Genomic DNA, 72,089 nt, shown 5'->3' on the forward strand with positions numbered 1-72,089 from the left:
GTGAAATGAAACAAGTATGTAATTTCTAATTTATGGCAAAAATAAAATGAAATAGTAGATTGTTAACATGATATAGCTCTATTTTCATTTCTTTTACCTTAATCGTTTTGTTTTCATTAATTGTTTATTATTATAATTATTTCTCTAACTTATTTATCTTTTATGATAGTTTTCACTATGTCAAATTTATCAAAACTTGAATTTGTGGCACTTGACATCACCGGAAGGAACTATTTATCATGGGTTCTTGATGCTGAAATTCACCTTGATGCTAAAGGTCTTGGAAATACTATTATACAAGGAAATGAAGCATCAAATCAGGATAAAGCGAAGACCATGATTTTCCTCCATCATCATCTACATGAAGGGTTAAAAACTGAATATTTAACCGTAAAAGATCCACTTGAATTATGGATTAATTTGAAGGATCGATATGACCACCTAAAACTTACGGTATTACCGAAAGCTCGGTATGAGTGGATACATTTAAGGTTGCAAGACTTTAAAACCGTAAGTGAGTATAATTCTGCTATCTTTAAAGTAAGTTCTCTATTAAAATTATGTGGAGACACTATCACAGATGAGGACTTATTGGAAAAAACATTTTCTACTTTTCACGCTTCAAATGCGGTGCTACAACAACAATACCGTGAAAAAGGTTTTAAGAAATATTCTGAGTTAATCACATGCCTACTTGTGGTTGAGCAGAATAATACTCTATTAATGAAAAATCATGAAGCTCGTCCCACCGGGTTAGCTCCATTTCCGGAAGTGAATGTTGTAGCAACATATGATAAGTTTGAAAGAAAAAAAAAATAATTACCGTGGTCATGGACATGGTCGTAAACGTGGACGTGGTAGGGGGCGAAACAATTATCGTCATTATGGTGGAAATAAATTAGAGAACAATGAGGGTTCTCAAATTAATCATTCAAAAGGTAAAGCTAGTATGTGTCACCGATGTGGTATGAGAGGTCATTGGGCACGCATTTATCGTACGCCAGAACATTTTGTCAAACTTTATCAAGCCTCCCTCAAGAAAAAGAAAATAATGTGGAGGCACACTTGACCTTTCAAAATAATGATGATGAAGCAGGTCCCTCAAATAAATATGATTCTAAGGCACATCTTGCATATAAAGATGATGATTTTGAAGGCCTAACAAATATTATTCATTTAGAAATTGGAGACTTCTTTGAGGGTATTGACTGAAGAACTAATCATCTTACTGGGGAACTAATCACTTCTTTGCAACTAGTTTATTTTTCTTTAGTGTATTTTCCTAATGCATCATATGTTGCTAGTTTCTACATTTCTAGTGTATTTCTTAATATATTTTTTTCGCTTTTCTTTCATATTGTTTATGATGTATTATTTGTTTTTTTTATGAAGAATATGAAAATTCCTCAGTCTTCAGTTGGACTCAAGATTAATAAAGATGATATATGTCTTCTGGATAGTGCTACAACACACACTATTTTAAAAGATAAGAGATATTTCTCTTATTTGGTAATGAAAGAAGCGAATGTTAATACAATATTCGGTAGTACAAAATTAATTGAAGGTTCTGGAAGAGCCAATTTATTACTACCAGGAGGAACAAATTTGGCTATTGATGAAGCACTATATTGTAGTAAATCTCAAAGAAACTTATTAAGTTTCAAAGATATTCGCCAAAATGGCTATCATATTGAGACTACAAATAATGAAAAGATTGAATATCTTTATATTACTACAATAATGTCCAGTAAGAAATATGTGCTTGAAATATTACCTGCTATTTCCTCCGACTTATACTACACAAGTATTAGCAGGATTGAAACACATGTCATAGTAAACGAGAAGTTTACTAATCAAGATAATTTTATTATTTGGCATGACCGGTTGGGCCATCCTGGTTCTAATATGATGCGTAAAATAATTGAGAATTCATATGGACATGCAATGAAGAATCAAAAGATTCTTCAATTTAAGGAATTCTCTTGTGTTGCATGTTCTCAAGGAAAATTAATTATTAGACTATCAACTATTAAAGTTAGGATGGAATCCCTTCCATTTCTGGAACGTATACAGGGTGATATATGTGGGCCCATTCACCCTCCATGTGGACCATTCAAATATTATATGGTTTTGGTAGATGCATCTACAAGATGGTCACATGTGTGCTTACTATCAACTCACAATATGGCATTTGCGAGATTGTTGGCTCAAATAATAAAGCTAAGAGCACAATTTCCAGATTATGCAATTAAGACAATTTGTCTTGATAATGTTGGTGAGTTTACATCCCAAGCCTTTAATGATTATTGTATTTCAACTACGATAACAATTGAGCATCCGGTTGCTCATGTTCATACACAAAATGGTCTAGCAGAATCATTGATCAAACGCCTCCAATTAATTGCTAGACCAATGCTTATGAGAACAAAACTTCCCATTTCAGTATGGGGTCATGCTATTTTGCACGCAGCAGCACTTGTGCGGATAAGGCCCACAAGTTATCATAAAGTCTCCCCATTGCAATTGGCTTTTGGTCAGGAGCCAAATATTTCCCATCTTAGGATCTTTGGTTGTGCGATATATGTTCCAATTGCTCCACCACAACGCACAAAGATGGGTCCTCAAAGAAGGTTGGGATATATGTTGGATATGAATCTCCTTCTATTATAAAATATCTAGAGCCGATGACTGGAGATTTATTTACGGCAAGATTTTCTGATTGCCATTGTGATGAATCAGTATATCTAACATTAGGGGGAGAAAACAAGCAGCTGAAAAATAAGATAGATTGGAATGCATTATCACTGTCTCATTTAGATCTTCGAACAAATCAATGTGAACAAGAGGTTCAAAAGATTATTCATTTACAAAATATTGTAAATCAATTGCCAGATGCATTCACTGACCTACCAAGGGTGACTAAGTCACATATTCCAACTGCTAATGCTCCAATTCGAGTTGATATCCCGGCAGGACAATTAATTAAAGCAAATGAATCTAAGCCATGCTTGAAACGTGGTAGACCAATCGGTTCTAAAGATAAAAATCCTCGAAGAAGAAAAGGAGCAAATGATCAAAGTGAACATAACATAGAGGTAGTGGCTCAAGAAGAGCCCCAAGACATAGCAAATGATAAGACCTTAGGAGAGGTCCAGGTACCTAAAAATAATGAAAATGAAGAGATATCAATAAGTTATGCCTCAACCGGGAAAAGATGGAACCGAAATAATATTGGTATCGATAACATTTTTGCTTATAATGTTGTTGTTGAAATAATGCAACAAGATGAGGATCTTGAAACAAAATCTGTCAATGAATGTAGACAGAGAAATGATTGGCCAAAATGGAAAGACGTTATCCAGGCAGAGTTAACTTCACTTGGAAAACGTGAAGTCTTCGGACCCATAGTTCGAACACCTGAAGGCATAAAGCCAGTAGGGTATAAATGGGTTTTTGTGCGAAAAAGAAATGATAAAAATGAAGTCGTTAGATATAAAGCGCGACTTGTGGCACAAGGGTTTTCCCAAAGGCCTGGAATTGATTATATGGAGACATATTCTCCTGTAGTGGATGCTATCACCTTCAGGTATCTCATAAATATGGCAGTGCAAGAAAAACTTGATATGCATCTAATGGATGTTGTTACAGCTTATTTGTATGGATCATTAGACAACGAAATTTTTATGAAAGTACCTGAGGGATTTAAAGTGACAGAAGCATATAAAAGTTTTCGAGAAACTTGTTCAATAAAGCTTCAGAAATATTTATACGGATTGAAACAACCAGGTCGTATGTGGTACAATCGCCTGAGTGAATACCTGTTGAAAGAAGGGTACAAGAATGATCCAATTTGTCCTTGTGTCTTTATAAAAAGGTCTGGATCTGAATTTGTTATAATCGTCGTGTATGTTGATGATTTAAATTGTCACGCCCCAAAACCAAGGGGCGTGACCGGGCAGCTCCAACCAAGCAGACCTGGGTGCCTTTCCTATTCCACGTGTTACCTCGCGTTTCCATTTCCCTTTAACCAAGCGAAATAGCCATTTATAAATTTAAACACATTCTTACGAGACTTACATAGCATACATAGTTACTTAGCATGGTTTACAAGTTATACTGCCCAAAATACATAAGTACATAACCCACATTTCCTGTCTACGGAGCCTCTAGGGATACAAAAGAGTGATACAATACTTGTCGGTAACAAGGCTCCGGCTATACCTTACACCAAAAACCAAAACAAGACTCCGAAATAAAAAGCGGCATGAGCCGCGCAAGGCCCGGGAGGAAAAGGGCTCACCAATGCTTCTGGCGGAAAGTGAAGGGGAGCTACGGTCGGTGGACTGGAGTACCTGCTATGGATCCACCTACAATCATAACATGAATGTAGCACCCCCGGCAAAAGGGACGTCAGCACATTTGAATTGTACTGGTATGTATGAACAAACTTGCCCTAAGTAAACTCAAACCATACACAAGTAACAAGTAGTAATGGAACCAACAATCAAATACACATGAAAGGAAACCATCAAGCCAAACAAGTTACAATCTCTCCATTTCCCCTTTACATTTTCACATCAACGATTTCACAACTTTCTCATATTTTCATTTCAATAGTGATTTCGATCGCTTTTTCACCCTTATTACCTCGGCCACCCTTATTACCTCGGCCACCCTTATCACCACAACCCACACCTTATTACTTCGTGTTGCGGCGCACAACCCGATCCCATCGAACAATCACAATTCACAAACAACACAACAACAACAACAACAACAACAACAACAATTCTCAAAGAATTTCTATAGCCATCAATACTATTTCCATCATATTCAACAACTCATATGCATTTTATGTCACCGCGATAATTGCCAATACAAGCCATATATTTTATTACCACAGTTGTTCCAACTGCATCATTTACGATTTCCTTCCATCATTTGTTTCTCAACTCTTACCACATAACACATTCACAATCACACATTTGGTTTATTGCCAATTACGTGCACCATTATATCGGGAGACTTAACCACGAACAATCAAATCATACCAATCACAAGAATTCCACAAATAATCCACGTAGATATCACATACCAAATATTCGTACACCAAACAAAGTGACTTTACAAAGGTCAAAGTAAGCCATACATACCTCGTTTGAGCTTTCCTTAAGTTACTTCGACGTTTCGAAAATTCTAACAATCCCAATCTACTTGAGACATAACAAAATTAACACAAATTAGGAAGGTATTCATGGTTTCAGCTCATTTGAGCATTTTATCAAACACTAGTTGAGCATCTTGATTTTAAATTCCTTTTACAAGATTTTCTTCTTTCCCCAACCCAATCTTTACTTATTTATATTCATCAATCTTCCCACAAACCTAATTTGTACATGCATGTATACATAATACTATTACCCCAAGAATCATACCCCAATAACCCACCTCACAATCTCTACAATACCAACACAACCTAGGTTAGGCACCTATGACTTCCAATCCCCATCCCATGAGTTAGAATACTTAATCCATACTCATATTTCCATAATAACTCCATATATGTAAGTCTAAGGTGTAGGATAACCTCTTGTAGACCAAATCTTGAAAGACAAATTTGCGGTGTTCTTGAGATTTTGAAGAAACCCTATGAAACCCAATCAAAATCATGTTGAAACTAGTGATTGAGAAGTGAAATCACCATGAAAATACACTTAAAAACTCACCTTAGGTGTGCAATTGGATGCCTTGGTCGAGTTGGGGGTGTAGAGGAAGCCCTAAGCTTGAGAAATGACTCAAATTCTCGTATTTTCGGTCTTTAGGATATTTAAAAACTTCCAAGCGCGCGAGCTCGCGCTATGTTCGCGCGCGGGAGGCAGAATACTCAGCATAATGCGCGACTTCGCGCTAATGTTCGCGCTAGAGATACCTGCCCAGTAAAATGGTCTTAACTTTCCGTATATACTTCCAAATGACGAACGGTTTGTTGCTTTGGAAACTAGACTCAAAGGGCTTTAATTTGATAGGTTACGCATCACACAAATCCTTATAGAACTGGATATATGATCGTTCAAAGTGAGGTCTTGTGCGCACTCATTTACAGATTTTGTCTAATATGAAACTTTTCTAACTTGGCTTAGACTTAGGCCTCTCCTTAGACCCCAATTCACCTCTAATATGACTTATACACTTCTTAACATATCCAATTGATATCATAATATCCTTAATCCTCATTTGCACGCAAGATAAAATATTTGGCCTACCTTAGCACCACGAAATCTTAAATTACTAAGCAAATTTTTTTCTGGGGCTTTACATAAATATCATTGAAACTCCTGGGGAGCTTCCAAAAACAGTAAACTGATTGAAGAAAGAATTTGAAATGAAAGATCTTGGAAAGACAAAATTTTGTCTTGGTCTACAAATTGAGTGTATGAAAGATGGAATATTTGTCCACCAATCAACATACACAGAAAAGATTTTAAAGCGATTCTATATGGATAAAGCACATCCATTGAGTACCCCGATGGTTGTGAGATCACTTGATATAATGAAAGATCCATTCCGACCTCATGAAAATGATGAAGAGCTTCTTGGTACCGAAGTACCATATCTTAGTGCAATTGGGGCATTAATGTATCTTGCCAATAATTTCCGACTAGATATAGCTTTCTCAGTAAGCTTATTGGCAAGATTTAGTACTTCGCCAATACAAAGACACTGGAATGGTATTAAACATATATTCAGATACCTCCAAGGGACCATTGATATGGGTTTATTTTATTTAAATGAATCCAATCCATCATTGATTGGTTTGCAGATGCAGGATATTTGTCTGATCCACACAAAGGTCGATCTCAGACAGGCTATTTATTTACAAGTGGAGGTACAGCCATATCATGGCGTTCGACAAAACAAACTATGATTGCTACTTCTTCAAATCATGCAGAGATAATAGTCATTCACGAAGCAAGTCGAGAATGCGTTTGGTTAAGATCTATAACTCAACACATTCAGCAAACATGTGGTCTTTCTTCGAAAGAGAATATTCCAACAATATTGTATGAAGACAATGTTGCATGCATAGCTCAATTGAAAGGAGGATATATCAAAGGAGATAGAACAAAACACATTTCACCGAAATTCTTTTTCACTCATGATCTTCAAAAGAATGGTGAAATAGATGTACAACAAGTTCATTCAAGTGATAATTTGGTTGATTTGTTCACTAAGGCGTTACCAACCTCAATATTTGAAAAGTTGATATATAAGATTGGAATGTGTCGTCTTCGAGACATTAAGTGATTTTTCATCAGGGGTGTCACACCTCCTTTTTCACCCGCGTCGCCGCAAAGGAGCGCAGAGGGAGTTTTTCCAATTAAAGGACAATCGAAATGGGATTTATTATTTAATTCAGAGTCGCCACTTGGGAGATTTATGGTGTCCCAAGTCACCGGTTGAATCTCGAATCGAGGAAAAGATTGACTCTGTAATTACAGTCCGCAAACCAGAAATCCGGATAAGGAATTCTATTAACCCGGGAGAAGGTGTTAGGCAATCCCGAGTTTCGTGGTTCTAGAACGGTCGCTCAACTGTCATATTCGGCTTATTTATCTGATTTTAATACATGTTGACCCTATGCGCGAATTTAACTTTTTACCGCTTTTATTATTTTATTTTTTTAATGAGAATTGCAACGTCGTGAAAACACATCTCGAACCACGTCACATCAATGCACCCGTGGTTATTGACACATTCCAACTTCGTTGAGATTTGGATTTTGGGTCACATAAATGTGCATCCGAGTTTAAGAAAGTACTTTATTAAAAGCGCACCTAAAGTGGCTAGCGCGTTATTATTTTTGAGGAAAGCCGTGAAATTCATTAGACGGTCATCCCGAATTCTAAATGTTTCATTTTTAACAATTTATTAAGGGCACCGCAATTTATGTATTTTTTGTTCGGCGAGGCTCGTCTCATTTATTATTTAAAGGGCAAACCTAAAAGCGACTATGATTTGCTATTTCTATTTTTGTCTCTAAAAAGAAATAAAGAAAAGGCCCTAATTAATTAATACGTCAACAACCTTACTATGAGAAAGGTTGCCTCCAACATTGGGCCTATAAGGGCGTTTGCAGCCCGACGAGCCCGGGGTTCGAGCCTGGACGGGAATGTCGCATCACAAATATGGGCAGCCCAATCGGCTCCAAACGAATCATCTGATGGCCCAGACCCAAACAGTACTTTATTTACATTATCAATACTGAACTAGTACTCGAATAACTTGGTATTTTAAACTATTAGGATACGGAAGTGAACAATATGAAATCCGGAGTTATTTGAACTTGTTTTTAGAATTATTGAGACGAATCAATGCTTAAGAACTGTCATAAAAAATAAACTAACACTAACCACTTTAATGATTCACGATTTCCTAATAGAACTGTTGAAGGACACATTGAGACTAAAAAAAATCATTCAAGCCTATCTTATAACTACTGAAATTAAACGTGCAAGGTAGTCCTTTTAACTAAGGTTCTAAAAGAACTACTGAAATCAAGTCACACTATACAGCCGTAGTAAACCATCCAGAGAAATTTTGGCAGTCTACTACAATCCCTATACAGCCGGGTCATATATAAATTACATGTTGAGAATGAAACAAAACAGACACTCCAGGTTTTATCTCAATCCAAGAAAAACTAAACTATAATAGTCTATAATCCAGTTATTGCATAGCCCAGTTCAGTTCAGCCAACGTAACCATAAACAAGAGTCTAAACATCCTTAACGAACAAAACATTCAAATATACAAATCAGAAAAACTGAATTAAATTAAAATCTTCAGGCTTCAATTACAAGTTCATCCTTTACATTTCAGCTTCACAATTATTGAAGTCAAGCTGTGTACCTGGAATTGGAACAGAAATGAAGTAGAAGAAAGATCAGCAGCAGCAGCAATACGAACAGCAATACAACAGCACCCACCAACAGCCCAGTAACATGTGCAGCAAACCCAGGTGGATTTGAAACCAGTTAAAACCAGAACACTCAAACTTAAACAGCTCAAACGACCTCAGAAATGAAATCAAACAAATACACTACTGCCACACCACACCCAAACTCATCTTAAGCTATCTCAAAACCTATTTGTATTCAAACTTTGAACTCTTTTCTCTCTCTTTTCAGATTGTTCTTCCCTTCTAAAATCTGCCCCAAAAGAGAAACCAGACCAGACTAAAGAAAAAAGCCCTCTTCAGATTTTCCAACCTCAACTCTGTCCGGAAAAAAAAACCTCTGCCCTAACAGGTTCCAGCCCCCTCTTCTTTTATATCTAAACTTCAACCTCTTTCTAACTCTAAAGAGCACTTGGCTAATTAAGAAAATATATTCTGCCCATGATATTCCTCCTCCACTACTACATGTTTTGCTCTATTTTTTAATTCCCTTGTTCCCCGCTACCCTTGTCTTTTATTTATTTAAATTCAAACAGGTATGGACACCTATTTCTTAATCCATTTCCTCTAAACCTTCCCCCACTATTATGTTTTGCTCCCCATTATCACTTAAACAATTCATTAGTGTAATGGTACTTTAGTACCCTACTGTCAGTCCATTCATCTTAAAACTTTTTCAAACCTTTTTATTTCCAAAATACCCGCCTAAACCCCTGAAATTACTATCCTACCCAATCCCTTTCCATCTGTACCCAATCCATCAGCTATAACCAATTCAATTAAGTTAGGAAACCTAACAATTGACTAAACTAAAGTTCCAAGGTGAACTCCAGTACAATTCACATCAGATTCCAAAAATTGTTATTTGACTCAGCAAACTCAAACAACAATTGAATTCAAACCAGATCAAAATAACATTGCAACAAGATGAAGGACATGGTAATTCAGGGAATAAACTAAACATAATTCCATGTTAATCCTAAATGCAGACAACACTATAAATACATTAAATGAAAACACTGAATTCATACACAAAGTGATGGGCAATCACAGATGACATACTTTGAACTTACAGTAATAGCTACAGTTTATACAAAACTTACTAGTACTGACTGATTCGAATCATTCAGGAAAACAAAGAAGAAACAACCTACAGAGTAAGCACGAAACATTCGAATTTAAACAAAAATAGGAAAGGAGTAGAGGATGAATTTACTGAACCAAAAATAATAGAAAAGGAAGGCAAAAATGAAAAACCTACCAATTAAACGGGGCCTGGGTTCGAACCTCCGATGCTTTTTGGATTTGGGGCCAAGACGGACCCTAGTAGAGTGTTCCTGAACGAGAACACATTCGACTAAGGTCCGTTTTGACCTCAGTCTCTGAACTAGCTTCAAATCGTCATTCTGAAACCCTTGATTCGAGACTTTCCGGGGTGATTCGAAGGAAACTGAGCGTGGGACTGGAACGAGGGAGGTCAGGGGGTGGCAGGGTGTGAGTTTGGTGGCATATGAACGGATTAGGGTTTGGGCTGTAAGGGGTTATTTTGGTTTGGGCCTGGTCTATTTAATTCAAAACTGGCCCGATCCGACTTTCTCTTTATTTCTTCCTTTTTTCTATTTTCTTTTTAATTCCTAATTACCAACTAAAATCCTAATTATAAAATTGACAATTAGCTAAAATATTAACTCTTAATAATAGCTATCACATGAAATTAAACATCAAATAAAGATGAAATCACACAATTCGAACATTAAATGCAAAGTACATATTTTTGGTGATTTTTTCGTTTTTTTGTAAAACAAACCTGTTTAATTAATTCCTAAATTGTAAAGTTAAATCCTAAATGCGCATGCAACACATATTTTTGTATTTTTCTTAATTAAAGTAGAAATAAACATGCACAAACAAAAATACAAATAGATCACAAACAACACAAAACCATTTTATTTTGAATTTTTGTGGGTGTAGTTCTTGTAGGGCAAAAATCACGTGCTCACAAGGGGAGTAACTACACGCTGCACTCTTTTCCTTATCCAAGGTTTTGTCCCACTGGGTTTTCCTGGTAAGGTTTTTAATGAGGCAGCAAGCAATGCATATTATAAATAACTATGTACATCCCAATTTTTTTTTTTGTAAGTTTTTAATGAGTCACATTATCTTACATGGACATCCAAGGGGGAGTATTATGAATAGTTTGTACATTGGATACTACTTTGGATACTACATTGGATGCTACATTGGATGCTCATGTTGTGAATAACTTAAAGATTAAATTTCCTACTTTATGTCCATCATCTTTACTTTTTATGTCTATAAAAGACTATGTAATTGTAATGGAAAAATACACCAAAGTGAAAGAAGAAAACACTTCTCCCTTTTTTCTATCTCTTCTTATTTACATTTTATTATAATAGTTTTGTAATTTTTTATTTTATTCTGTTGTTGGAGATATTTTCAGATCTCCGCTCGATCCTAGTGAGTGTAATCTTATTATTGGTAATATTTAAACAAAGGTTTGGCGACTTCGGGGGCAAAAGAGAACCAATCTTGTGAAATATTAGTAATGATCCTCACTTGATTAACTTTCTTTTTGTTGAGCCTACAAATTACTTTAATTTTTATGTGAAGGCTCACAAAAGGGAAAGCTGCCAGGAAGTTAGACCCTTGACACAACCGGTCCACCACACTTGAGGATCTTAGGTGATAAAGTTTCTATATTTTCTAAGTCCAAAATTGGTGTATATGAGATTTATTACTTTTAGCGTTTTGGGCTTTTTAAAATACCTAATTAAGGGACATTTGTATCTATACCCACTTTTTGTGTCACGTTTTAACTTGTGCTCGCTTTGCAAAAAAAAAACTGCAAGTGTACCCGCTTTATCGCATAACTTCAGCATACGGGGCTGAAGTAGCAAAGGCAATCACGCAAAACTTCAGCATTCTAGTAGTCAGTCCTGAAGTTCAGCTCTAGAGCTGAAGTTTTTGTTTTGTAACTGTCGAAGTTTTTGTTTGTAACTGCGAACTTCAGCTGCTGAAGTTTCTGAAATTTTTGTTTTGTAACTGTCGAACTTCAGCTCTAGAGCTGAAGTTTTTGTTTGTAAGCTTCAGAAGTTTTTGTTTTGTAACTGTCAAACTTCAGCTCTAGAGCTGAAGTTTTTGTTTGTAACTAGCGAACTTCAGTTCTAGAGCTGAAGATTTTGTTTGTAAGCTTTAGCTCTAGAGCTGAAGTTTTTGTTTTGTAACTGTTGAACTTCAGCTCTAGAGCTGAAGTTATTTGGAAGCTAGCTTTAGAATAGGATCTGCTCAAATAAGTTTGGGATCCATCCATCAAACAACTTGCAAGTTTGTTAAAATCTTTGGGGTAAAATCTCAGCACTGGGCTCAAGAATTTTTATGTGCTAACATACTCAATTTAGCTTTACAAGAAACAACTTTCACCTTAATAATATTTATCAAAACAACCCAAAAAAAAGAGAAGTAAATAAATGCAAATTAATCATCCCTGATTGCGAGAACAAATAATGAGCTCTGTAATACGATTAAAATGCAAAGACGTCGTCACTTAACAATGGTATCTTGATAGTTTCCACTCATAAAAGGAACTATGGAAAATAATTTCTTTTTTAATCATATAAAGGTACAAGAGAAAGTTTTAACTTTTATGCACCAACAGTGTAAAAGAAATTTTACCTAAAAAATAATCTGCACCAACAGCAGCAGAAGAAAGAAGAAGAAAACGAAGGAGGAGGAGAAACAGGGCTGAAGTTATTTAAAAAGTGGGTACAAGTTCAAAGTTTTTAAAAAAATGGGTATAGGTTAAATGGGGGCGACCAAATAGGGCGCCCCGTGCAATTTTTACCCTAATTAATGGGGGATTTGCATCTATACCCGCTTTTTGGGTCACGTTTTAACTTGTGCACGCTTTGCAAAAAAAATTACAAGCGTACTCACTTTTTCGCGTAACTTCAGCATACGGGGCTGAAGTAGCAAAGGCAATCACGCAAAACTTCAGCATTCTAGTAGACGGGCCTGAAGTAGCAAGTGTGTTGAACCATGTGTGCTGAAGTTTTTGTTTGTAATTGCGAACTTAAGCATAGTAGCTGAAGTTTTGTTCTCTATTTGCTGAAGTTTTTGTTCGTAACTGCACTAAATAAGCTGAAGTTCTTTTGTCCTGGATTCATTACTTTTGTCATTAAGTTTTTTCAAAAACTTCAGCAGAAGATGTTGAAGTTATTTAGTTCATTTATAAAAATTTCAGCACTAAATAAGCCGAAATTTTTTTGTCCTGGATAGTGCTGAAGTTTCTTTGTCCTGAATTTATTAATTTTTGTCATAAAGCTTTTTCAAAAACTTCAGCAGAAGATGCTGAAGTTATTTAGTTCATTTGTAAAACCTTCAGCACTATATAAGCTGAAGTTTTTGGAAAAGCTTTCTAACATACTAGATAAATAATCAGATTGCCAATAGTATCTAAATCATAAATTTTGAAAGCAATAAACGTGAAAAGAACAGAATTATCATGAAAATAATCACTAAATGTGACCTTAAACTTCCTGTACATGGAAATATTCACAAATTATTGTCTACTAACTTGCGTAATTATTTATAATTTATTTTTAAATAATCTGATACTCATGAACTGAAGTTTCATAGCAGCACCAACAGCAGCAGAGGGGGAGGGGGATAACTTTGAGGAGGAGAAGGAGAAAGGGGGCTGAAGTTGTTTAAAAAGTGGGTACGAGTTAAAACTTTTTTAAAAAAAATTGGTATAGGTTAAATGGGGGCGACCAAATAAGGCGTCCCGTGCAATTTTTACCTAATTAATTCAAAGGTTAAGATACTTTTAGTAGCAATCTTATTGTACTTTGGTGATGATTCTTTCTTAACGCTTTTTATGTTTTCATGTGAAATCTGTCATGCTATACTTCAACATCCTTCATTTCTCTGTGTTTGAAGATTGTATTTCACCCGGAGGATGGTTGAAGTGTTGTGATGAGATGAAAGGTCCCCTAGCTGGGGATGGACTAGTTAACCATAATAAATATGCCAAATCACCTTACCTCTGACCAGCTTTCTACATATACTTGGAAAATCTATATTTATCTATATTTATATTAAAATCACGAAGGCTTTTAGCGAAATGTCGTTCGCCTTCTTTACCTTTAAAAATTAATTTTATATTGGACAAAACTGTCATATAATTAGTTTTCTAATATTTAGATTTTGAAAGCAATTTTGAAAGCTACTATATATTTTATTATTAAAAATGTTCCTAATTTAAACGAAATGCGTTGGAAGCCCTAAATTTTTGGACATTACAATCTATTAGGAGCTGAAATAGAGAATAGGTAAGGGGGAAAAACACAATCTATTTAGATTTTTCTTTATTATTTTTTGAGCCAAGCGTATTATTTTTGTTCTATAGTATACAAATATTATTAATTCTTCCGTTATCTCACTTTGGACTAACGCCTTCTGAGTTATTATATTTTCATACTTTTAATACAAACTAGTTTCTTTGTACGTGCGTTGCACGTGTACCTCGCGCTCATCAATAAATAATTAAAAACAAATAAAGCATAAATTATTTAAAAAAATAATAGTTTACACTAAAACAAATGCAATACTTTTTAATACTAAAAATTAATATTATTACATTAGCATAGTAATTGTATTCAATATATCCAAGATATACAAACACGATAAAAATATATAAAAAAAGAAGAATTCTCATATTTATCATGATTGAAGAGAAATCTAATGAGTGTTAACGGTCAAGATCACACAAAAAAAAATCTCTAATGACAATTCAGAAAATATAGGGAACTGTCATTTGTTGTAACAAATGCAAAATGAGAAACTATTATTTCATCCTTATTGCTTCAAGTTTGAATTATTTTAATTAACTCTTAATACTATATTATCACCGATTATATTTTATTTTCTGATTGCTTTTACCACGAATGCTCTTTTTATTGAAACAGGTTTATGTATCCTAAGAGTTTTTTCACTTGAATTTTTTTAACTAATATGATGAATTTAGAAAGGAATTGGATAGAATTATTTTGTTAATTAGTTAATTCAAATTATTTGCTCTCAACATTAACGAAAATAATTTATTTTTATTGATTCAAATTCTTAATATTAGTTCACCCAAATTTTAAATATTTAACTATAATTATAATTTTATTTACTATAAATTATGTGTTAAGGGATAAAAAGTCAATCTGATAGTTTACTTTTGGATATTTGTGTTTGCAGAATTATTAGTATTACCAAATACTTTTCTAGTCTCTCCCTCTCTCTTTTATATTTTTAAATAGTATCTTAGTATTTTAATTTAATTATTAAGCATAATTTTTAAAGATATTATACAAAAAAATTACTAAATAGAAAAATATTGTTTGGAGAGAAAAGTAGTTCAAATTTAATAGTATGAACTATTATAGTTCACATATAATAGCATGAAAGGAATTATAATTATGTTACATTATTCAAATAAAATAAATTTATGTAAGATAATTAAAATATTAATTGGCTTTCAAGTCCAAGATAAAGATTTAACAAAAATAATTAGGTGCAAGAAAGTGATATCTTTTAAAGTATTAACCTTTATTTTACATGTATATTTGCACATTTTATTCATGATAAAGCTTTCTTGGTATTATTTCAAAATGTTGTAGTTGATATTTTTACAACTTATACGAAAACTAAATGTGGGAAAGTTATATTACTTATTTAAAATCCTAAATGCCTTTTAAATATTAGGCATAACGTTGCATGATCTATTAATTACTTTAATTTCATTAAAACACACGTTAGTTTACTCTTTTTTCTATAGAATCTACATCCACTAAAAGTAATATGAAAATAATTATAGTTACGTTATATATGGAGTTTAAACAAGGAAAAAAATATATGTATGGTAAAATACTAATTAATATTAAAGTCCTAAAATTTAGGATTACGTACCTATCACAAATAAGGAAAGATTTAATAATCAAAATCTTAGCCAATTTTAGAGTTCTAAATATTAGGGAATTAATTAAATGACTATTTTATCCAATGTGAAATCTATTTTTAAAGAGTAAAAAAGGCGAACAATATTTCGCTAAGGACCTTCGTGCTTTTAATATAGTATAGATAAGTATAACAAACCAAGAACCTTTTAGACAGTTTTAACATGCAAACTAATAAGCTTTTAGACAATTTCAATATGTTCCACAAAAAAAGTTTAAGTAAAAAAGATACCGTTACTGATTCCAACTAAGGATTTTAGCAACAAGTAAATAAATTGGACAATTTCTTTTTTACCTTTCAAAAAATAGATTATATCAAACAAAATTAGCATTTAATTTTTTTATAATATTTATGACTTTAAAATAAATAAATATTTTGATTATTAAAATTTTCCTTATTTGAACTATGTAAGAAGTTCTAAATATTTAGGAGTTTGAATTCAATTACGATTCTTTACCGTGTATAAAATCTTTCCTTATTTGAAATATGTAATATAGGTATAATATATACCTTCCATGTTCTTTCTCCTAAATTAAAACAAAAGAACACGGGTTTCAAGAATTATTTATGTTTTACCTTAGTATCTTTTTAGTTCTGCGGGTAGAGAGGTCGTTGAATCCATAATTGGTTGAAGCATTTATTTTTATTTTATTTTATTTTTGAGAAAATATCCAACATTCAACATGATGTAGAGCTTCGAATACTACATGAATTTCTTATCTTCTAAAGCTAAAAAAATTATGCGGGAATCTCGCTTTGGTATATCTATTGGAAAAGCCTATGGTGTTTTCAACGCAGTAAGTTGTTATTCACATTCTTATTGCATGTATGCTTATATATTTGCATATTTTATTATCTTTAATCGTGCGTTTATTATGTATTTCATTAAATTTTGATTTTCTTGATGGGATTAGATTCCTGATAAACACGGTGACGATTGATGCATTCTTAGTACTATTCCATTTATTTTTGGTATTTTTTATCTTCAACATTAGAATCAATATTCTTTTCAAATGAGCTTTTTTGGATTGAGGGGATGTGTTTACGCTTTTGATTTAGGATTTCATATCACTTTGACTATCCATTGTAAGGGCGTAAATATTATGACGAGGTTACTCATTTATCACACAGATAATCTTCCCAAAATTTGACCTCATAAACTGAGTCTTTTTAGGAAAATAAATACTAATGTTATATTTATATGTACTTCTTTTCAAATAAAATTGTAAGGTTGCGCTCTTATCAAATAGTGATAAAACGAAAAGAGATGCATAACTAGCGACTTTGAGCTTGTGATTTTTGTACATACTGGTTCTTGATTCTTGATTTTCTGTCGTTTAATAATTTAGTTATTTAATCATGTATAGTTTAGGACCACAATTTCCTTTATGGTGCTTGATTTGGACTTTATAATTAAGTAGCTCTACTTTGTTCTTTTTGCTTAAGTTATTTCATAAGTTATTGCACGTGTTCCCTATATCAATAAGTATAAACTTTTTAAAAATCACACAAATAAATAAATAAATATTTTTGTATCAAACATGTATGAATTATAAAATAAACTTTTGTAAAAAATTACATTTATTAAACATAAATTATATATTTTTTGTTTCAGAGAACAATGTAAACTACCTCTACGCCAAATCTATGCTCAGTCTGAAAATTATTATTATTATCTTATAAAACAAGAGACAATAAATATTATAGAACTATTTGAAATATATTTTAAAAAGATGTTTTGAAAATTTTTTATGATGGTTGAAGGAACAGAAGAAAAGTAGAAAATTGTTATTCTTAGTGGCGTTGTTTTTCTAGAAAAAATGGAAATCGAGTTCAAAAACTTTGATTACTCACATATAAAATCTTTTCTTCACGAAACTGATCAATATGTTCGAATAATCAAATAAAAGGAATTTTGGCACTTAATCCATCGGAAGACTTATGCGAGACATAGGTTCTTCCTTTATTAGTAAGTGAAAAAGAATATTCATCGCTTTCGACTCACACTTTTTTCCTCTAATTTTCAGTTTACAACTCAAAGATATTATGTGTAATTTTTTACCCTACGACTAGTATGTAAAAATAGCTCGGGCTAGCCAGTTTTCGGACTGGTCATTCAAAAAATAGCCAGCGTTTGTAAAGTCATTGAAATCTAGTCACTATTTTACTACAACACGGAAAGTTCCAGCATAATATACTGGAAATTGGATCACATGTGTATGAACTTCCAGCATATTATGTTGGACCGGTATATTGTATTGGAAGTTTAGTATATTATACTGGAGTATGCTAGAACTCCAGTATAATATATTAGAGTATACTGGAACTCCAGTATAATATTCTAGAGTTCCAATATACTTATGCTGGAACTTCAATATATTATACTGAAGTATTTTTCAGATTTTGGACAGTATTTTCATTCAAATTTATCTTTACATGAAAAATGGCTAAATTTCGATTACTTTTAAAATTGTGGCTATTTTTGAATGACCACTTTCAAATCTCGCTATTTTTTAATTTGCTCAGGAAAATATAGATTCAACAAGAAGAAAAGTGCTATAGTGAAATGTTTGCTCTGTGCGATTTATTCAGCACTGAAGAGGAATTCCCTTAATACATTGGTAACTTAAAGTAATGCGTTGGCGATTTAATTTCAACATTTGTATTTTCAAAAACCCAAGAATTTTCATGTGCTTTGAGCAATTTCATATTAACTTTTCTTTCTGGTTTTATGAAAAAGAGGGAAAATTTTATAAGCAGCTTGCTCAGTCAAAGGTATGAACAAATTTACCACAATTAGTGTTGGTGCTGAACATCATCATCATCCACATCTATCTCTATGATCCTCATTTGGAGATGTCCAGCTGATGATTTTTCTCGTCCTTGGAATCAAAATCACCAGCGCGATAAATCTCATTACAGCTCTCTCAAACTAGCTGGCTGCTACCTATCGGCTTTCCTTGTTTCACAACCGTGATATCTAATGAAGTTTATGCCTAGCAACCACCCACAGAAGGGGAAAGAAAGGGGGAAGGGGATGCAGTAGACTTCTCCTTCTTTCTTTCACTGTATAAGTGCTGAGGGAGGAAGAGGATTAGATGTACTTAGAAAAAGAAAAAGGAAATGCAATAAAAATAAATACCGAGTTGAAAAACACCCAAAAAAGGGAAAAGAAAAGCAGTCCATAACTCCGAAGCCCTTACAAAAGGTCAATTCTGTAAGCGAGTTCAGGAATCTCAATCCACAGCAGAGATCAAAATTTCCACCTTAAAAAAGAAAATATGGACAAGTTCTTCTACAATCAATACCAAAAATGACAACCAAAAAAGACGTCACAAAAGATAACAGGAGCTTGACTTCTAGATTTCCCATTTCTTCAGCTCCATGCCATCTGGAGGGCTTCCTTCGACCTTCTTTGCACCGACTTCTTTCCAGTTTGTAGACAGAACAGTTCCATTAGATTCCACCTGAGAGGCAGCACGTATACGAAATATATTACTTTCCACTTGTGTGTGTGTGTAGCAAAGAAGATTTGCAATCAGTATACCAAGTTTACAAGTCGGTCAAAGGACAACAAACTAAATCTAACATGCATCCCTTTACAGGGACGAGAAATATTGAAATAAGCTACAGACAGCTCACACAGATATTACTTCCGAAACATAAGAAATGGTGCAGAAGGATAAGAAGTGTTACGAGATGTTCTAGCGATGAAGGTATTTAAAAAGAAAAGATAAAGAGAATTGCAGGTGGGTAACTCCTCAAAGAAAATGCAACAGGGATAGCTAAGTACATGCGGTATTCCAAAGCACTCCCCGAAGAAGACTGTGTCCATAAAACCAGAGACAATTATGTTCATCACAGAAACTGTTAATAGGTAGGCGATATATCATTATCCGGTGAAGTCAGTCTCATAAGTATCTCATGTCAGATCCCCATAATTATTGGGTTTCATATCAATAGAATACTGCACTCATATTAACATCAAAGCATCCCTATATAAAAGTGTATATTAACATCAAGTATATATACAGGCACCGGACTTACAAAGGATTTCATCATGGCTCTTCTGGTGTCCTCATCGGCATCTTTGTAAATGTCTCGGAAAAATTTGTTCAATGCTGCATCTCCATCCAATTTTTCGTCTTTTTCCTGGAATACAAACCAGCATTGAGGGACTTAGAAACTAAACTGCATAGAAGTTTAGAACAGCCACCCTATTGTGGTCTATTAATCAAAGACACCAAACAGACCTCCTTTTTCACTTCAGCCTCTAATTTATCCCAATCCACATGTCTCAATTTCGAGGAAGGATAACTAGGCTGGGGGGCATCTGTAAAATGCAAACTATAGTAAGCTTTGCTTCTGAATAAGTGTAACCAACAAATTTGGTAAGTTCGCTGGTCATTGTAAGCAGTCCAATGGTGAAGAAAACAACTGAAAATTGACAAATACAATGAAGGGGAAAGAGGAACGGCTGATAGCCAGAACAACATATTACACAAGCAAGCAGGTTACCTGATAACACATTAGGCCTCTGCACTACAGCAGCCTCTCTCATATATTCGAGAGATGTCCAGTGTAAGGGTTCAGCTTTTGCAAGGCGGATCTCAATTTTGGTGGACATCACTTCGTATCGGCATTTTGCAGGTGTTATCTGCATATCAAGAGACAAAATTACAAGATCACACAGTAAGCATCTTCTATTACTTAGGCAACAATTTGTCAGAAATTTTAAATGGAGCTCTGTCCAGAAATATCACAGCTATATTTTAAGCTTAGGCTTACCTTCCCAAACAACCTAGGCTGGAAAGAATAAGTTTCGTCACCCGGCACATCAATGCTAACACTAAGCTGTAAAACAACCAAAGAAAGAAGATGAACTTGCTTCGTCATCCAATTATTTTAAATAAAGATATCCCAACAGGATCAAAAAAGGGTAAAACATACTATTTGTTCACCAAAGTCAACAACAACATTCTTGGCTGGTATTCCCTTGGCAAATATAGTCACCACCACCTCCTCTGGCTTCTGGTAAAATTCATGCCTGCAGTTACATACATTAGATTATCCTGTGTTTTCCACAAAAGAATACCCGAAAGAGGGGGAAAAACCTGTCCAAAAGCTAATCACAAGATTGCAGTAATCATTATTTTAAAAGGACAAGGTTGCATTAATCATATATGTTTTTTTAATTAAGAGTAATCATATATGTTTAAAACATAAAAGCAAATAATATTGTGCAAGTACCATCTCAAACTTATTCCCGCATTTGATAAATAATTTAACCTATCAAAGGAAAGTACAATGCCAGAGTTACTGAACTTAACACTTCACTAACACGGCAAAGGTTTTGACCTAACCTGTATTTTGGTCTGGCAGCAGATCCTTGATAGGACAGGTTGACAGTTGGTTGAGCATCTTTAGGCGCAACAGCAACATTGTCCAAAGACTCAGATGCAAGGGGAGCTACGACATTTCCCGAGGTTTTATCCACCGACTGATTAGGTAGTTCTCCCGCTTCCTCTGAATTTAGCCAGCAAATATCATCAATTAGTTTTACTAAGGATCATGCGACTTCCAAAATCATGCAAACCATTATTATAAGATATGAATGAAGCATTAAGTGTTCCATTAGCATAGCAACATCATTATACACATAAATAACCACAATAATTTCAAGAAAACTGTAGGTTCTATTAGTTTTGAACTATAAACAGCCAAATTTCTCTTATTGTCATAAAACTGCTTGTTAGTGCAAAATATAGCACCAAGTCACCATAGATGCCATGAGTTGGTTAGAATTGACAGGATTTGTGAAATGTGAGAAGAGCCAGCTTCAAAGGCAGTAAATTACCTGCAATGCGTTCATCACATTCTTTGATTAACTTTGTGAACCTTGACTCTGCCGGTGCTAAACTAGCACCAGTTTCCAAAGCTGCTTTTGCAGTTTGGTACTCTTCAAGCTTCATACAGGCCAACCTGGAAAAGCACCAAAAAAGGAAATTAATTCAACAACACCATATCTAATGACACAGCACTGACAGATAACAAGTGCTACTTCAAAAAATAATATTGTTACACTTTGACTTCGTTATTTATCAAAAGTGTAAAAGCTAAGAAAGTATAATAACAATAACATGGTAATGTAGTAACATATTTCGGGGGGAGGGGTGAAATGGTGTGCGGTTGTGGGAAAAACTCTGATGCTGCAGCAGTCTTCTTGGAGGATGATGAAAATCAGACATTGAACAAATCAATAAATCATGAAATGACGAATCTTGATTTCACCGTCAGCTATCGTAACATCCTAAGAAGTTAGATGAGCTAGAAAAACATGTGGTGAACAGGCATGGAACACCACAAAATTCAATCAGCAAACTTACAACAAAATTATACCATCACCCCATAAGAAACTAAAATAGAAAGGTTATTAACACTCACCCCTTACGCAAATATGCTTTTGACATTGAAGGATCTAACTCAATGGCCTTGTTCGCATCAACAACAGCTTCTGCTCATAGGGAAACATGATTACAGTTACTACCATGCTTAGAAGTTATAACTAATAATTGATAGGCGTCACAATTAACAATATATAGTGAAATAGGATGCTCTATGCACTGATGCAGACATAAAAGAGATGTCTTTCCAGGATGTTACACCAATGAACTTCATGCAAACTTATAAAACATTATAAATCTAACTAGAAACTCCACAGATTAAATTTCAACGACTGCAGATTCCTTAGTTACTGACTAATGGAAATAAATAAGAAGAAAGTTAGGGTTTTGCTTTTATGAATCCTCTATTCATTCGGGTCTATTCCCGTCCATCTCGTTCTGATACTAGATAATTCACTTTTAAGCCAAATTAGGATTCACGAGATTCTCTAAATCTGACACTTATCAATAAACAGACATACAGGTTCTAAAACAAATACCGGATCTAACACAAGTGTACCAACAACAACACCAAAACCTGAATCCTAACTACCAGGCTAAACGAACAATCCACCAGTGCCCACGCACTCAAGTAGAAATAACCTAAAACTTTTACAAATTCAATAAATCGTAGACCGCAATAAAAGCACAGAATAATTCAATCAGCGCCGTTTCTTACTAATTTGTATCCTTTGTCAGTCAATTTACCAGTAAATTAGCCACCAAAAAAAGAAAGAATAACGGATTAATTAGAGAGGAAAATGGATACCAGTGAAGTAGTTGAGTTTGATGTTGGCCTGAGCACGGTCGGCGAAAAGCTCAGCGTTCTTAGGAGTCATGGCGATTGCTTGAGTGTAAAGGTCAACGGCGAGCTCAAAGTGGTCGTCGATGAAAGCTTCTTTAGCCCTAATCTCCAGATCGGACGCCATTGGAAGGAGCACAGAAGAAGTCTCTAGAACAAGAGGGAAAAGAAATTGGGATGGATGGATTGAGACTATAGAGATTCTTTGGCGTATTAAAGCTCCCCAATGTATATAAAGATCAATAATTGGGGTTTGTATTTGTATAATAAGAATAGGAAAAGACTAAGAAAAGGGTTTAACAGGTCAAGTCTTCGCCAACTATTTAAGGAAGTATTTATTTCTTTTAATTTTCACGAAAAGAAAAGGAAGTATTTATTTCAATAACAAGTACGTATAAAGTTAAATCGTTTTTACTTCCCTTTAGTTCCATTTTTTTAGGTAATGTGAATAGTAAATTATACAACAACAACAACAATAACACTCTTAATAATATGTCACACTGTGGTTTTTGAGGAGGGTAATGTATATGCAGACATTACCCCTACCTTGTGAGTAGGGGTATTCGTCGGTCGGTACGGTACGGTATTTAGATATTTCGTTCGGTATTCGATTTCTTAAAATGCTATACCAATACCGTACCTAATTAAATTCGGTATGGTTCGATTTTTCTCCTTTCGGTTTCGGTTTATTCGATTTGGTAATTTCGATTTATTCTGTTTATTCGGTTTGAATACCAACTAGTGCATAGAGTTATAGACTGTAATATTCTTAATTAAAGTACTCAAAAGTACAAAACTAAAAATGTTTGTTGACGGAAATTTTGTCCAAAACTAGCAACATTCAAGATCCAAATGGAGTGTTGCTACATACTTCTTGATCATCAAATACATCGAGGAGATGCATATCATCTTGCGTTCGAGAAATACGTTGGTTAAGCCCTAGAATCACGGAGAACGATCTAGAGAGAAGAATCAAGGGAACAAACAAAATTGTACCCGCACCATTTTATCAACAAAATTATGTTTCTTCATATTTATATTGTGGTTGCAATTTATTTTTGTATCACAATTAATTTGTTGCAAACACCTCGATGTAAAAAACTTTATTCTTTTCAACGCAAGTTACTTGTGCTTGTAAGTAGCGTATAATTTATTCCCCATAAAAAACTAGTCAAAATAATTTATTATACGCAATTTATAGTTTTCTTCAATTTTTATGCAATTTTACTTATTTTAAAATATTTACTGTAATTATATTATTTTATGAAATATTAAAAATTAAATATCTATGGCACTTACGCCCCGTAGTTCGGGGCTTACGTCTCGATAAAGCATATATAAGACGTCCCGGTTTACGAACACACCTTTTAAAACACTGCTCAATACTCGAGCAAAGTGGTGCACCATCCATTACTCCTATTGTGGAGATTATCGATCCATTTTACTATTAGCTGTTATGTTAGTTTTTATGATTTGATGGACATTGACATCTATGACTAGAATAAAATTACAACAAATAGATTGTAACTTCAACTTATAGTAAGTGAGCTAAACGTTTGAGTAAAAGTTTTTACTTGTAAGTGTTCATAATTGGAGTCCTAATTGAATGCGATTGTATAATTAAATTCTAAGGGTTAAGTCTAATTCAATTAGAGAGAATTTAGTCATTATCTCATAATGAGGTTGATACTTGGAGGTAAAAATTATCAGTTTGAACAAAATTATTCTCAATGTGGTTTCCGAGTTGATGCATCAGGCTCTACAGTCTACACGATGCTATTAAGAATTTTGCTAAGTTGGTTGGTCTAATTAATTCAAATAGACTGTAGTCTATGTATTGGTTGTGTTTGGTACAAAGGAAAATGTTTTAATAGAAAATAAGTGATTTTTCCTTTGTTTAGTTGGTGAGTGAAAAAAATTTTCTGAAGGATATTTTCTAGTGTTTGGTTAGAGAGTAGAAAATACTTTTTTATGCTACTCTTCTCACCCCCATTCCCCAAGTCACAACGTTTCCTTTTATTTTATTTTATTGAAATAAAAGAAAATATTTTTTTTAAATCATGAAAAAAAATATTCATTTTGTTGAAATGAAAAAAAAATCTTTTTTTAAAATTATGAAAAAATATTTTTTTTGTTGAAATGAAAGAAAAAAATACTCTTTTTTGGGTTGAAAAAGAAAGTACTCTTTCTACAACAGGAAAATAAAGTACTCATTTTATTGAAATAAAAGAAAACACTTTTTCTACATCATGAAAAGAAAATACTCATTTTGTTGAAATAAAAAAAAATACTTTTTACATCATGAAAAGAAAATACTTTTTTCTTGAAATAAAAGAAAATATTTTTTTCTATGAAAAGAAAGTACCTTTTTTATTGAAATGAAAAAAATATTTTTTTATATCATGTAAAAGAAAATACTCATTTGTTGAAATTTTTAAAAAAATCTATCTATAACATGAAGAGAAAGTATTAATTTTAATATTTTTATTTAGGGTGAGGGTGGGAGTGGGGGTGGGGGTGAGGGGTGGGAGGGTTGTGGGGGTGTAGGGGTGAGTTGGTGGGGATGGAGAATAGGGCAGGAAAGGTTGAGAAGGAATTTTGGAAAATGTTTTCCCTTCTCTTGATAGGGAGAATATTTTTTTCCAATTGGAAGAAAATAAGTTCATGAGAAAAATATTTTTCAAAATATTTAAATCAACCAAAAATGGGAAAATTAAAAAATATTTTCCAATTTCCCAAACACGCCCATTATCTCGATCGAAAGTATTGGTTTTTGGTGAATCAGAAAAAGAAGTCTCTAGAACAAGAGAAAATTAGTCGGTGTGCAGTTGACTATGCTAATTAATTTGGATATATTATAGTCTATTTATTAATTCAATTCACATGAGGTAATGAATAAACTAATCTCAATCCGAAGAATTGGTGATGGAGTGGATCTGATAAGAAGTCTTGGAACAAAGAGGAAAAGGAATTGGATTGATTGAGACGCATGAATTAGTGGTAATTTCTAACGAAGTACAATTTTCTTAAAAACTAACATAAATATTATTTTAAAATTAGTGTCTGATCTACATAATTAAAATATACAAGCATTAGGTACGCGTGTTGCGCGTAAACCTATAATAATGATCATGAGTATAAGATTATGAAAATTAGATAAATGAATTTAAATAATATATTTAAGATGTAAATAAAATTAAAATGAGCTCATAACAATGATTAATACATAGTCTGTAAAATGAATAATACTGAGTTAATACGTTAGAAAATAGTTCAGAAAAGATATAGTTTAAAATCAAAAGACTCTGCAGATTTAGAAGTTTATATTGATTAAATAAATCAAAGTTGAAAAACATCTATTGTACTTTTCAATCAATTTCTCAATACGAAAGTCAAACTGTTTAATTCTCATCTTATTATGTCAGTTTGATAATTTTTTACATTATAAATTATAGGTATTAGGAAAATAAAATTTCTATAATTAAAAGTATTTAGTATAATTATTAGGTCTTAGCAAATAAAAAACATAAACCTCAATCAATATAACGTGGCAAAAAATGAACAAAAGAAGTAACTTTTTATCTATAAAAACATTAAAAAGCCAAAATGCGAAACAAAAAACAAAACTCATCTTACTCTTTCTTTTCTTTTAAGCTTGTTATTATTTTTTCCTTTTGAAGATTTCTTATATTACACATGTTAAAACATAGGGAAGGTTTTGGGACACAAAATTTAGTTGATTTTGAAGTCCTAAATATTAGGAAAATAATTAAATGTCTATTCCTAAATATTAGGGGGATAATAAAAATAACTATTTTGTCCAGTATAAAAACTTTTTTTAAAGAATAAAAAAGACGAACGACATTTCGCTAAGGGTTTTCGTACTTTTAATATATTATAGATAAAATCATGAAAATGATAATTTGCAATCATATTCAACTAACTCAATAAAGGAAGAAGCTCTCCCTATAAAAGTCCTCAAAATTCTAATTTTTTTGTACTGCAAACCATATAAATTATTAATTATATTTATAATTTATCCAACATAAAAACCATTAGGAAGAGTAAAAAAGTAAAAAAGTAGGTCAACATTCATGTTACAATTTTATGCTTTTAAAATAGTATAGATATAAATAGATAGATTCTACTCATTTATCAAAATTTAATGCAGATAATGATTCTTAAATCACAATCCGTTAAAATTATAGTTAAATATAATTAGTTAAATCTAAAACTACATATTAGATAAAAACTTAAATCTCTATATAATATTTAGCATAAATTATTATGAAAGAATAATTTAGTTTTTTTAGGGTATAAAAGTGGATATGTCGATTAACTTTATTTCTGTGGTAATTAATAACTTCATATAAATTACTCCATAAATTTCTAGGTGGTTAGGAATCATAAGTATTTTCAGTTGTTGTTAGGTTAATACATAGAACTTCAATAGTTATTTTTATACGGATATTTGGTTTTCAAAGTTAACATATAATAAGTAACCAAACAAGTAATTTCAAAAATAGTTCTATGTTTCCAAAACCAAATCTCGTTGTCTTCCAATAATTTAAAAATTTTGTCTTTGTTTATCGTTTTAAGTAAATCTCACTTTATACCTATTAATTCCAAACTGTTTACCCTTTAATGCCCACACAAAAATTACTTACTATTATTACACATGCGCCCCAAACTATTTATCCGCTAATCCCAGTCGATGTTGCTAGTCACTACCAACAACAGATCAATTCTTGTGGACATCGATTGCAACATTAATTCTTGAATGTATGAAAATATTACTATACTATTTTGATAAAGTTTGTGTATGCTTTATGCGACCAAGAACTAAGGCATTGATTTTCCCTATTCTCTCATCCGTTCGCACTGGAAATTGAAATAACTTCAAGCCTTCATAGTTTTAACACTGCAAACAAGTTTTTAATACTAAAATATAGGGCACAATTCAAAAACTATATCATAGGAAGAACAGATCAATTTTTGAAACTCCATATGAATGAGTTCAAAATGTCAGATCTGATTTTTTTAGTGTTTTACTGTTGATTCGTTAGTTATTGTTCTTTGATTTGTAGATTGTACCTTTGATGCTGGTTTTTGGAGATTTATTGTACAAAAATTTAAATCCATCATTGAAGGACCTTGAAACTTAAAACTCATAATTTGGTTTGTTTGAGTTTTTAATTGTTTTGATCAGATTCTATGGGTTTGTTTGGAAAGTTGATTGGAGGTTGTAGCTAAAGTTTTAGTCAATTTTGTGGAGATTTTGTAGTAGATTTTAGAAATTTGGGTTGAAATATAGTTGAACCAGAGAAGAAGACGAATTTGTATTGTGTACCCAAATAGCAAACAAATACACCATTTTAGTATACAATTCATTCCAACTATATACCCTATTAGTATAGCTATATAATATATTGGTATCATATGCTAGTTGAATCAATTTTTGGTTGTATTAGCTGCATTTAATTAGTACAATATTTGATTTTCTTTTAATAATAGTAATATAGTACAATATCTTAAAATACCTTATTATATAAATATGTGGTACACTATTTTTTTATTTTTCTCTTTATGCATGTGTGTTATGTAATAGTAGTATAGTCATATAGTTGCCGGAAATTAACTAGTAAAACTGTATACCATGTTGGTATAATTATATGCCATATTGGAATTATATGGTAGTTTGAACATTGTTTTGGTTGTTTTAGCTGCATTTTAAGTGAATTCTATTATGAAGTTATTTATATGAACATGAGTTGCAATGCTGGAATTTTTTGTATGCTGATGGACATAAATTATGTGTATTGTGTAATAGTTTTTATAGTTATAGACAATTGTTGGAACGACCTCATACAACTATATACCCTCTTAGTATACGAAATGAGCAAGTTGTTTTGCGAATATTAATTTACCTTGCAATACAAGCATGTAATTTTCTCATACTTTTATTGCGTCCTTTAATATTTTGGTATAGTATAGTCGCAAATAATTATAGCAATATTCTAGAAAAATTATATGCTTTGTTGGTATACATATATACCATATTGGTATCACATGGTACTAGAAGTCTTTTTTGCTACTCATACTTTTGTTGCATTTTTTAATATTTTATTATCATTTTTATTCTAACTAGTATTTATGGAGATTTAGTTGCCGTAGATTATGTTTTCTTGCTCTATAATTGATTGTATTACTGCTAATGGTAGAGTGTGTACTGATATTTATAGGGAAGGAGATCAAGGTTTGCATGGAAATCACGTGTTAATTCTTAGAATCTGATTATGTAATTTATGGTGCTCAGCAGCAGTCAATGTGCTATTCAGTGAATTAGATCAAGTGACAACTGATATTATTTCAGTTTAATAATTGAATTTAAAAAATGAGAAAGAAAAAAAAAAGGTATATTGTACTAGTTATAATAAAAAAAAGATGAACAAATATTTGCTATATCAATTATCTTTTCTTATTGTATAAAAAAAGAATAATAAAAAATAGTGAAAACGGTAAATGAAATTAGATTATGAAGAGAAAAAGAATATAAAAAAAGAAATTAAATGAAATTAGAAAAGGAAAAAAGAAAAAAAAATAAGAAGAAAGCGAGAAAAAAGAAAAGGAGAAAGGAAAAGAAAAAAGAAATAAAAAAGAAGAAGAAAAGAAGCATAAAAAAAAAATTGGAGAATAAAGAAAAAGTTCTCCACAAAAACTACTATGGGTAGAAAATGTAATTAGTTTATGGGTAGAAAAATAAATGGGTAGACAAGGGTAAATAGTTTTATTTTTGTGGATAACTGTGTTATTACCCCTTTATAAACTATATCTATATCTATATTAAAGCAAGAAAGTTACCATATATAATTGCATTGTGGTTAAGCCAAGAGGCAAGCTCATAAATGTAAATAGTACATGGTAACTTTATTTTATATTATCTCTATATATTCTCTATATATATTAAAATAAGAAAGTTACTATATATAATTGCATTGTGGTTAAGCCAAGTGGCAAGCTAATAAATGCAAATAGTATATGGTAACTTTATTTTATATTTGACTATGTTAGTCATATATATATATAACTGAATAATTTTGAATTTATAGATAAAGTTTTTAATTTGAATTAAATATAAAAATAAATTTATATATATAACTGAATTTGAATTAAAGAATAATTTTGAATTTATAGATAAAGTTTTTAAATTTGAATTAAAATAAAAAAAGAAATTTATCTTTTTTTTTGGTCAAGTTATCATACTTAATTCGGTTAATGATCATATGCAATAATGGTAGGAACTTTTGTTATCTTTTCTGATTATTTAAATACTAATGCGAATTGTGAAAAAAAACTATTCCATATAACTATAGAACTCTTTCACACTTAAAACCCTATAATTATAGTTCTTTAAAATAATATAGCTAGATTTGAATAAATCGAATTTCTTTTAAAATAAATATAACATATAGGATATACGCCTATGGTTATCCAGGTATCTCTCTCTCTCTCTCTCTCTCTCTCTCTCTCTCTCTCTCTCTCTCTCTCTCTATATATATATATATATATATATATATATATATATATATATATATATATATATAAGAAAGTTACCATATATAATTGCATTGTGGGTAAGCCAAGTGGCAAGCTAATAAATGCAAATAGTATATGATAACTTTATTTTATATTTGACTATGTTAGTCATACATACAATACATACATATATATATATATATATATATATATATATATATATATATATATATATATATATATATATATATAGAGAGAGAGAGAGAGAGAGAGAGAGAGAGAGAGAGAGAGAGAGTCTTCAGTTTTTTTAATTTAAGTGGTAAGTCGAGCACTTATTTAGGTTGATTAGATAAAGCCAAAAGAAAAATATGGAAGAATTTCAACTAAACACTAAAATATAAATAAAGTTCTCATGTAGACAATTTCTATTTAAACTCATCAAATAAATTAATTTTTTGTAAAAAAAAAAAAAGAAAGACATAAAAAATAAGATAAAAGAAAATAAATATAGAAAAGATGTTTGAAAAATCTAAAAACCAGAAATAAGAGATGACAACAAATTTCTTCTTCTGTTTCATCTGCGTTAAGTATAAAAAATTTGGAAGTTGATATTATCGATTTTAAATATTTTTTTCAACTAAAATACATAGACTATAAGACAAGGATATCTTAGAATTTTTTTTTAATTTAAATTGTGTGTCGTTTTTAAAAAATAACTACTACTAACAAACTGATATGATATCTGAATTTGAATATAAATGCAATTTGAATAGTTTGCATTGAGGTTATGCCAAGTATGGTGTCAAGAAAAAACTACTTAGCAATTTCAAAGTAATATATGCAATGTTATACAATAACAATCAACTAATTTAACATTTGGTGATTCAAAGAACAAAATTTTTATATACATATATAGGCAGAGACAGATGTAGAGTATTGACAATAGGTTTAATTGAACCCATAACTTTTCACGCTGAACAAAAATTTATATGTAAAACATTCTTCAAATTATAAAAATAGTAGATATGAATTCATAACTCTCAAAATATAATGAGTTCAATGCTAAAACCTTAAAAATTGAATCCATAAAGTATAAATCCTAGATCCACCTCTGTATGTAGGGTATTCCAAATTCAAAATATGTGGCTAGAGATATCGATAAACTCAAAATAACGTCATATTGAAATAAAATTGTACCGGCTAAAGAATCATTTAAATTCTTAGATAACTGACTAAAGTGAATTTTAAATTAAAGACAATATCTTCACTTGCATCATTATAAAGATAATATATATACCAAATAAGAGTTCAAGTCATAGTAAAAGAGTCATGTAGTAACCAAAGAATCGTTCATATTGAGTCAACCTTTGTGCTTTGACATAAATACGAGTATTATTTCACTTTTTGACTATTTTTAGATTCCAATGACACCAATGAGAATGGTGCAAAAATAAAATTATCACTACGAGATTTGAGAAAATGGTAGTCTTTTTCATGTACTGTTTCGTAACTGATATCTAACGATTATCTAGGAGGTTTAAATTTTAAGGTTATTTACATATCATTCAAAAAACGCGGATATTTAAAATGGTTAATGTCAAATATCAAAATGGAGTCACACTGAAAAATAATTACTGGCTAAACAATTTTTAAAATTCTTAGATAGCCGACTAAAATTAGTTTTGAATTAAGGATAATATTTTCACTTACATTATTATAAAATAAATTATTATTTAAAAATAATATTTTAGAAACTGAAATTTTAAAATAGAAATAATTTTTGAAAGATATCAACACACAACATAAGAGTCCAACTAGTAAAAGAGTCAAGTCGTATCCAAAGAATCCTTCATAGTTTCAACCTTTGATTGTTTTGTTATAAAAATGAGTTATTATTTTGCTTCCCGGCTAATTTTAGGATCCAATGACACCCGAGAGAATGCTATCAAAAAATAAAAATAGAATTATATCTAGGAAATTTGAGAAATAGTTAATCTTTTTCAGGTAGTGTTTCTTAATTAATATCCAACGATTAATTATCACTACGAGAATTGAGAAAATGTTAGTCTTTTCTCATGTAGTGTTTCTCAATTAATATCTAACGATTATCTATAATTATTTAGAATGTTTAAATGTTAAGGTTATTTACATATAATTCAAATAAATCAGATATTTAACATGGTTAATATCAAATATAAAAAATGGAGTAAAAGAAATTCACTAGCTAGAGAATTTTTTATATTTTTAGATAGCCAACTAAAATGAGTTTTGAATTAAGAATAATATTTCAATTACATTATTATAAAAGTAATTATTATTGAAAAATAATGTTTCAAAAATTGAAATTTTAAGAAAGAAATATTTTTTAAGAGATATCAACACACCAAATAAGAGTTCAAATAGTAATAAAAGAGTTAAGTTTTATTCAAAGAGTCCTTCATTGTCTCAACATTTGATTGTTTTGCCATAAATATGAGTTATTATTTTGCTTTCTAACTATTTTTAGGATCCAGTGACACCGGCAAGAATGATATCAAAAAAGAAAAATAGAAGAAATGGTTAATTTTTTTCATTTAGTTAATATCCAATGATTATTTATATTTACTGAGAAAGTGTAAATTTTAAGATTATTTACATACAATCCAAATAACTTAAATATTTAACATGATTAGTGACCGCGCATCCGCGCGGATACTAATACTAGTACTCAAATTATAAAGTAAGTTATATGTCTATATCTGACCTACGTGAGAGGGTTGAGTTTGCTGGAGTTAATATTTATTCTATATGGAAGACATATATTTATAATGACCGGCTAATACTAGTCATTTTATTCAATTGGAATAAGAGATATATTTATGTAAGTTAAATTTTACTTGACTTTAGATTCCCAAATATTAGGAGTTTTTATTTAGTTCAAATAAGGAAAGACTTAATAGCCAAAGTTTTAATCAATTTTAGATTCCTAAATATAAAAGAATTAATTAGAATGACTATTTTGCCTAGTGTGAACTCTATTTTTAAAGAATAAAAAATACGAACGTTATTTCACTAATTAAGAGCCTTCGTGTTTTAATATAGTATATAGATATATACTAATATTGAAGTACCAAAGTAACTACTGAATGTAAATCAGGTCATATTTGGTAAACTATTTAAGAAAAAATATTGAAGTGCCGAGGAAATTTTCCTCTTTTCTTCAAAGTATTTACGGGTGTATATAAGTTTGGATTTGTGTTTTTACCAAATCAAATTAATTGTGTCGGTTTATTAAGTATATGGGCAGTGAGTTAACATTGTATATTCAAACTTGGCATTAAAAGTTTGAGTGGCACAAAAATGACAAAGTTAAAGATATATTTACAAATTAAACTATATTAAATATTTTTATGTGTAATTGTATCGGACTTTTGTTCGATTTGACTCAATTTTGCTTGATAGGATTTGCTCATTTTCTTTAATACACCCCTACGTGTAATTATGACCCTATGTGATGCTAAAGACTTCATTAGAAGACCGCTATTTAGTTGACCATGTTAATTAATTAGTTGGAAAAATTACACTGTCGCTCTCAAAATAACAGACGAAAAAATGTACGTTTTTTGTGTATATATATTTTATATGTTGCATATAAAAATTATACAAATTTTATACACTTTATCGACTACCAAATATAAATAGTTTATGATAATTAGCTTGCACAAAGTATGGTCTAGCAATTGCTCAATTTCATATGGGGTGAAGCGGGCTGAAGCAGCGTATTTCTCGAGCGCAGGATGATGTGGACCTCCTTGTGATTTACTTGATCGTCAAGAAGAGTTAGTAGCGCTTCGGATTGATCACGAGGGACAACTTTTCTTGATCACTCCTTCTTGTTTTCTTCAATTCGAGGGACAATGTAGTGTATTTCTCGAACGAAACGAGTTCTTTATGATGTGTTGAATCTTCAATGAACCTCCATCAGCACTTCAGATTGATCTTGAGGAAGAACGTCTCGTGGATCTCTCCTTGCTAGTTAGAGAACCTTGGAGAAGACTATTACGTTGATCCCTTCTTGTGATCGATTTTAGCACTAGCATGGTTTGCTTCGGCCGTGTCATTAGCGTCAATGATGATCTTTCCATCTCTCACTAACGTTATGATCTTCTCCTTTAAGACGAAACATCTTGTTGTAGGGTGACTGACGATGTGGTGATATTTGCAATACTTGGGATCATCCACCTCTTTTAGATCTTTCACCGCGTCGCTGAGATTCAATGATTCCATCATAGGCCCTTTCTCTACAGCCTAGAGATCCTATAAGCTTTCAGGGCTCTGTAGAGATGGGAGCGGATTTAGTGAAATAGGAGGCTCAAGTGGTTCATCCTCTTTCATTAAGGCACTAGATTATTCTGATTGGATTTCGAACATCGTCCCCATGCCCAATATGGATGGACATGTTCGCGTATGCATCTATTTTTGAAATTTCATGGGCCGAGAAAAACTCTACTTTACAAACTTGCTGCCTCCGCTCAACCTTTATGGCCCACCTATACTAATATTGGAGGATTTTTTCTTATTTAATAGATTTAGACGACTTTTCTAATGCTAGGTGTAAGCACGTGATTTTTGCCCTATATGAGAATTACTCCCAAAAAATTCAAAAATAAAATAATTTTTCTTGGTGTGCAATTTTTGTGATATTTTGTGATATTTTGTGTAACTAGTTGTATGTTTGTCTATGCATGTTTATTTGTTAAATTAATAAAAAATACAAAATATGTCGCATTTTTGCATGTTGGATTTAATTCTACAATTGTTAGTAATTAAATTTGTTTACAAAAATTAAAAATTACAAAAATAGGCATCTTTTGCATTTTTAGCATTTAATGTCCAAATGAACAATTTTATGCTTAATTATTACTTAATCGTGCGTTAATTGTTATTGGAAGTTAATTTGCGCTTTTATAACTTAATTTAGTTCTTAATAATAATTTAAGTACTTTTATAATTTAGTTTTAGAAAAATAAAAGAAGAAAAGAGAACAAAAATACAAAGAAAAATCGGATTGGGCCACTTCTTCAATTTCAAACCACAGGCCCAAATAATTGCCCAACTTTCCCCATGACCCGGTCCACTTCAAACCGGGTCGACCCGGTCCGCTCCATTAACCCAACACCCCTTCTTCATTTTTGTCCAACACAAAACAAAACCAAAAAAATAAAAAATAAAAGGTGAATTATCACTATTAATAGTTTTATTTTTTGTTTTTTATATATAAAAAATCCGAAAATATTTTATTTTATTTTATTTTATTTTTTTATTTTTTTTTAACAAAATATATAATAATTTCGGGAATGATTTAAAAAAAAATAATAAGAAAAAGGGAAGTATTGAATAAAAAAAAATATAAAAGTAAAAATAGGTGAAATTCTCTTTTTTTTTTTAAAAAAAAAAAGTAAAAGAGTGTAGAAAATTTAAAAAAATAAAAAGTTTTGTGGAAATTTTTAAAAAATTTAAAAGTAAAAGAAGGTTGGAATTAAAAAATAAATATAAAGGTATCTGAAAATTTAAACAATTTAAAGTAATTGAAAGTAGCATTTTTAAAAGAAAAGAAAAGATAGTGGTTTGTTTTTTAAAGAAAAGTTAAATAAAGTGAGATTCTCTTTTAAAAAAATAAAAAGTGAGATTTTAAATAAGATAAAGTAATTAAAGTTGGAATTTTAAAAATAAAAGTAAATAAAGGTGGGATTTCTTTTTCTAAAAAAATAAAAGCAATTTGTAAGTGGGATTTCTTTTAATTAAAAAAATAATAAAATAATAAAAAACAAATCTGAAAATTTCGAAAATTTTGCTATAAATAGAAGAGAAAATTTAGCAAGAAGGGAGTGGAAAAAAAAGAGGAAAAACTAGATAGAGAGAAGAAAAAAAGAGGGGGCAGAGTGAGAAGTATACACCCGATATACATTCTGGATACACTGAATATACAGGGGCAGAATTTATTTTGGAGAGTTTTGAAGTTGAAAAAGAATAGTTATTGTTTCATTGCCTCGCTTAATATCTGAAATGGTCAGAACCTTCCTGCCTTTTACTTATTCTCTATACTTGGAGTCGTTTATAGTCTCCTGGGTTTTCTGCTATTCCTACTGTTACTGGTCTATTCCTGTGTTGCTGGACTGTCGTTGCTGTGCTGCATTGTTACTACTGTTGCTGCTTCTCATCTTCATCTTCTCTTGTTTTCCAATACCAGGTACACGAATGTAACACTAGTTATTGCAAGCTAAAAATGTGGAAGCATGAATACATATGAAGAATCGAATTTTGAAGTTTTAATTTCGCTTTTTCTCTGTTCCTTTTATTGATTGTATTTAGGCTATTTTATGTATTATTGAATAATAATTGGAATAAGAGAAAATAACATAAGTTAGCCTTTAATGAATCGGCTTGGCAAAACGGGTTAATTCACTAGCTATGAAGGTTCTAAGATTATCAACAGTAGGTTAATCGTGAACAAGTACTTAAACTTACCTAAGGCATGATTTTGAACTAAATTTCGTGAATTAGGTATTAAGGCATGATTTGAGTTCAAACAAAATTAGAAGAAGGTTTAAGTCTAATAAACTTTCTATTAAGCTTTAGTAATTATGGTTAAATCCAGTTTCAAATGGTTGTGAATAATTAATTCCAATAGTTTTTTTTTATATATAACAATGCGAGCTTCAATCTAACTATATTTGATTCTTTTGAATATTAGTTGTCGAATTTTTATTTTATTTATAATTTCAAATTTTTTTAGTAAAATTCTTGTTCATCAATATTTGTATTAATATAGCAATTAGTATGCCATGCTTTCTTAAATAATAAAAAAAAACTCGTAATTAATTAGGATTTTCTTTATTTATTTTAGAGACTAATTTTAATAGAAAAGATGTAGTCGCTTTAGGATTTGTCCATTTAAAATAAATGAGATGAGCCTCGCCTAGTAAAATATATAGATTGCGGGGCCCTCACAAATGTATGTGTTAATTACTTAGAACTCAGGATCGGCCGCTTAGCGAACTTCACGGCCTTTTCTCAAAATAACCCTGCGCTAGTCGCTTTAGGCGCGTATTTAATAATGTTATCTCCTTAAACTCGGGTGCACATTTATGTGACCCAAATCCAAATCTCAACGAAATCGAAATGTGTCTCTAATCACGGGTACATTGATTGTGACGTGGTCTGAGATGCATTTCCATGATATTGCAAATTCTTTTTAATAATGAATGAGACGAGCCTCGACAAACAAAAAATGCACAAGCTGCGGGGCCCTCTAAATGTATATATTAAAATACTTAGAATTCGAGGACAGGCCGTTTAGCGAATTTTACGGCCTTCCCCAAAATAACAAGACGCTAGTTGCTTTAGGCGCGCCTTTAATAATTTATTTTCCTTAACTCGGGTGCACATTTATGTGACCCAAATCCAAATCTCAACCGAGTCGAGATATGCCAAACAAATATGGGTGCATTGATGTAACGTGGTTCGAGATATATTTCCACGACGTTGCAATTCTCGTAAAATAATAACAATAAGTAAGAAAGCGGTAAAAAGATAAAATTTTGCACATAAGTTCATATTTGTATAAAATCAGATAATCAAGCCGAATATAACAGTTGAGCGACCGTGCTATGACATGGCTCTTGGCTAAATAATAACAAAATGTTACTTTAGCTTGTTCTTTTCAAGTTGGTTAAAACGACTTTAACCGGCTTTTCAATTTCTGCCGGTACCTCCAAATGCGGATTGTAGGCATGTGGTTCGGGGGCATGGAATGTAGGCTCAGGGGGATAGTATTGCGTATCGGGAGCCTGAAACAATGGCTCGCTGGCCGTTCTCTGCAGGGTGGCTGATGTGGGTCCCGCAAAAGTGGGAACATTTGGTGTTGGGAGAGGTTGATGCGGTGGTGGAGCTTGGGAATCGTGGGGGCTTCTTTCTTGATGATAACGGGGATTTGTGAGGCTTGTTGAAGGGCCGGAGTGATGGTATTCCGGCATGTGCCCCAGTGGCTCAGGGTTCTTTTGTGCTTTGGCTAAAGCTAGCTGCATTGCATTCATCTCTAGTCCCATCCTTTCAATCTTTTCCATCGCTTCTTTTAACAACTGGCTCATCGGCCTTTCTCCCTCGGTACTATTCTCTGAAGTAGTCATGCTTGTTGCTACTGGTCCTTTGGATCTGGTTTGGTAAGGGTGTGTTGCCAGAATTCTTTAACAACTAACTGTCTGGATGCAGACAACAACAAACTTTGTTAGCGTTAAAGCTTAACAGATTTGATAACAACAACACATTGAGGATGCCATGCCCCTAGGCAATTAACCGTTTCTACATGCTTTACTTCAAACATGCGTCATCCCAGCTTTGCTCATTTGTCCTTTTAAAGTATTTTGGGAAACCCAGTATTTTATTTTATTTATGTATTTTCTTCTCTTTTTTCTTCCTTTCTTTCTTTCTTTATTAAAGGCGGTCGAATCTTATGGGGATTGCCTACGTATCATGTCCCCGCGCGAATCAGACCAGGCGTAGTTCTGCCATAAAGTAAAGAAACACAAAATTCTTTTGGAATCATTGAATTCATCATCAAAATTTGCTATTACAAATTACTTCAAACAAAAGAATAGCAACAGTACAGACTCCACAGTTTTTAAATTGATTTGGCTGAAAGAAAACAAAACAACATATGGGACAACCACAAAGCCAAATAAACGGGATTCGACCAAAGATTAATTTTCCAACTTAGGGGCCCGCGAGGCATCATTCGGCCTTTCCGCGGCCCTTGGTGTGAGGTCCCTCTGCAAGCTCTTCAACTCGTTCATAATCCGGTGGACGCAGCCCATGATGGAAACAAGGAGGGTCTTCCGAGGTATTTGCTTACATGCTAGGCATTTCATGTAGATGTAATGCCCAATTTCGCCTATCCTTCCTCGAATGTTGTCCCTTTCAATGAACAATTGCCTGATTTGTCGGTTCTTTAATCCCAGTACCTGAGCATTTTCGGCAAGTCGATCCTGGAACAACTCCATTTGTCTTTCCATGCAGGCCATTGCATCGTAACAATGTCTTCTGTCGGCCTGGGCATCTCGTGCTTGTTTGATGATCCGATCATGTAGAGTGGAGTTCGTTTCCCTTAATATCCCGATGCTCATTTCATAATCCCTTATGACCTGTTGCAGACGCTGCCTCCGGGCCATTGTGCATTTTGCCCATCTGACCTTCATCCTTGCTACGCAAGCTTCTGATTGTTCTAATTCTTCTTGGCTTTGGACGACCTGATTTTTCAAACTTGCTATCAACCTTTCGTCGGAGCGACGTTTCTGTCGGTCAATGTTACTTTTGCTGGCTTGGCGTAGGTGGGCCTTTAGTGTCTGGTTCTCTTGGGCTAGCTTGTTCTTTTCGCCCTGTTCCAAGGCGACTTGCACGTTGTTCTCAAATATAAGCCTCTCGACTTGTTGCTTTAGCTTCCCGATTTCAGCCCGGTAACCTTCTTCCCTTTTTAACCAGCCCCACTCTGCCTGTGAAGATTCCTCAAAGCCTTGGATGTGAGCTCTCTTAGTTGGTCTCTGATGTTCAAGCTCTCTTCTGTACCACGGGAGGTATTTTGGCGACAGTTCGCCCTTGGCCCTGTCTCGTACACAAGTATCTACCTTCAGGGTTTGACATTCATTCCAGATTCGCCGAACGACCGCCTCAGGGAACTGGCCACCAGGCCCGATTTCGATCACCTAACTACTGAGATCCTTTTCTTTTGGGATTATTTGGTATCGTCCCAACTGTCTCAATACTCTGCATGGTGCGTAGGGCTGGATACTTTGCAGACCCATCAACAGTAAGTAAGATTTGGTGGCTGACATGTGTATGACTTCCTCCATGGGTAGCCATTCGAATGCCCACTCTATCTGGTTTGCTGAAATAGAGCGCAGTAGCGTGACCCATTCGGCGACCCCTTCCGGCAATCTGAAACCGTCGATCCTGGTGGGAAACTCTTCTATACAAGTCTTTTGTGATGACCCATATTTCAGCAATTGAGGGCGATGACATAGATGCTCTATCATCCACATTTGCAGTAGTATGTTACATCCTTCGAAGAAAACCCCTCCGGTTGGTCTTCCGAGGTATTTGCTCACATGCTAGGCATTTCATGTAGATGTAATGCCCAATTTCGTCGATCCTTCCTCGAATGTTGTCCCTTTCAATGAACAATTGCCTGATTTGTCGGTTCTTCAATCCCAGTGCCTGAGCATTGTCGGCAAGTCGATCCTGGAACAACTCCATTTGTCTTTCCATGCAGGCCATTGCATCGTAACAATGTCTTCTGTCGGCCTGGGCATCTCGTGCTTGTTTGATGATCCGATCATGTAGAGTGGAGTTCGTTTCCCTTAATATCCCGATGCTCATTTCATAATCCCTTATGACCTGTTGCAGACGCTGCCTCCGGGCCATTGTGTATTTTGCCCATCTGACCTTCATCCTTGCTACGCGAGCTTCTGATTGTTCTAATTCTTCTTGGCTTTGGACGACCTGATTTTTCAAACTTGTTATCAACCTTTCGTCGGAGTGACGTTTCTGTCGGTCAATGTTACTTTTGCTGGCTTGGCATAGGCGGGCCTTTAGTGTCTGGTTCTCTTGGGCTAGCTTGTTCTTTTCAAACGTCCCAACTGAACACTCAACTCGAGAAAACATGTTGCGCCCTAACTTGGGTAGCTCAGAAGTTGAAACACTACCTGTCCTCGTATACTACTTATCTCATATCCCGTTTGGACCCATTGAAGTACATCTTTCAGAAACCTATGCCCACAGGGAGGTTGGAAAAATGGCAAATTCTGCTTACAGAGTTCGATATCTTCTATGTGACGAGAACAATCATGAAAGCCCAAGCGCTGGCCGACCATTTGGCAGAGAATCCCGTTGATGAAAAATATGAGCCTTTAAGAACGTATTTTCCCGACGAAGAAGTGATGCATACAAGTGAGATAGCGTTACCCGAGGAACCGGGTTGGAAGCTTTTCTTCGATGGAGCTGCAAACGCAAAAGGGGTTGGAATAGGAGCAGTACTCATTTCTGAAACAGGACGCCATTATCCTATTACGGCTCAACTACGCTTCTATTGCACCAATAATATGACCGAGTATGAAGCTTGCATTTTGGGTCTGCGATTGGCTGCGGACATGGATGTCCAAGACGTTTTGGTCTTGGGAGACTCGGACCTCTTAGTACATCAGATTCAGGGCGAATGAGAAACACGGGACTTGAAACTCATACCTTATCGACAATGCTTGCACGATCTGAGCAAGCAATTTCGATCGGTGAAATTCAAACATATCCCGAGAGTTCATAACGAGGTTGCGGATGCATTGGCCACCTTAGCATCAATGTTGCACCACCCTGACAAAATGTATGTTGACCCTCTGCACATCCAAGTTCGTGATCAGCACGCTTATTGCAACGCGGTGGAAGATGAAGCAGATGGCGAGCCTTTGTTTCATGATATCAAGGAGTACCTCAGAATGGGGATATATCCGGAACATGCCACTGGAGACCAAAAAAGAGCCCTTCGGCGTTTGTCGAATGGTTTCTTCCTCAGCGGAGGAGTTTTGTACAAAAGAACCCCGGATTTGGGATTGTTAAGATGTATAGACGCCGGTCAAGCCACGACGGTCATGGCAGAGGTACATGCTGGAGTTTGCGGGCCGCATATGAGCGGATATGTATTGGCAAGGAAGATCCTTCGAGCAGGGTATTATTGGCTTACCATGAAGCATGACTGTATCTCTTTCGTGAGAAAATGCCATCAGTGTCAGATACATGGAGATCTGATTCATTCTCCGCCAACAGAGTTATATACGATGTCAGCACCCTGGCCGTTTGTGGCATGGGGCATGGATGTCATTGGACCTATCGAGCCGGCAGCATCCAACGGTCATAGGTTCATTCTAGTAACCATTGACTACTTCACCAAATGGGTTGAGGCTAAAACCTTCAAGTCGGTAACTAAAAAGGCAGTGGTGGATTTTGTGCACTCCCATATCATCTGCAGATTTGGGATCCCAAAAGTAATCATCACGGATAACGGTGCAAATCTTAACAGCAGCCTGATGAGAGAGGTATGCCAACAATTCAAGATTACACACCGCAATTCTACCCCATATCGTCCCAAGGCGAATGGAGTGGTCGAAGCAGCCAATAAGAACATCAAGAAGATACTGCGGAAGATGGTGGAAGGGTCCAGACAATGGCACGAGAGATTACCCTTTGCTTTGTTGGGTTATCGCACTACCGTCCGGACTTCCATAGGTGCAACTCCTTACTTGTTGGTGTACGGAACTGAGGCCGTAATACCAGCGGAGGTCGAAATTCCGTCCCTCCGGATTGTCGCTGAAGCCGAAATTGATGATGATAAATAGGTCAAAGCTCGACTAGAACAGTTGAGTTTGATAGACGAGAAAAGATTGGCAGCAGTGTGCCATGGTCAGCTATATCAGAAGAGAATGGCAAGGGCATACAATAAGAGGGTACGCCCTAGGAAGTTTGAAATAGGGCAGCAGGTATTGAAGAAGATCCTCCCACATCAGGTCGAGGCAAAAGACAAGTTCGCCCCAAATTGGCAAGGGCCTTATATCGTGACCAGAGTATTGTCCAATGGTGCTTTGTGTTTGACGGATATCGAGGGAAGATGTGTTGACATGGCTATCAATTCGGATGCAGTCAAGAGATATTATGCGTAATTTCTTTTATTATGGCAATTATTGGTTCGTTTGTTTGTACTTGGTACTTATTGGATAATGAAATGACGGAGATAATTCTTTCTTCTATCCAAACACTTTTTACCCTTATTTCCCCCTTTTGAGCCTTAAGTTATTCTTTCATATCCCTCTTTTGGAATCACTAATGAAAAAAAAAAGAGAAAAAAATAAATAATAAATAATAAATATAAAAAGAAAAAAAAGAGAAGGAAAATGAAAAATTGTAAAAGAAAATGAAAAAGAAGAAGATAAAATCACAAGAAAAACAAAACTGTGGGAACAACGTTTGACCTGATTTCTCAAAGAGGATACGTAGGCGCCTCACGGCTCGGTCATAGTGTGCATAATAGGCACAGTGTGCGCAACACACGTAGCTCAACATAGTGTAAAAAATAAAATCCCCCAAGCAAGAAAACTGGGGCAGAGGTTATGTTTTAAAGTTCCAACAAAGGTTTGATTCCAAAAGTTGTAGCGGATCACCCATCAAAGTTATTTCATTTTTTGATAGCCTTTCTTTTAGCCCCACACCAAAACCAACATCGACGTCCAAAAGACCTCCCGATCAATATCCAAGAGGTGTCAAGTCAGGCAAATAAAGCCGAGAATAATACATTGATCCCCGGCGAAGAAGAGGATCATAAAACTGGAAATGAATTGATAGTCCAAAGGAATCTCCAAAAGAGAGGATCATATCGACAGCACTCCGATTCTCCGTTGAAGAAATAAAATGAGAGAGTCTTGCGGTGAAAACCTTCGCAGGCACCACAAGGCGACGAAAGATGAGAGGTATAAAACGAGAGAGTCTTATCTGTGAAAACCTTCACAGGCACCATAAGGCGCCGGGAGCTGAGAGAAAAGAGAGAGTCTCATTAGTGAAAACCCCTCGAAGGGCACTATGAGGCGACAAGACAGATCAACAAAAGGGTCCGTGTTCGCAAAGAAATGGACACCCCTTTATCCCCAGCAAGTAAGGTCATCAGGCAAGTTGATTGATACAAATAGACTGAGTCAGGAATCTACGGTGCATGTCATGATCACAAGGACCAGTCATGTCTTCCAGATAAGTTCTTCTTTTTTCCTTTTTCCACCAAGTATTGGTTCAGAGAGATTTTCCTCCTTTTCTATCTTTTTCATTTTTCTTGCTAAGAATTCGTTTTGAAAAAGATTTTTCAAAGTTTACTACCATAGGCCGAAGGGGTACAAAAGCAAAATACGAAAGGATAGGCCAAGAGCTGAGGCAATAAGACAAAAGGCATTGGCTGCAAAACCAAAGGACGAATTGTGTAGAAAGAAGGGTGAAGTAAAGAGAGCGGAAAATGATGGGTGAAGAACTTGTGGACCAAGTTCCGAGAAGGTTTCCCCGCAGAATGTTGATAAATCCCGGACCCAAATCCGAAGTGGTCAGACACCACAAGAAAGGGAAATCAATCCGGTGCAAGATATCCCCAGGCAATGCAATTCTATGCTTTGCCATTCCGGGAGGAAATAAAACTCCTAAAGGAGTGGTTTCGGGAGGGAAGCGGACTCCCACAGTTTGATTCTGTAAAGAGAAAAGCAGAAAAGGGGGAAAACCATCCCCATCAGACAGGTCACCCCCAACAAGCAACTTTGTCCCCCAACTAGTGGTGGGGGCACAGAGCAAGAAAAGAAAACCGGAAAATTAACACTAGGATTAAAACTAACAAAGTTCTTTTGCATGCTGCAGGAAAATAAAGGTTGATGATGGCAGAAGGACGCGATGCCAGAAAGTTCACCAAAATCGGGGCAGAAAATTTTCTGTCGTTGTCAAATATTTTCTCGGAGGAACGAGGAAACAACTACATTTCTGTTCTAGGTCGCCCACCAGTATAATGCGGGAATACATTTCTGTTCTAGGTCGCCCACCAGTATAATGCGGGAATACATTTCATGTTCTAGGTCGCCCACCAGTATAATGCGGGAATACATTTCTGTTCTAGGTCGCCCACCAGTATAATGCGGGAATACATTTCTGTTCTAGGTCGCCCACCAGTATAATGCGGGAATACATTTCTGTTCTAGGTCGCCCACCAGTATAATGCGGGAATACATTTCTGTTCTAGGTCGCCCACCAGTATAATGCGGGAATACATTTCTGTTCTAGGTCGCCCACCAGTATAATGCGGGAATACATTTCTGTTCTAGGTCGCCCACCAGTATAATGCGGGAATACATTTCTGTTCTAGGTCGCCCACCAGTATAATGCGGGAATACATTTCTGTTCTAGGTCGCCCACCAGTATAATGCGGGAATACATTTCTGTTCTAGGTCGCCCACCAGTGTAATGCGGGAATACATTTTCTGTTCTAGGTCGCCCACCAGTATAATGCGGGAATACATTTCTGTTCTAGGTCGCCCACCAGTATAATGCGGGAATACATTTCTGTTCTAGGTCGCCCACCAGTATAATGCGGGAACACATTTCTGTCTTTTCATTTCTGTTCTAGGTCGCCCACCAGTATAATGCGGAAATATATTTCTGTCTTTTCATTTCTGTTCTAGGTCGCCCACCAGTATAATGCGGGCATATATTTCATATTTTTGCATTCAGGCACCCACATGTATAACAAGAGGAATACTTTTGAGTCTTATACTGCAGATCTTGAAATCAGTAACTCACCGGAAGGTAGAAGGTTACAACAGGAATCCCCAGTAGGAAACAATAAAAATCCCCAGCACCGGAAAGCAGAAGGTTGCAACAAGAGGTCCCAGCACAAGTTCAAGCGCATGAGTCAAAAGGAAGAAAAGACGCGTCTTGAAAGAAGCGGCCTGTGAACATTAAATTATGCCCAGCATAACAGATCTGATGAAGAGAGCCGTATCCCCAGAGGAACCGCCAAAAAGCTTAATGAAGGAAGCCATGTCCCCAGCGGACCGAACAAAATGATGAAAACTGGCATTCAGAAAAGCAAAGGGCCAGTGTCAACCCCAAATTCACGGAAGAAAAGCACCGGAGGAAACACAAGCCGACAAGAAAGCAATGCAACAAGAACAAATTGCAGTCTAGCCTAGCTTCTTGTTTTCTTTTAAGCACGGTGTAACAAAGAGATCGGTAAGCAGTGGTAATAGCATGCAACAACAGTAACATTGCAGTCCCACAGTAGTCCCAGCTACCAAAACTTCCCGAACTACATTGATCGGATTCCTGTTTAGCCCAGGATATGTAGGAAACCTTTGAAGCAAGGGTTCGGTCAAATCTTTTTCAAAAAAAAAATAAAAAAATGCTTCACACGGAGTACTCGGATGGGCAAAAATTGCTCGCTTTATCTTTGCACGAAAACCCTTCGTGTCTTCGGGCAAAGAGGGGCAGCTGTAAGCACGTGATTTTTGCCCTATATGAGAATTACTCCCAAAAAATTCAAAAATAAAATAATTTTTCTTGGTGTGCAATTTTTGTGACATTTTGTGATATTTTGTGTAACTATTTGTATGTTTGTCTATGCATGTTTATTTGTTAAATTAATAAAAAATACAAAATATGTCGCATTTTTGCATGTAGGATTTAATTCTACAATTGTTAGTAATTAAATTTGTTTACAAAAATTAAAAATTACAAAATAGGCATCTTTTGCATTTTTAGCATTTAATGTCCAAATGAACAATTTTATGCTTAATTATTATTTAATTGTGCGTTAATTGTTATTGGAAGTTAATTTGCGCTTTTATAACTTAATTTAGTTCTTAATAATAATTTAAGTACTTTTATAATTTAGTTTTAGAAAAATAAAAGAAGAAAAGAGAACAAAAATACAAAGAAAAATCGGATTGGGCCACTTCTTCAATTCAAACCACAGGCCCAAATAATTGCCCAACTTTCCCCATGACCCGGTCCACTTCATACCGGGTCGACCCGGTCCGCTCCATTAACCCAACACCCCTTCTTCATTTTTGTCCAACACAAAACAAAACCAAAAAAATAAAAAATAAAAGGTGAATTATCACTATTAATAGTTTTATTTTTTGTTTTTTTATATATAAAAAATCCGAAAATATTTTTTTTATTTTTTTTATTTTTTTTTAAAAAAATATAATAATTTCGGGAATGATTTAAAAAATAAGAAAAGAAAAAGGGAAGTATTGAATAAAAAAAATATAAAAGTAAAAATAGGTGAAATTCTCTTCTTTTTTTTAAAAAAGTAAAAGAATGTAGAAAATTTAAAAAAATAAAAAGTTTTGTGGAAATTTTTAAAAAATTTAAAAGTAAAAGAAGGTTGGAATTAAAAAATAAACATGAAGGTATCTGAAAATTTAAACAATTTAAAGTAATTGAAAGTAGCATTTTTAAAAGAAAAAGAAAAGATAGTGGTTTGTTTTTTAAAGAAAAGTTAAATAAAGTGAGATTCTCTTTTAAAAAAATAAAAAGTGGGATTTTAAATAAGATAAAGTAATTAAAGTTGGAATTTTAAAAATAAAAGTAAATAAAGGTGAGATTTCTTTTTCTAAAAAAATAAAAGCAATTTGTAAGTGGGATTTCTTTTAATTAAAAAAAATAATAAAATAATAAAAAACAAATCTGAAAATTTCGAAAATTTTGCTATAAATAGAAGAGAAAATTTAGCAAGAAGGGAGTGGAAAAAAAAGAGGAAAAACTAGATAGAGAGAAGAAAAAAAGAGGGGGCAGAGTGAGAAGTATACACCCGATATACATTCTGGATACACTGAATATACAGGGGCAGAATTCATTTTGGAGAGTTTTGAAGTTGAAAAAGAATAGTTACTGTTTCATTGCCTCGCTTAAGATCTGAAATAGTCAGAACCTTCCTGCCTTTTACTTCTTCTCTATACTTGGAGTCGTTTATAGTCTCCTGGGTTTTCTGCTATTCCTACTGTTACTGGTCTATTCCTGTGTTGCTGAACTGTCGTTGCTGTGCTGCATTGTTACTACTGTTGCTGCTTCTCATCTTCATCTTCTCTTTATTTCCAATACCAGGTACACGAATGTAATACTAGTTATTGCAAGCTAAAAATGTGGAAGCATGAATACATATGAAGAATCGAATTTTGAAGTTTTAATTTCGCTTTTTCTCTGTTCCTTTTATTGATTGTATTTAGGCTATTTTATGTATTATTGAATAATAATTGGAATAAGAGAAAATAACATAAGTTAGCCTTTAATGAATCGGCTTGGCAAAACGGGTTAATAGCTATGAAGGTTCTAAGATTATCAACAGTAGGTTAATCATGAACAAGTACTTAAACTTAGCTAAGGCATGAATTTGAACTAAATTTCGTGAATTAGGTATTAAGGCATGATTTGAGTTCAAACAAAATTAGAAGAACGTTTAAGTCTAATAAACTTTCTATTAAGCTTTAGTAATTATGGTTAAATCCAGTTTCAAATGGTTGTGAATAATTAATTCCAATAGTTTTTTTTATATATAACAATGCGAGCTTCAATCTAACTATATTTGATTCTTTTGAATATTAGTTGTCGAATTTTTATTTTATTTATAATTTCAAATTTTTTTTAGTAAAATTCTTGTTCATCAATATTTGTATTAATATAGCAATTAGTATGCCATGCTTTCTTAAATAAAAAAAAGCTCGTAATTAATTAGGATTTTCTTTATTTATTTTAGAGACTAATTTTAATAGAAAAGATGTAGTCGCTTTAGGATTTGTCCATTCAAAATAAATGAGATGAGCCTCGCCTAGTAAAATGTATAGATTGCGGGGCCCTCACAAATGTCTTAGAACTCAGGATCGGCCGCTTAGCGAACTTCACGACCTTTTCTCAAAATAACCCTGCGCTAGTCGCTTTAGGCGCGTATTTAATAATGTTATCTCCTTAAACTCGGGTGCACATTTATGTGACCCAAATCCAAATCTCAACGAAATCGAAATGTGTCTCTAATCACGGGTACATTGATTGTGACGTGGTCTGAGATGCATTTCCATGACGTTGCAAATTCTTTTTAATAATGAATGAGACGAGCCTCGACAAACAAAAAATGCACAAGCTGTGAGGCCCTCTAAATGTATATACTAAAATACTTAGAATTCGAGGACAGGCCGTTTAGCGAATTTTACGGCCTTCCCCAAAATAACAAGACGCTAGTTGCTTTAGGCGCGCCTTTAATAATTTATTTTCCTTAACTCGGGTGCACATTTATGTGACCCAAATCCAAATCTCAACCGAGTCGAGATATGCCAAACAACTACGGGTGCATTGATGTAACGTGGTTCGAGATATGTTTCCACGACGTTGCAATTCTCGTAAAATAATAACAATAAGTAAGAAAGCGGTAAAAAGATAAAATTTTGCACATAAGTTCATATTTGTATAAAATCAGATAATCAAGCCGAATATAACAGTTGAGCGACCGTGCTAGAACCACGGAACTCGGGAATGCCTAACACCTTCTCCCGGGTTAACAGAATTCCTTACTCGGATTTCTGGTGCGCAGACTGTAATATGGAGTCATTCTTTTCCTCGATTCGGGATTAAAATTGGTGACTTGGGACACCCTAAATCTCCCAAGTGGTGACTCTGAAATAAATAAACAAATCCCGTTTCGATTGTCCTTTAATTGTAAAAACTCCCCTCCACCCCACGCGGGGACGGAAAAAGGAGGTGTGACACTAGGAAGAGAGTACAGAAAGGCTTGTTAATCTATCCCAGAATGGAATGGGATGGAATAGAATAGAAAGAATGTGAAACGCTAGCGCTACAGGGTCGGTTTTTTGGGGGGATAGGCTTTTGAAGAAGCAAGGTTATCCCCGCCCTGACCGGCAACTGCTAGGTTTCCCCGGTGAATCACTGATCAAAGAGCAGAATTTAGAGAGATTCTTCATCGATCTAATGGCCGGTGAATCACTGATCAAAGAGAGAGCAGCCGCCATGTTTAATGATTTGGTGGGATCTACAGATGTAGTGGCTGGTGAACCGCTTTTTTTTCTTCCACGAAGATTCAGATAAAATCGAGCTTGGCTGAGACAACAACTAAACAAAATCCCAAGAGAAAATAAAAGATTAGTGAGGTAAGGTCTATAGACTATAAGGCAGAAGGCTTAAAAGGAAGAACACTCCTACTTACTTTTGGGAGAAATCCTAGACTAACACGATTCCAAATAGAAAAACTCCAATCATTTTTCTTTGTTTGAAAGGAGAAAAAAAAGAGAGGTAATATCTATACCTAAATATAAAACGCTTACGCCCCTCGACTTATGCTGGTATTAGGCTATTGAAGCTGTTTTTGTATGATTGATGGAAGACCTTATCATTTATGTTATGGCTTTCTTGTTGATCATACTCATACACATATAATAAGAGAGAATCCACTCCTTTCCTTCCTCTTTGACTTACTGAATAGGGTGACTTTTAACTTATTAGATTCAGTAATATATTAATTCACATAATATCTTGAATGATTGAGAAGAAGAAAAAGTTATCACACAATCGCTTGAAAAAATCTTTTTTTTGGTCCACCTAGTAGTAATTTCTAGTAGGTTCCACATTTTTTCTTTCCATACTGCCCCATCCTTGTAGCTAAATCAAGAAAGAACCTTTGGATTGAGATCCACAACTATGGATTCTAATTATTCTTTTTTTTTTTATTTTTGCTTTCATCGAATATGATCTACTACTCTTATTTGTTACTCGACCATTAACTTCTTCTTTAAAATAAGGATTCCAACAACAAAACTTCTTCCACAACTACGAAAGGAAACTTTCTATATCTCGCATCTACGGAATATGAGAATCTCTTTCGTTGAATTGAAAGAATTTTCTATTGAATGGAAGATGATTTTACATCAACAAGTAAAGGAAAAAAGAAATTATTTAGTATTTATTTTTATACTAATTCAAATTGTCTTGTTGTGTCAGAAGAAGGATAGCTATACTAATTCGGTATACTATAAAGACGCTCTCGGTATCGATAATTCCCTAAATTAGACTTGCTTAATCTAGAACAGAAGTGCAATCCTTGAATATCTGAAATTGTCTAAGTAGAAATAGCTTTCTTATAATTCAATGAGCATCTTGTATTTCATAAAAATTGGGGGCATCTATAGTCATTCCTCTCTTTGGTAGCAATCCGGTCTCCAGTTGATGGTGCTATTTAAACGAGAATGCCATGTCGTCCAGCGCACTTGACCACTGCGATCGATCCGATAAACCAAAGCATCCTGGTCAACCGACTAACCATTGAGAATGAAACAAATATGTGAGATTGAATTCTTCTCTCTTGTCTGTCAACCCTTGCTCTTGCCTCGGCTTCACCTTCTACCTTTTTAAGCTTTGGAGTTCCACCTTCACTAACCCGTGGGACGGGACCGACCTTCTCTTTTGTTTGTAATTGGACTTGCCCAAAACAAAGGAACTTTGACGTGAGAACCCTATAGATTAGGGAGATCCAAATAAGAGCTTGTTGCATATGCATAGGAAACCACCCCATGCGGTATGAGAAAAGCCCACTTGACTTCGGAATGCCAACCTCCCTTAGCTTAGCCCTTTACGACCTTTTCCGTCTTCTCACTGCCATTTATCGGATAAGACCAAGTCACCTAAATCAACAAAAAAGAGGAAGGCATTTCTCATTGTTGGCTAGCCTGGGCTCCACACTAGATTTTATCTGAGATGGAGAGAATTCTTTAGTAAAGGCATGGCTTAAGCCAACTCGGGCTTTGAAGCCAAGCAAGCAGCTATTAGAAAGAAGTTGAAGCTATAACAGCAGAAGGGGAGAAAAGAAATGACCTAGGAGATATCCTATTTTGAACACAAATGGTCAGGAAATAGATGTGGTGGAGTCTCAAGTCAAGGCGATGGATCACTATCACTATAGATAGATATTTTCCCTAGACTGTGTTCAATGGAACCTGATATGCCAACAAGGGCTTACTAAGTTTCAGAGTCCACTGACTGTCTAGAAAGCCGATTGTTAACTTGAATGTTTATACAAGAATCTCTAATCCAAGCCTCTTTTGTCAATCCGGGGCAATACGAGTGGCATAAACTATTTCTTATAAACAGGCTTTCGAGAAGAAATTGGAGGACTACTGATTGATTGACCCCAGAAGTTTGTTCAAAACGCGTTGCAGAACGATCTAGAAAGCAATTGATATTGATACAGTTTTCTTCCTTAACTCAATTAGTAAGACCCATATCTCACCAACGTCATGATCTTCTCCTTTAAGACGAAGCATCTTGCTGTAGGGTGACTGACGATGCGGTGATATTTGCAATACTTGGGATCATCCACCTCTTTTAGATCTTTCACCGCATTCCCATCCGTGTCGCTACTGATTCGGTAAGCTATGTGTCCGATGCACGGAGACACTCTCAGCCGCCCAAGAGGACTGGCTATCTTTCTCTTTATACACAATATCTTGAAAGGCAAAGAAAAACATCTACCTTGGCAACGTCTCTCAGCATCAACAGAAGAAAAGGATTGACCGACCGCCGTTCAAGAGAGATCCCGAAGGCTCGAACTTTTTGCTAGCTTTGAAATATAGGCCGAAGGAAAGAGGAAGACCAAACAAAGTCGTGGTCAAAGCAAAGAAAAAGATGCCAAAAAAGCTTGGTGAGCGGATAACCTCCTTAGTTATTAGCAGCCAAACCCACTTTATTACGATGGAGTCTTTTTTATACATAGTAAAAAAAGGTCCTCAAGTCAACTCACTGCACGTTGTATCAAATTAAACCACATGCTCCACCGCTTGTGCAAGCCCCCGTCAATTCCTTTGAGTTTCTGTCTTGCGACTGTACTCCCCAGGCAGAGTGTTTCACGCGTTAGATGGGCCCCTGAGTGCCTCCTAATTCCGTGAAGTCCTTGGAGCATGTGCAATTTATTCAGGATCCTTATCAAGAAAGAAGTGAGTCCCTTATTCTTTATTTTATGTTAAAAGGTCTAGGTGGGTCTAGGGCAAATGAAAGAGATGTGTAGCAGAGAGATCAAGTTCCTTGCCAACTGCCACCTATCGACCCCGACCTCTTTTCATTTATTTTGGATATTACCAAACCTGCCTAGCCTTCGTAAATCACACTAAAGTGGACACCCAACTATGGAACAAGTAACGGATTCTAGCCAACTGAAAAAATCTTCTGATCAATCCAAAGATCATTTGGATTCCATTAGTAATGAGGATTCAGAATATCACACATTGATTAATCAAAGAGATATTCAACACCGAAAAGAAAGATCAAGCGATAAAGAATAAAGAAACTGGCAGGCCTTCCCTTTCCGCCGGAGCTTCATGGGCGTTGCCCCGTTCCCCAGTCAGATGTTTTGATGTGAGCTATACTCCGCGAGGAAGGAATTATTTTTTTTTTGTTGGGAGGGTGGATCATATAAGAAACTTGCCCCTTTTGGTCGGAATGCCTATCGATTGATTGGATCGAAGTATGAAGGGGTTGATTGAAGTCTGAGATCAGCTATCCAGTGGAAACCCTGAGAAGTCAAGAAGTTCAAGTTAGAGGGAATATGAAAATGAAATAGCATATGAAGAAATTGGTAAATCTTTCTCATTGCTTGACTAAAGAATGCATTTTATGGATCTAGCACTCCCGTCATGAGACGTAGAAGCAAAAAAGTGAAATAAATAACAATAGCATTCAATTGTCTTCACAATGGGGCAACAACCCTTATTTTACCAACTGAGGCCGCAAGCTCTAATGATCCACTCCAGACTATTTACCTTATTTATGATCTTCTTACGTCCATCATGCTATTCTATAATTAACCATGCTATTTATGCTAAAGATAGCCCTTCATAGATCTCTACGACCTGGTCCTACTACTGAGCCAGGATCAAACTTTTCCTTTCCGGTTACATTGGCTTGGCCTTTTGGACAAGCAAATAGCCTTTCTAAACTCTTGAACTTAAGAGAGGTTTCTTTTCAAGCTGAGTAGAAATATCGTATGAAGAAAATGACTCTTATTGGACGTCACAGGAGAAATCCCGATGGCTGAGAGGTCATACCCTTCCGAGCTGTGTAGCGTACCAACTTCACTTTGATTAACATCGAGTTGTATGTTTCACTGCTGTCTAATGAGGTGCAACATCGGTCTGGACTCTCTTTTCTTTGTCCAATTATGTCTTACCAAACAAGACTGACTTCTTACCAACCCGCGAAGGGTTGTGAGGCTGGACCAGGTACGAAGAATGAATCTATATCTGTGCACAGAAGTTGCTGGCTGGCGGCCACTCAATTGTTCGAGCGCCCAAAAGCAACCAAAATATTCCATGGTGAATCGGGCGAAAATTTGAACTACGTACATACATACTTTTACAAAAGGGTAAAGCCAACTCAGTGTATCCCCTGATTCTTGTCTCTAATTTATTTTCCTTGATTCGAGGGCTGAAGCAGCGTATTTATCGAGCGCAGGATCTCTCTTTATTATGGCACATAAATGAAGGGATTGAAGAGATTATGGCAGATCATGTTCACCAAGAAATGACCCGAAATTGGATCTTGGTCTATTTGAGATTGTTCCTTTTAATCGTAATCAAAGATGTTTTTGTCTATCGTTTCTTTTCTGAAAAAAAGAACCTAATGGATCGAACTTGAACTCCGGGTGACTGGATTGCCCCGGCGGGGTCACTCTGACGCAGAGGGCCCTGAGAAGCGCAATACTTGGACGAGGTAGTAGTAGATCCAGCCATTACTATAAAAGCTATTGGACATCAATAGTATCGGAGTGCGCCTCTTAACGAGGGTGATTAAAGTGCAACGAAATGTCCAAGTAGATCCTCCCTCCCCCTAGCTCCGCTTCGTTTCGCTCATTTTCTCTTTCCTTCTGCCTGCAAAAAAAGTTATGAGATTGGTATTGTGTGCATTAGCGATCATCAAACCTGTGACATAGACAAGATTTACGTTCATGCAGTTGGAATGCCTGAGACCAGATCAAGTTGGTGAGCCGTGTGATGGGAAACCTTCCTGCATGGTTCAGAGAGCACTGAATTAGAATGAAAGGTTTACCACCACATCATTGCATGCAAGGGGAGCTCGCTCGATTCGCAGATTGGTCCGACTCGTAATTCACTTTTGACCTCGTGTTCGATAGCCCGACCGTAATGATGTTAATTGTGGTTACATTCATAAGTAGCTTGGTCCATCTTTATTCCATTTCATATATGTCTGAGGATCCGCATAACCCTCGATTTATGTGTTATTTATCCATTCCTACTTTTTTATGCCAATATTGGTGACCGGAGATAACTCTCTTCAATTATTCCTGGGATGGGAGGGAGTAGGTCTTGCTTCATATTTGTTAATCCATTTCTGGTTTACACGTCTTGAGGCAGATAAAGCAGCTATAAAAGCTATGCTTGTCAATCGAGTAGGTGATTTTGGATTAGCTTCTGGGATTATAAGAGACTCACCCCATCTTTACATAAGCAATTTCTTGAACGGAAAAAATAGATGCTTTCATGGATTACTTTGACTTTAGGCTCTTCGGTTAAGCTTTTGAAGATGCCTAAATTCACTTTCGCCGCATCGAGGACTTTTCAAAGATCCAGAGCCAAGCCTGCACACCCACATTAGCTCTCCCTGAAAGAGAAGGAAGGCTGGAATACCAACAAGCGTCTATTATTGAATTCACCCGACCCTTGACTCATTGTACCGATTAAACGAAGAAAAAAGATTTGAGAGTTGAGACTATTATTCTATCTTATCATCTTATTGACCGAGTGGTGACCATGCACCTGCTCAGGAAAAGCTGAGGTTCAGATTTACATATATTCAAAATGGGAATTAATAATAGATGCAAAGCCAACCAAGTTGTTGCACTTGGCTCGAGATTCAAAGAACAAAACCTCTTTTATATTGTTAAGAAAACAAGCCTAGTTTATACTAATCCATCATTGTTTTCTTCTGTGTCTAATTCCAATGTAGTATTCTATATGAGATTGATCAAAGTTGGTGGACATAATTTCAGAACATCCAGCGATTAAAGCTCAACCCAGCTTGTTCACACTAACGCCACATAATGTCATCGGATGTGGTCTGTGTGGACACTACATTTTAAAACGTCAACTACTATTAAACTAAATTCAATTGTTAACAGTTCACACTAATGCCAGATAAAGTCAAACATACAACCTTATTTGTCACGAACAGCTAGATGAAGATTCTATAATTGATATTGTGTATCCATAATACATAGTTGAGTTCAGTTGCAAGAAAAAGCATCCTGGAGAGAAAGCAGCGAGAATCAATGATCATGAGCCTATTACTGGGATCTGTCGCCAAACTACGAAGAAAAGCTATGGGAATTGAATCAAACTATGAAGAAAATGAATATCTTTTTCCTCGAGAAAGGACGAAGGGGAAGGCAGGGGAAAGGATTCATTTTTCTTTATAAGTTGGCTATCTTTTATTTTTGGATTAGTTAACTCCTATTGCAAATGTTGATACCTTATTTATTTTAAATAAATACCCTTTTAAAAATTATATTCCATAGCTACCTTTTGATTTTTTATAGCCAAATATCTATTTATGGTCACCTCCTACCTTTAAACCATACAATAAGCTTTGTATTATTTTTCTCTCTCATATCCCCTGCCATATCTATTCTCCCCCTCTCTCTCTACTTCCCAATATCTTCTCCTCTGCCGGACGCTGCAGCAATTGCCACCTTCACCGTTTTGACCGTGGCCGTTATTCATTGATACCGCCGCCCTCAGCCTCCCAATTATTCTCTGACGCACTATATCGGATCAACAAAAACCTCCGTTATTTCGCCAGTAATTACGTGCTAATCGTCGGCAACCGGATGCAATGGTGACAGCGAGCGAGAACTGGATACTGATGCCGCTTCAACGAGACGACATTAGGGTTATTCTTGAACAAAGACGACGGAGTTGGGGGCTGAGCAACTTGAATTTTTTGTTAATATATTTCAATGTATCTTGCTGTATTTCATTATCTTTTTTTTCATTGTATTTCAATGTATCTCACCGTATTCTGTGTATTTCATTGTCTTTTTTTCATTGTATTTCAATGTATCCCGTTGTATTCTATGTATTTCATTGTATTCATTGTCTCGATATATTCCATGAATGTATTCATATGTTTTTTTAATTAATAGTATAATTTATGTATTCAGATGTATTATATAATTTCTCTGAAGATTGCTATGTTTTTGGGGTGTTTTTCGGTTGAGAATCTTTTTTATAACTGGAAATACAAAATTTGTGTGTTATAGTTGAGTTTGTTGAGTTATATTAGGAGTCTATTATGTTAATTGATTCACTTTCTGTTTAAAAACAGTGTAATCCCCCGTTTCACGCCGTGAATACAGTCGAATACAATAATCTGTTCAGCTGTAATCCCATGTTTCACGCCATGAATACAGTCGAATACAAAAATCTGTATAGCTGTAATCCCCTGTTTCACGCCTAGAAATGCTACTGTATTCATGAATACAATAGCTTAAATATATCGAGTACACTCTAAAAATTTTGAAAACATAATTATATGAAGTAATATAATAAATAATAGCTATAACTAGCTAATAACCTCCAAAACATAGTGATTTCTGAAAGTTTCTCAAGCACAAGCTACTTGGAAAAGCTGAATCTTACGGGTAAAACTAAATTCAAAGCACTAATAGAACAGAATGAACATGATTTTGTACACAAAATTCGAGGGTAAATGAAGTAAATATATACTGGAGAGTGGAGATCATTGGTTATCGAAAATTTAAAAGCACACGGACTTGATTGTCCAATTCTTGTCCAGAATAAAAGCTTATGCACAACTCAGAACACCACACAAATTTGTAAAAATAGCATGGTATAACCAGTTTTCGGATTGATCATTCAAAAATAGCCAACATTTACGAAGTCAATGAAAAATAGCCACTATTTTACTGCAACAGAGATTGGTCCAGCATAATATACTGGAGTTCGGTGCACCTGTGTATATATGCTGGACCGGTATACTTTGCTGACTCCAGTATAATATACTGGAGACTGGAGCACCGGTGCTCCAAACTCCAGTATATTATACTGGACAATTATACTTGCTGGACTCCAGTATATTATGCTGGAGTTCTAGTGTACTTATGCTGGAACTCCATCATATTATGCTGGAACTCCAGTATAATATACTGGCGTATTTTCCGGGTTTTGAACGGTGTTTTCGCTCAAATTTATCTTTACATGAAAAGTGACTAAATTTCGATTACTTTTGAAACTGGGCTATTTTTGAACGACTAGCTGTAAATCTCGCTATTTTTGAATTTCTCCCAACAAATTTCCCATTTCAATTAGCATTATTGGAATTCAACTCCATTATCATATCGTGAAGAAAGAAAAGAAAATGAAAAACGAAGTAAAACAGAATTATCTGATAACAGAAAATCGAAAACATATTATTGGAAAGTTCCTAAACCGACAACATCAGTGACTTGAATATTTCGCATAGGGATCTTTTTCAACAGTAATTTTCCAAAAAAAAAAAAAAATCCCCATTTCAAGAGTTCTCAGAATTTTGTCTTTTTGGGCACAGAAGAGTGATGTCCTGATTGAGTGTCAACCAAGTGAACATCCAAATGAGGCTAGTATTCCTGAGGACAAGTTCAAAATAAAAAATGTACGGGGCACAGACCACGGGGTCTACACAAAGGAAAAACCACTTTTCAACAAATAATTCTTCTTGGCTCAGACACGGCATCTGACTTTACGATTGCTATAGAAGTACAGAGGGTTGCTCCAATATGGACAAAACTAAACACCTTATCTCAATCACAGATGAAATTAGGCTCCTTATTTAACAATGTGATGCTTTTCGATGACTGGAAAATTGTTATGTAGCTTCAACAACAGAAATAAATACACCATTGCAACCAGAGTCGGTTTGTTTTTATTAACTAACCGTTCAAGCTTTTGTGTCCACAAACTCCGGCTAATCTAATTAAAGGATTATATAAGAATAGCACAAACAGGAGAACGAGGATGAGAGCTTTCTCAACAACACAAAAAGAACACAAGGATGAGACAGTGAGCACATTCAGTTTTTGATCTTGAAATGGGTTGATCAGTACAAAGAGTCACCATTGAGATGCTACTTCGGTTGGGATTCACCTGATGCAATTGCAGGCTCATCTTTCTTTGAAGTCTCCAATGTGCCAGAAGTAACAGCCTCCAGTGTCTTATAAAACTCCTCAGGAAGGGGACCAGGACGGTGAAGGGGAATGTGCTTGGGCACTGGAGCATCATTTTCAATAACTTCACACTCATAATCATCGGGAACACCCCAAGGTTTCCACTCTGTAAAAGAAAAACCATTGATCATGGCTTTAGGTTAAATGGAAAATAAAACTGAAAATACTCTTAAGCACATATAACAACATATCATAACTTCACCCCAAAAGGAGTTGATTCATAGGTTAAATTTCCCATTCAGAATCTCAAATCGACCTCTTCTCTAAAAGAAATCTGCCTTTGAAGTCTCCCTTAATGGATCATGAAGAAAGACCATTAAGATGTTTTTATAATCAAACATACTTTTGGTTTTTATATAATACTCTATGCACAAAATTAGGCTCTTTACCCATTAGGCAGCAGGGGAGGGTTGGGGAAGAGGGAAAGATCAAGCTTAGCATACAAGACACCACTTCAACACAGAATAATGAAAGCAATCGCGTAAGTAATGAATAATATTCTAATACCATATAAAATGGTAGACCTTTTTAAGCATTCTGATGGACATGAATGCCTATAAAAGAAAAAGTGAAAGAGAAAATAAAATATCAGATATACATAATACAATAAGTACACAAAATAGGACAAAAGTTTCAATAAATCGGTTGCAACATGATGGACATTACGGTTTACAATTCACCATCACGTCCATAAAATGACAATTCATTTTTATTTTCTAAATGCTATTTGTTTTTATCAGCATTTCTCAGCGGAAGCAGCTAAAAGTTGCTTTAAATCCTGTATTTTATGAAAGAACGAACCACATACAAATTGTCACTTTATTCAATAAAAGATGGAATCTAGATGCATTATTACAAGTTTTATCAACACAGATGATTCTTTTTTTATTTTTTATTTTTTTTATCAACACAGATGATTAGTAAGTAGATATTCTTACTAGATTACTTCAACGTTCCAGAATAGAGTATATTTTCAACAAGGTTCAGTCCTGGGCATGCGGAGAAGGGATGTTAAGTGTCCCACACCGGTTGAGGGAATAGGTTGTCCCACAACAGAGGAGGGATATTCTTGAAAAATACTCACTTCATGAGCTAAGTATTGTGATGAGTTAGCCCAAGGTTCAATTTCTTAACAGTCTAAAAGAAGATGAATAAAATAATAAAAGAAAGTCACTTATTTGACAGGATGCAAGTAGCTCTATATATTTGAAGCCAGACGTAAGGACCTCCAATGAAAGATTTTCCCACTAGCTTGTCAAATAAAATCAGCAAATACATAACACAGAAAGTGAAGTTCATATTCCCCACAGGTGATAGACAAATGAACACACAGAAATGAGCACACAACAACAAAGAAGAAGCCTCATAAGCTTAATATAAGTAAAGTCCAGATATTCATCCCTTTGATGCAAATTGCTGTATTCATATCAGCAGCAAAGTGGTACTGATCTCGTACAGAGTTGACCAAAAGTTACATAGTGCAAATAGCAATTTTTTTACCACATAGGTTAACAAGTTTTTTTTGAGAAGTCACTTGGATTATCAAGTTTAGACCCTCCAATCGAAGTATAAACAACTTTGATTTGAAACTGATCCTGATGATCAGCCTAGAAGCTTTTTCCTGACTGCCCCATAGACTGACCAACTAAACAAGGACTTCAACAGTTGCAATGGCATATCCCAATTCTATTTTGTTGCAAACTGTTGTGAGGCTATCATAAATTAGAACAGTTTTTTTTTTCCGGAAAATATTTTATTATTTTAACATTTTATAAAGCTGAAAGTGAGTAATATTTTAAAGATGCTTTTCAGACAATGTTTTTTTGGATCAGTAAAGTAAATAGAGCTTTATACTTTACAATGTCTTTTCAGACAATAAAAATGATATAAGTAGGAGAGAATGGCTACAAAGTCGAAGAATGGAATGGAGTAGAGTGAGTAGACGATGTAGTTTACTTATTTAGAGCAAAGATGCTTAGGCTAATAATTGGGGTGTGGAAAAATATTTGTTCACATTTACTTCTCAAAAACCAATAGAACAAAACACAAAATATAGGCTAGCACCATGGAGAGCGACCAGTGTAGCTACCCTAGATGATTGAGGCTTCATTAGTTGTAGAGATAATAGGGGCACAGACTTGGATGATTATGATCACATGTAAAATAAATCTCAAAGTTAGCATCATGCAACATAAAAGAATGAGGTGCAGCAATTTCAGAAAGATTTATATATTCTGTAGCAATATGTGTTTCTATGTAATAGATCTATGATCTATCAACCTAAAGAATGAGGGTTCCACCAATTCATACTAGGAGAGGAAGTGGTCAGGCATCTGAGGCATGAAAACATGATAGTTATAAGGTTTCTATGATATTATTCAGATCTATCACACAACCGATACCTAAAACCTTACTGTAAGAAGGAACTTGAGTGTAAATTGCTTGAGCAAATGTGAGAAAATGCAAATTTTGGAAGAAAATTCACTAAGTACGCACTGTTGGGCAAACAAAACTAGTAAAGATTCACTACTTAAAGATCATGAATATGTGGTGCTAAAAATAACCATATAGAGAAAATAGGAGCCTGAAAGCTGCACAATGCATGTTCAAATACTCAGTGGCCCAAAAAGAACTAACATTTGTATGCTAGGTTGCAAGACATTTTATCCATCACGTCCTTGGGTGCTTCTAATGCAAATCCTTGAATATCTATCAGCCTGATATCAGGCTTTTGTAGACATTTCTGTGAAATCACGCAGGAAGATTTTAATGTAATTCACCTATAAAAAAGATGGGAGAAAAAAGAACAACCAGACATTCTTTCTCTTTTAATCGTCTTATTCTGACATTCATAACCTTCTTAGGCATTCAAGTCTACGAAATGACTTTATGGCATTCCGTGCATAAAATAAATTGCAATACAAAGCTCATGAATGAGGAGAGAGACCCTTCATATTCCTAAATGTGATCCTCAGGTAACAAACATAACATAAGTAGGAGAAACGAACCCTCTTCGTTTTCCTTCACTACCTCAGACTTAAATAAAATAAAGTTTCTCCTTAACAGAGTGAATTATAATAAAAGTAGCCATCTTTATAGTCCAACTTCACGAAATCATTCATAACTTTTTGGTGTTCGGTGGTGGAAAGAAAGACCATTTTTTCTTGACAAAGTAAAATTTCTAATCAAGCTAAGCAAAATTTCACCTCCTGTTATTCCACAACTGGATATGATTTATTCTAGCATTGTTAATCTTAGAGAAAGTTGCGCACTTTTTATCCATAATCACTCAACGCCAGTCAAATCCAGGTTGAAACTTATTAGAAATTGGCAGATTACCATAACAGTAGTTTCTTCTCACTATCCCACATTTCTTAATCCCCATAATTATAGTACCAAACAGGTAAATCAAAATATAGATCTACATTTTCATCAACCATTCCGTATTAAAATCAAAGAGAAACATAAAAAAGAAAAAGAAAAAAAACATTCCCCCTGTTTAATAATTGCATAGAAACGAATGCACACACAAAAAATACACACACACATATATATATATGAAGTAAAAATGGGAGAAAGAAGTTTGTAATTGTACGGACCGTTCATGTGACCGATGAGCTTAAGCTCATCTTGGGCTTCCTCAATTAACTCTTCAACCTGGCCACAACCAAGCCGCTTCTCGATCATTTCCGAATCTTCTTCCTCCTGGCAGACACTGAGGCGGTGGCGCGTGAAGCTTTCGACGGCTTTCCGGTATCCCTCGTCCTCCGGGACAGCCTTGATCTCTTCTAGGGTTTTCCTGTAAAGATTAATCAGAACTTCCCTCGCATTTGGGACCACATCGAGACCTACGATCCCTGTTGTCTCCTTCACTTTCGCCATCATCATCAACGGCCTCGCTACTCTTCGGAGAAACATCTTCTCTCTCGCTTTCTGACTCGCTCGTCGCTCGCTCTTTGAGCTCAACCTTCAGCTGATTGACTGATATTGGGCCTGTTTGGCAATGATGCGAAGTAGCTGGATTGGGCTCACCTTTCGGATAATGATGGGCCTTGGCTCATTTCGTTGGCGGGCCATGTTTTGAACCGTAAACACAACGTAAAAAAACTACTTTCTCTGCGTGTTTACTTGTGTATTTCCTTTGGGAAGTTTTCACAAAGATAAACTCTTTTGAGAATAGTTTTATATAAGCTACTATGTATTATTTAGGGAAAATTTTACATAAGAACAATTGGACTACCTATTTTTTAATTTTATAGCCCATATTTTAATTTACAACCAATTAATCCAAAAATAATAGGCTAAGATTTAATATCCAACTCCAATAGATTCTCAAAATTACTATTTAATTTTTAAAAAAGATTGCTCAAGCTTTTAAGTTAATTTTCGAATCAGTAACTGTGACTCAAATATTAGTTCAACAAACCAAATCCATTTGGGTGGTGAAAATTAGATTTTTAACAAGCTTAAATATTTGAGTTTAAATTTCGAATTTAATTTTGTGAGAAATTTGAAGCGGGTGTTATTTAGACTTGTTAGAAATGGTATAAGGAGGTTGTATATAAAATTTGAAGTCATTTAATGGAGATTTGGACTAGTTTTGAACAAGAATTGCAACTGAAAATTGTGGAAGAAGTTCGTCTACAGATGCTTGTATAAAGGTATATAAAAGTGTATAAAATGTGTTTATACACTCATATACACTATTATACTAGATTATACATAAGTATACAAAAAACTGACTTCGTCTTCTTTCTTGCGTCTTTTTTGAAATTTAACTCAAATCTTGCTCGAATCTACTCCAAATACTTCAAACTTAAATTTTGAACTCCTTTTGATATGTTCAATCAATTGGAATAACACCCAATCCAAACAACTAACAAACTCAAAAAATTCTATTTTCGAAAGCAAAGTTTTGAATGGCCTTCAAAGACGAACTTCTATTCTTCAATTTTTTTACATTGCTACCAGGTGACATCGGAGGAGAAACAGTAATGGTGGACGGCCCCTTGAAGCATATGTAAAAGAGGTGAGAAGAAGAAAGAGTGAAAGCAATGGTTGTGAGAACACATATTTAACTCGATAGCTTTTAGAACAATGGTTGTAAGAACACAGATTTTGAATTTGCAAGAGCTAATGTTTTCAAAATATGAACAATATAGGCTAAGTCAGGTAAAACTTACAAACATGAGTCATTTTTTGTTATGATGTGAAGTCATGTGCATTTTCTTATAATTCTTTATATTATTTATAACGTTGTGATGGCGGCTTTAGGTTGCTAAGTTGCCGACATAAGTAGTAAACGTTAATTGTTAATGCGAAAAGTCCAAGTTTTTTAGTTAATAATTAAAGGCAATGACTTGTACAAGGTGATTCGAAAAATATGCAATGTCACACTTGGAATTTGAACATGTTGACCTAAAGCAATTTTTTGAATCCCCTTGCCACTACACCACAATTATTAAATACTCTTGTAAATAGTATGTGGATGAAGTCCATATAGAAATAGTTAGTGGATGGATTTTCATACTTTATGTCCGTCCCTTATACTATTTACTACAATAGTCTTTACTTTTTATGCCTATAATAGGCTATGTAAATGGCAGTGGAAATATACGCCAAAAAAAGTGAATTACTTCTTCTTTCTATTTCTGTTTCTTATTTATATTTTACTAAATTACTTTTATTTTATAGCACGTTATCAGCACGAAACTCTAATTTCATCCTTATCCCTGCTAAGTTGAGTTATATTTTATGGATAATACATAATTACCCTATTGGATTTGTACCAAAGTTCCAGTTGCACCGCTTAAAAATACGGGTGTCCTATGCCCCCTGGTTTTATTTGAGCTGTAACAAATACTACTTTTTGATATAGCTATCAGTTTCAAAAAAATTAGTGGTACATGCACCAACCAGCTTGTGCCACATCATTTCTTTTTCATTTTTTTTATTTTTATTATTATTTTAATTTTATCTTTTTATATTTTTGCTTCTTCGTTTTTGGGACCTTCTTCTCCGATGAGCTCAGCCTCGCCGGAGAATTTCACCGGCAGAACTCCACTAAACCCACCCCACTTCCCCATGTCTTCTCTTCTTCCCAAAACAAACCCATCAGAGACTCATCCTTCGCAAAACTCAGTCAATACCCACCCCAAAACTCAGTCAATACCTTCACAATGGAGCTCAAATCTGAACTACGAACTCACCAAGAGAGAATCAACACCCAGATATTAATTTGAACAAATACTCGCAAAATCGAAGAAACCCAGTTCCTCATATTCACCGCAAATTAGTTTGAATTTTCTGACTGAAACTTCCTCAAATCAATTCCAATTAACTCTCAGTTGTGGATTCAGCTACGATTTATGTCTACAACAAGATTAGACCACACTCAATCGATTTCGAACTCGCAATTTTGGACTTGGAGCAAAATACCCCCAAATTTGATAGCACTGTTTGTCGGTTTAAAATTTGATAGAGTTTCTTATTATAGTTTAATTTTTTAGAATTTTAATTTATGAGATTGAACTGAGCTCTATCATATTAATCTCCATTATTTTAGGTGAGGAGTAAGTGAAGAATAAGAGAGAAGAAGGAAAAAGAAAAGGAAAACTTAGAAAAAGAAGAAGAAGAAGTAAGGGAACACGTTTTGAAAAGAGGTGGCGAAATTAAATTTTTAACCTGTATTTTTGGTCTCCCACTCTTCTCAAGAGAGGGTATATTACTCTCTATGCCACATCAACTTAAAGGGTGAAACTTTTTATATTTTGAATATATATAGGGGGAGGGGATGGTCATAGGACACCCGTATTTTCAAAGGGTGGAACTGAAACTTTGGTACTACCCCAATGGGGTAATTATGTATTATCTTTATATTTTATTAAGTTATGTATCATTACATTCATTTTGTTTATGACAGTACATATCATATGCTCACTATTTGCAAATTACTTATGCTCTTGGGCATCTTAAATAATTTAAGTACATTGCAGTGATAAAATTATTATTTTATTCAGTGCTCAAATCTTAGATGACCTAAAAGTCATCAAACTAACTATCCACTAATGAAATTACTTATAATATTCATGGACTTCCTGAATCAAAACATATCTTTAAGGCATTTTGAAGAACAGTGAGAAATAAAGTGACAAGTAATAATTTTACATTGGTTTAATCGCTTTATTTTTATTGGATTGGAACATAAAAATAATGTTAGTCACGTTCAATTTTTTTTGAGTTAAAGTTATATTCTATTGATACTCAAAATTATATACAGTTGAGTCCGAGGAGCAACTTTGACAGGATTCTCCCAGTATACATCACAATCTGCTACTAACAAATTTGTGCCTATCTATCCTAAATTATTTTTCAATACAGACACTTGTTTAAAACCAACTACAATAAGGATTTCTACTTCAAATTCAATATATGGAATCCAATCCAGTTGCTGCAATGCTTCTTTCCACTTGACTATGTTCTTCCCTCTAATATGTATGTGTAATACTATCTCTCTGCAGATTTGGAGATCATCAAACTTAGCTTGGCCAAATCTGATTTTGTTCCTCTCCCTCCAAATCAGTGCAACAGTCATGGCATGTTCCTCTTCTGTTCTCGGCTTTCTTGCATGCACATTCCAACTCTGTTTCCCAATCTCCAATGCTCCTCTTAAATCCCAACTATGAACATAGTTTGGACCACAATTGCTTTGTGATGGTGCATTCACGATTTTATTAATACATATATATCAATACTATAAAGTGAAATGAAATAGTATGTTGTTTCCACTTTATGACTAGAATGAAATGAAATAGTAGGTTTGTTTATATGACATAGTTTTATTTCAGTTTCTTTTTTTGTTTTAATCATTTTGTTTCATTAATTGTTTATTAACATAATTATTTCTCTAATTTATTTATTTTTATGATTGTTTTCACTATGTCAAATTTATCAAAATTTAAATTTGTGGCACTTGATATCACGTGAAAGAACTATTTATTATGAGTCCTTGATGCAATTCACCATGACGCTAAAGGTCTCGGGAATACTATTATACAAGAAAATAAAGCGTCAAATCAGGATAAAATGAAGTTCATGATTTTCCTTCGTCATCATCTAGATGAAGGGTTAAAAACTGAATATTTAACCGTAAAAGATCCACTTGAATTATGGAATAATTTGAAGGATTGATATGACCACTTAAAACTTAAGATATTACCAAAAGCTCGGTACGAGTGGATACATTTAAAGTTGCAAGACTTTAAAATCGTAAGTGAGTATAATTCTGTTATTCTTAAAGTAAGTTCTATAGTAAATTTATGTGGAAACATTATCACAGATAAGGACTTATTGGAAAAAATGTTTCTCACTTTTCACGTTTCAAATGTGATGCTACAACAACAATACCATGAAAAAGGTTTTAAGAAATATTCGGAGTTAATCACATGGCTAATTGTGGCAGAGTAAAATAATTCTCTATTAATAAAAATCATGAAGCACGTCCCACTAGGTCAACTCCATTCTTGGAAGTGATTGGTGTAACGGTATATGATAAGTCGGAAAGAAAATAAAATAATTACCGTGATCGTGGATATGGTCGTATGATGTGTCGTAGAGATGTGACACTTTCGATACTAATTTCATAGACTTTAGCTCATCTTTTAAAGCATTGTAAGTAATTTATTAATTACTTTTGATTTTTTATAGGAAATCGGACTTGAAGAGTCAAGAAAATAAAAAAGATGACAAAAACCATGAAGAAGGGATATTTGCGACAGATATGCGACCGCAGAACTAGTCTGCAAACCTCAGACCTATCGCAGACGTAACCAGGCCATGCCAGTTCAAAGAGTCAAATATGCGGTTCACTTGCAGTCTCATAACTCATTTGCGTACTGCGGAGTTGCCGCACAAATGCAAGAGGACTTCCAATGAAGATGATTCTGCAATCCACTATGCGAAGGATATCTGGGAAGCTTGGTGATCAGATCTGCGACGTTGCTAAAGGTGTGTGGACTAAGGATCTATTTCGCAGTCCATTCTATGGTCGCATACTCAGTCTGAAGGGTTATTTTTGTTTATTTTTGTTTGTCCACAATTTTTGGGCCATTATAAATAAAATAACTAGGGTTTATGGGGGCCTCTTGTCTGAAAAAGGGCCTACACTTAGAGCATTGAATACACCACTTATTTTGGAGATTTTTGGGAGAGATTCCAAGACTTTGTCTTCTTTGTAAGCTCTTATGACTTTATTTATTGCTTTGTTATTGTATTGTATGAGTAGCTAACTTTAAATACAAAGGTTGTGGACCCTAAGTGGGTATAATGTTAATGAAAGTTTAACATTGAATATATATATATATATATATATATATATATATATATATGGGTGGTGGTGTCTATTCATTTCTCATGCTTTATTTATGGTTGATGGTTGCAAACATTAACTAGTTCCATTTTACTCTATCTTTCACTTGAAAAAGTGGGTTAGGGTTTGGTAGAATTGAATAGCAAGAACTCAAGATTTTAAACCTTGTCTAATAGAATCGCTTAGGAATAAGTGGTACTACTTGGTATAAATTAGTTGTTCCTTAATTGTAACTCTTGTATATATGGGAAAATCATAAAAATGAAATACCACCTGATTATTGAAAAATATGGGGTAGTGATTTAGGAACCATTTGCATATCAAAGGACCTCTCATTAGAAATATATCATATTAACACCGATAATATTACACTTCATTGACGGGGACACAACTTTGGTTTCTTAATCCTTTTAATCAATTCTCTTAACAAAATAGCTTTTCTTAACAATTCACAATTATTAAACTCCTTCCAAACTAACGGAGTAGAATTACAGCTTTAGTCAAGTGTTATACTATTCAAGTAACCTTTTCATACCTATTCCCTATGGGATTCGACCCCAACCTAGTTGAGTTATTATATTTGACATCTATCATCTTAAACCATTTATATAGGTGTAATTTGAGCGTATCAAATTTTGGTGCCATTGCCGGGGAATACGATTTTGAAATTACTAACTAGTTTGTGCTTTATTTTACGTCATTTTCTATTCCATCACACTTTGATTATTTTGTTTGGTGTCATTAGGCAAACATGGGTGAGCCGGAGAATTTGTTTGCGGAAATGAGTGAGTATGTTGATGGATACAAATGCTATTGTCCCTCCTAGAGTTGATGCTGCTACCTTCAAAGTGGAGCATAGTCTAACCCTAATGCTAAAGGGAGGGGGGGGGTGTTTCTTCTAAAATTCCACTGGCGATGATCCGACATAACACCTCAGAAACTTTTTAGGTATGTGTGCAATGCAGAAGAAGAATCATGTCTCGGATGATGCCTAAAGGTTGAGGGTGTTTAAATACTTTTTAGCCGGAAAGAAAAAACAATGAATCCAAAATCTACCTCCCTAACTCCATCCCCACTTGGCCGAACTTGTGAAAGTTTTCCTAGCAAAATGATTCTCACAAAGCAAGAAGTTCGAGCTTCGAGACAAAATTCTTTAAGAAATTATCGAGGGAACAACTACATGAGGTATAGGCTAGATTCAAGCTGTATTTGGTGAGATCATCGAATCATGGGTTTCCGAAAACTATCTTATTCGAGAAGTTTTACATGGGTTTGGATCCTATAAATCAATCCATATCCAAAAATGTGGCGGATGGATCGTTCATGGATAAAACATTTGCAAGGGTCACTCACTTCCTCGACAAGATCGCCGAACACAACCAAGCTGGCATTCAAAAGACACCATAGGTAGAATTTTATATGGTACTCCTTCTTTGAACAACATTATTAAGGAGAATTAAGAAAGCGATCAATTAATTGTCGGACTTGCTACTAATATCAATGTGTAAAGAAAGTGAATATTGTGGAAGATGTTCAACAAATGTCAAATGAAAAATACCAACATCAAGAAAGCCAACAACAAAATTATCCTCCCATGTAATACGAAGAAGAAAATTATGTTAACAATTCACAAGGAGGATATCAAAGACAAAACTACCAAGGATCCGGATTTAGAATGTCTAGGCTTACGTGTATGAGGTTGCAAATGACCGACCGTTTGATAAAGCGACCAGTATGGATAGTGAATGATGTGTTTGTGAAAGTGGGAACATTTCTCCTCCCTGTCGACTTTGTTATTCTTGATTGTGATGTTGATAAAGAGATATATATCACCTTAGGGAAACCATTCTTTGTGACCGGGAGACACTCATGGATTCGAAAAGAAATGAGATTAAATTTCGGGTCAATGATGAAGAAGTTACCTTTAAAGTAAGGGTACGAAATTGCTAAATGCATATGAGAGTATCTCGGTACTTGATGTTGTTGATATGGTATAGGATGATGTTGAGGTAAAGATGGAAGAAGAATGCCTTGGTGAGGCATTAGCGGCGGTTTTGATGAATTTTGATAGTGAGAACATAGAAGAATATGTGGAAATGGTGAATGCATTGGAAGGGTTTGTTTCCTACACTTATGCACCGAAGAAGCTTTCTCTTGACTTGGAAAATAGAGCCACTCCTCCTACTAAGCCTTCAATCGCCGAGCCTCTACAACTTGAGCTCAAGCCACTTACACCGCACTTAAGGTATAAATTTCTTGGCTCTAACGAAACTTTACATGTAATTATTTCCTATTTGTTAAATGATGTGCAGGTTGAACAATTATTGGAGACCTTGAGGGAATATAGACGGGCCATTGGTTGGACTATAGCAGATATTTGAGGGATTCCCGCATATTTGTGAGCACAAAATCCAACTAGAGGAAGATAACAAACCTAGCGTGGAGCATCAAAGGAGGTTAAATCCCACCATTCAAGAAGTGATAAAGAAAGAAATTATAAATGGTTGGATGCCGGGGTTGTCTACCTCATTGCCGATAGTCCTTGGATGAGTCCGGTGCAATGTGTGCCAAAGAAGGAAGGCATGAGCGTGAAAAAACAAAAATGAATTCATTCTAATGACGGTGACCAGGTGGGGAGTTTGTATTGACTACCGGAAGCTCAATAGTGCTACTTGCAAAGATCATTTCCCTATGCCTTTTATTGATCAAATGCTTGATCGGCTAGCGGGAAGGTCATTTTATTGCTTCTTGGATTGTTATTCCGACTACAATCAAATTAACACAGCCTTGGAGGACCAAGAGAAGACGATATTCACATGTCCGTATGGGACCTTTGCTTTTAGCCGGATACCATTTGGGCTATGCAATACCCCAGCTACCTTTCAACAGTGCATGATATTGATTTTCTCAATTTTGGTGGAGGATTTCTTGGAAGTATTCATGGATGACTTCTCTGTAGTTGGTGACTCCTTCAAGCATTGCCTTGATAATCTAAGGCAAGTACTCAAAAGAAGCGAGGAGACCAATCTTGTGCTAAATTGGAAAAAATGTCACTTCTTAGTGGACGAGGGTAT

The 72,089-nt window shown here is 34.6% G+C and overlaps 2 protein-coding genes across 2 annotated transcripts; both read right to left on the bottom strand.

Moving 5' to 3' along the window:
• Positions 1 to 19,125: 19,125 nt before the first annotated feature.
• Positions 19,126 to 23,453, bottom strand: LOC107786122 (protein SGT1 homolog). The gene is made up of 10 exons (XM_016607559.2): positions 23,192 to 23,453; positions 22,424 to 22,493; positions 21,837 to 21,961; positions 21,343 to 21,505; positions 20,930 to 21,026; positions 20,768 to 20,833; positions 20,498 to 20,636; positions 20,233 to 20,312; positions 20,027 to 20,131; positions 19,126 to 19,446 (listed from the first exon to the last, which is right to left on the bottom strand). The coding sequence occupies exons 1-10, from the start codon at positions 23,349 to 23,351 to the stop codon at positions 19,339 to 19,341; spliced, it is 1,113 nt and encodes a 370-aa protein (XP_016463045.2). The 5' UTR covers positions 23,352 to 23,453; the 3' UTR covers positions 19,126 to 19,338.
• A 35,871-nt stretch (positions 23,454 to 59,324) lies between these two features.
• LOC107819871 (putative NADH dehydrogenase [ubiquinone] 1 alpha subcomplex subunit 5, mitochondrial) lies at positions 59,325 to 63,627 on the bottom strand. Its single transcript, XM_016646045.2, has 2 exons — positions 63,248 to 63,627; positions 59,325 to 59,754 (listed from the first exon to the last, which is right to left on the bottom strand). The coding sequence occupies exons 1-2, from the start codon at positions 63,564 to 63,566 to the stop codon at positions 59,549 to 59,551; spliced, it is 525 nt and encodes a 174-aa protein (XP_016501531.1). The 5' UTR covers positions 63,567 to 63,627; the 3' UTR covers positions 59,325 to 59,548.
• Positions 63,628 to 72,089: the final 8,462 nt, after the last annotated feature.

Source organism: Nicotiana tabacum, chromosome 6 (genome assembly GCF_000715075.1).
Source record: "Nicotiana tabacum cultivar K326 chromosome 6, ASM71507v2, whole genome shotgun sequence".
NCBI lineage: Eukaryota > Viridiplantae > Streptophyta > Magnoliopsida > Solanales > Solanaceae > Nicotiana > Nicotiana tabacum.

Excerpts from the sequence above, each read along its gene's own strand:
- LOC107786122 (XM_016607559.2), bottom strand. The coding sequence starts at position 23,351 with ATGGCGTCCGATCTGGAGATTAGGGCTAAAGAAGCTTTCATCGACGAC. Across the intron at positions 21,506-21,836 it reads ATGTGATGAACGCATTGCAG|AGGAAGCGGGAGAACTACCT; the intron begins GTAATTTACTGC and ends GGCTAAATTCAG. Across the intron at positions 20,637-20,767 it reads AGCCTAGGTTGTTTGGGAAG|ATAACACCTGCAAAATGCCG; the intron begins GTAAGCCTAAGC and ends CTTGATATGCAG.
- LOC107819871 (XM_016646045.2), bottom strand. The coding sequence starts at position 63,566 with ATGTTTCTCCGAAGAGTAGCGAGGCCGTTGATGATGATGGCGAAAGTG. Across the intron at positions 59,755-63,247 it reads GCTCATCGGTCACATGAACG|AGTGGAAACCTTGGGGTGTT; the intron begins GTCCGTACAATT and ends TTTCTTTTACAG.